A 72,089-nucleotide genomic window follows, 5' to 3' on the forward strand; every position below is an offset into this window, starting at 1 on the left:
TCCGGCCGCCTCATGTCGGCAAACGACTGCTTAAGCGAGTTGACGCTATCCCGTAATTCCACAAATAAAGGCATCCATTCTGGTGTCGACCCCCTAGGAGGTGACATCCTCATATTTGGCAATTGCTCCGCCTCCACACCAATAACGTCCTCATACATGTCGACACACACGTACCGACACACAGCAGACACACAGGGAATGCTCTATACGAAGACAGGACCCACTAGCCCTTTGGGGAGACAGAGGGAGAGTCTGCCAGCACACACCAAAAAGCGCTATATATGACAGGGATAGCCTTATGATTAAGTGCTCCCTTATAGCTGCTTTTATATTAATATATTGCCATTTATTCTGCCCCCCCTCTCTGTTATACCCTGTTTCTGTAGTGCAGTGCAGGGGAGAGACCTGGGAGCCTTCCTGACCAGCGGAGCTGTGACAGAAAATGGCGCCGTGTGCTGAGGAGATAGGCCCCGCCCCTTTTTCGGCGGGCTCGTCTCCCGCTATTTAGTACATTTAGGCAGGGGTAAATATCTCCATATAGCCTCTGGGGCTATATGTGAGGTATTTTTAGCCTTTTTAAAGGTTTTCATTTGCCTCCCAGGGCGCCCCCCCCCAGCGCCCTGCACCCTCAGTGACTGCCGTGTGAAGTGTGCTGAGAGGAAAATGGCGCACAGCTGCAGTGCTGTGCGCTACCTTAAGAAGACTGCAGGAGTCTTCAGCCGCCGATTCTGGACCTCTTCTTGCTTCAGCATCTGTGAGGGGGCCGGCGGCGTGGCTCCGGTGACCATCCAGGCTGTACCTGTGATCGTCCCTCTGGAGCTTCATGTCCAGTAGCCAAGAAGCCAATCCATCCTGCACGCAGGTGAGTTCACTTCTTCTCCCCTCTGTCCCTCGTTGCAGTGATCCTGTTGCCAGCAGGAATCACTGTAAAATAAAAAACCTAAGCTAAACTCTCTAAGCAGCTCTTTATGAGAGCCACCTAGAATTGCACCCTTCTCGGCCGGGCACAAAAATCTAACTGGAGTCTGGAGGAGGGTCATAGGGGGAGGAGCCAGTACACACCACCTGACCTGTAAAAGCTTTACTTTTGTGCCCTGTCTCCTGCGGAGCCGCTATTCCCCATGGTCCTTTCAGGAACCCCAGCATCCACTTAGGACGATAGAGAAAAGGGCTTATGGCTCCTGATATATAAGATACACCAGAGAGTGTGGGGAGGAGACTGGTCAGATCTCTGGGCTGGTAACACACAGTGACATGATGTGAGGGGGAGAGCAGGAGTATAATAGGGGCTGATGGGTCCTGATGTATGAGATACACCAGAGAGTGTGGGGAGGAGACTGGTCAGATCTCAGGGCTGGTAACACACAGTGACATGATGTGAGGGGGAGAGCAGGAGTATAATAGGGGCTGATGGCTCCTGATGTATGAGATACACCAGAGAGTGTGGGGAGGAGACTGGTCAGATCTCTGGACTGGTAACACATAGTGACATGATGTGAGGGGGAGAGCAAGAGTATAATAGGGGCTGCTGGCCCCTGATGTATGAGATACACCAGAGAGTGTGGGGAGGAGACTGGTCAGATCTCTGGGCTGGTAACACACAGTGACATGATGTGAGGGGGAGAGCAGGTGCATAATAAGGGCTTATGGCTCCTGATGTATGAGATACACCAGAGAGTGTGGGGAGGAGACTGGTCAGATCTCTGGGCTGGAAACACACAGTGACATGATGTGAGGGGGAGAGCAGGAGTATAATAGGGGCTGATGGGTCCTGATGTATGAGATACACCAGAAAGTGTGGGGAGGAGACTGGTCAGATCTCTGGGCTGGTAACACACAGTGACATGATGTGAGGGGGAGAGCAGGAGTATAATAGGGGCTGATGGCTCCTGATGTATGCGATACACCAGAGAGTGTGGGGAGGAGACTGGTCAGATCTCTGGGCTGGTGACACACAGTGACATGATGTGAGGGGGAGAGCATGAGTATAACAGGGGCTGATGGCTCCTGATGTATGAGATACACCAGAGAGTATGGGGAGGAGACTGGTCAGAGCTCTGGGCTGGAAACACACAGTGACATGATGTGAGGGGGAGAGCAGGAGTATAATAGGGGCTGATGGCTCCTGATGTATGAGATACACCAGAGAGTGTGGGGAGGAGACTGGTCAGATCTCTAGGCTGAAAACACACAGTGACATGATGTGAGGGGGAGAGCAGGAGTATAATAGGGGCTGATGGCTCCTGATGTATGAGATACACCAGAGAGTGTGGGGAGGAGACTGGTCAGATCTCTAGGCTGGAAACACACAGTGACATGATGTGAGGGGGAGAGCAGGAGTATAATAGGGGCTGATGGCTCCTGATGTATGAGATACACCAGAGAGCGTGGGGAGGAGACTGGTCAGATCTCTGGGCTGGTAACATACAGTGATATGATGTGAGGGTGAGAGCATGAGTATAATAGGGGCTGATAGCTCCTGATGTATGAGATACACCAGAGAGTGTGGGAGGAGACTGGTCACATCTCTGGGCAGGTAACACACAGTGACATGATGTGAGGGGGAGAGCAGGAGTATAATAGGGGCTGATGGCTCCTGATGTATGAGATACACCAGAGAGTGTGGGGAGGAGACTGGTCAGATCTCAGGGCTGGTAACACACAGTGACATGATGTGAGGGGGAGAGCAGGAGTATAATAGGGGCTGATGGCTCCTGATGTATGAGATACACCAGAGAGTGTGGGGAGGAGACTGGTCAGATCTCTGGGCTCGTGACACACAGTGACATGATGTGAGGGGCAGAGCATGAGTATAACAGGGGCTGATGGCTCCTGATGTATGAGATACACCAGAGAGTGTGGGGAGGAGACTGGTCAGATCTCTGGACTGGTAACACATAGTGACATGATGTGAGGGGGAGAGCAGGTGCATAATAAGGGCTTATGGCTCCTGATGTATGAGATACACCAGAGAGTGTGGGGAGGAGACTGGTCAGATCTCTGTGCGGGTAACACACAGTGACATGATGTGAGGGGGACAGCAGGAGTATAATAGGGGCTGGTGGCTCCTGATGTATGAGATACACCAGAGAGTGTGGGGAGGAGACTGGTCACATCTCTGGGCTGGTAACACACAGTGACATGATGTGAGGGGGAGAGCAGGAGTATAATAGGGGCTGACGGGTCCTGATGTATGAGATACACAAGAAAGTGTGGGGAGGAGACTGGTCAGATCTCTGGGCTGGTAACACACAGTGACATGATGTGAGGGGGAGAGCAGGAGTATAATAGGAGCTGATGGCTCCTGATGTATGAGATACACCAGAGTGTGTGGGGAGGAGACTGGTCAGATCTCTGGGCTGGTAACACACAGTGACATGATGTGAGGGGAGAGCAGGAGTATAATAAGGGCTGATGGCTCCTGACTCCCTCACAGGGCAGATACAGTTCCCTCATTAGTTTGTACTGACAGAGGAGGGTGTAGGATAAGAGATTGTTGTAGTGACTGAGGAAGGAGAATATGTAACTCTGTTCTGTAATAAGTGTTTATTACTCACCTGTGCTGATATCTGTAGGGATCTCCTCCTCCTTACACTGTTGATCACCCCTAACATACGTCTCTTCTTCTCCCTCTATATCTTCTGCCTTTATATCAGTCACATACGTCTCTTCTTCTCCCTCTATATCTTCTGCCTTTATATCAGTCACATACGTCTCTTCTTCTCCCTCTATATCTTCTGTGTTTATATCAGTCACATACGTCTCTTTTTCTTCCTCTGTATCTTCTGCCTTTATATCAGTCACATATGTCTCTTCTTCTCCCTCCATATCTTCTGCCTTTATATCAGCCACATACGTCTCTTCTTCTCCCTCTATATCTTCTGTTTTAATATCAGACAGACGTTGTACCTAAAAAGAAAAAAAACCACTATAATGACATTTGCATACAGTCAGATTAAACTGAGGTGAAACATTATAATATCAGTGTATGAGACACACAGCTCCTCTACAGATCATATAGTGATAGTCACTTTGGTATATTGAGGAGACCCTAAATCCCACCTACCTGATCCTCCTGTGGGATACTGTACAATGCCCCTTTTCCAGCAGTCACCTCTCCAGTCATCTCCCAGACACGTCCTCTGGTGTTACTGTATAATGTACCATTCCCAGCAGTCACCTCTCCAGTCATCACCCATACACATCCCCTGGTGTTACTGTATAATGTCCCATACCCGGCAGTCACCTCTCCAGTCATCACCCAGACACGTCCCCCGGAGTTATTGTATAATGCCCCATTCCCAGCAGTCACCACTCCAGTCATCACCCGGACACATCCCCTGGTGTTACTGTATAATGCCACATTCCCAGCAGTCACCTCTCCAGTCATCACCCAGACACGTCCCCTGGTGTTATTGTATAATGTACCATTCCCAGCAGTCACCTCTCCAGTCATCACCCATACACATCCCCTGGTGTTACTGTATAATGTCCCATTCCCAGCAGTCACCTCTCCAGTCATCACCCGTACACATCCCCTTGTGTTACTGTATAATGCCCCATCAATATCATTGTAAATACTACCAGATCCCCTCACTTCCCCAGTCATGTCCCTATATTATTACTATAGATATAAGTGATGTTATTGTGACACTCCCAGACCCCCTCTTCTCCCCAGTCATGTCCCTGTATTATTACTATAGAGATATGTGATGTCACTGTGACACTACCAGACTCCCCCGCCTCCCCAGTCATGTCCTTGTATTATTACTATAAATATAAGTGACATCATTGTGACGCTCCCAGATCCCTTCACCTACTCAGTCATGTACCTGTATTATTACTACAGATATATAAGTGATGTCACTGTGGCACTCCCAGATCCCCTCACCACCCCAGTCATGTCCCTGTATTATTACTACAGTAGTAAGTGATGTCACTGCGACTCACCTCCCCAGTCAAGTCCCTGTAGTATTATTATTATTATTATAAAAATGTGATGTCACTATGATGCTCCCAGACCCACTCACCTCCCCAGTCATATCCTTGTATTATTACTAGAGATATAAGTGATGTCACTGTGACACTCACAGATCCCCTTACCTCCCCAGTCATGTCCCTGTATTATTACTATAGATATAAGTGGTCACTGTGATGCTCCCAGATCCCCTCACCTCCCCAGTCATGTCCCTGTATTATTACTATAGATATAAGTGCTGTCACTGTGACACGTCCAGATCCCCTCACCTCCCCAGTCATGTCCCCGAATTATTACTATAGATATAAGTGGTCACTGTGACACTCCCAGATCCCCTCACCTCCCCAATCATGTCCCTGAATTATTACTATAGATATAAGTGATGTCACTGTGACGTTCCCAGACCCTTTCACCAACCCAGTCACGTCCCAGTATTATTATTATTACATATATAAGTGATGTCACTGTGATGCTGCCAGATCCACTGACCACCCCAATCATGTCCCTGTATTATTATAGATATGAGTGATGTCACTGTGACGCTCCCAGACCCCCTCACCTCCCCAGTCATGTCCCTATATTATTATAGATATTAGTGATGTCACTGTGACACTCCCAGATCCCCTCACCTCTCCAGTCATGTCCCTATGTTATTACTATAGATATGAGTGATGTCACTGTGACACTCCTAGACCCCCTCACCTCCCCAGTCATGTCTCTGTATTATTATTATAGATATAAGTGATGTAACTGTGACACTACCAGACTCCCCCGCCTCTCTAGTCATGATCTTGTATTATTACTATAAATATAAGTGACATCATTGTGACGCTCTCAGATCCCTTCACCTCCCCAGTCATGACCCTGTATTACTATAGATATAAGTGATGTCACTGTGGCACTCCCAGATCCCCTCACCTACCCAGTCATGTCCTTGTATTATTATTATAAATATAAGTGACATCACTGTGATGGTCCCAAATCCCCTCACCTCCCCAGTCATGTGTCAGGGCCGGGTGTTTTAGTGAATCCGTTAACCCTGGACAACCACAGGTGTAGGTGCTGGGGTATAATGGAAGCAAGGAGGACGAAGAAAGTTCCGTTTCATATATTTATTGAAAGCAACAATTTCAGTAAGAAGTTGAATGACAAATTATAAATCACCATATACAGGTTGAGTATCCCATATCCATATATTCCGAAATACGGAATATTCCGAAATACGGACTTTTTTGAGTTAGAGTGAGATAGTGAAACCTTTGTTTTTTGATGTCTCAATGTACACAAACTTTGTTTAATACACAAAGTTATTAAAAATATTGTATTAAATGTCCTTCAGGCTGTGTGAATAGGGTGTATATGAAACATAAATTAGTTGTGTGAATGTAGGCACACTTTGTTTAATGCACAAAGTTCTAAGAAATATTGGCTAAAATGACCTTCAGGCTGTGTGTATAAGGTGTATATGAAACATAAATGCATTCTGTGCTTAGATTTAGGTCCCATCACCATGATATCTCATTATGGTATGAAATTATTCCAAAATCCGGAAGAATCCGATATCCAAAATACCTCTGGTCCCAAGCATTTTGGATAAGGGAGACTCAACCTGTATAAACTGACGTAATGCATGAAGTGGTAAAATGATAAACAGGAACAGTCTTAAAGATACATTGAGGAAATGTTCATAGAACTGAGTTTAAAACAGGCTTGTGAATGAATGATGAATTGTCCAAAAGCAACAAGATTTGATGCAGAACTGTATATTGTGTTAACTGGATAATGCAGACATGAATAAGTAACTGTAGATATTTGTAATGAACTTTAAAGATTTAACTGAGAGGCTGTGAAGAATTGTCCTTGATTGTAGCACACAGAAAACAAAGTACTGAAATGGGTTACTTGCGAGTTCTGAAGATCACTGAGAAACTGCAGCAGACGACAAAGGTGATGAATGGGTTAAGTTTAGAGCAGAGCAAACGAACAGCTGATGTTAGTAGAATCCTCCAAAGTCTGTGTGGTTGAAACAGGCAGACAGGGTAACCTCGTACAAGACTCTGGGAATCCAATTGTTTGCCACTGGGTGAGTGATTGACTGACAGCACAGCAGGGAGCTGGAGGATCTTTAACAGTGATGGCTGCAGACAGACCTCTGGGAGCGGAGGCGATATCTGGATCACGGGAATCACACAGGAATGCACGGAGAGAGCACAGAGCTAAGGCATAGCGTAGATACAATGAAGCACTGGCTCAGAGTAGCATAATCCCAGCCTACTTAAAGGCAGCACAAGCACGGGATTGGCTTGCACTTACCCACAGGTGTTTTCACTAGTGCTCTGTATTGCTTATTTGGTCTCCAACATGGCCGCCTCCTATACTGCAGACACACAGCGGTGCCTTTGGCTATTCGGTCCCCGCACTCCCAGCTCCTGCATCACCTGTGCCACCGATCACGCCGCGTCCCCACACGGCCGCAGAGCACCGCGAGCAACCGCACCGGCAATGGATGAACCCCAGAACCCGCAGAGGTGAGAGATCGGTTCGTGACATCATGTCCCTTTATTATTACTGTAGATATAGGTGATGTCACTTTGACACTCCCAGATCCCTTGACCTCCCCAGTCATGTCCCTGTATTATTATATATATAAGCAACGTCACAGTGATACACCCAGATTCCCTCACCTCCCCAGTTATGTCACTTGGATACTAATGTTTCAACAACAAATGGATACAAAGTATTTAAAAGAAACAATAATGGCGAATTGTATCAGTTAAAGAAAACTATTTAGTATTAGCCTGTATTTATATGGTGCCATAAGGGATCCACAGCACCCCTTACACAGTACATAAACAAATGAGCAAAAATAAAATAAACTTACAGTTTGAGACAATATAGGAAAAATACAAGATATATACAGAAAATCGGGGGTTAGGTGCCATCAAAGGGAGTATGGAGTATAAGATAGTGTAAGAGAAGGCAAGGCACATGATGGAGAAGGCCCTGCTCTTGCGAGCTTACAATCTAAAAGGTGAAGGGCTAAGACACCAGGGTGACATAGTAGAAGTAGACTGTGAGCGTGGACAAGACGGTTAGGAGGATAGTTAGCTGGGGTTGGTGAAGAAGTGGGTCTTGAGAGCCCAATTGAAGTTTTGTAGGAATGTGGAGAGTCGGATGGGGAGAGGTAGAGAATTCCAGAGAAAGAGAGCAGCACGTGAGAAATCTTGTAGGTAGGAGTGGGAGGAGGTAATCAGTTGGCAGGAGAGGCGGCGTGCATTAGCAGAGCGAAGAGGACAGGTGGTGGTGTAAAGGGAGATAAGGGCAGAGATGTAAATGGGAGAGGAGTGGGTGAGGGCTTTGTAAGTGAGTGTGAGAAGTTTGAATTGGATTCTGAAGGGGAAGGGGAGCCAGTGAAGGGCTTGTAGGAGAGGGGAGGTGGATGTAGTACATTTGGTAAGGAAGATGAGTAGGTCAGCAGCACTGAGGGTAGATTGGAGTGGAGATAGGTATGTGTTAGGGGTGCCAGTCAGCAGGAGATTACAGTAGTCCAGTTTGGAGATGACCAGTGAGTGGATCAGGGTCTTGGTGGAATTCTGGGTGAGAAAGGGTCTAATCTTGGAAATATTTTTTAGATGAAAACGGCAGCACCGTGAGAGATGCTGAATGTGTGGTGTGAAGGAGAGGGAGGATGGAAGGATTACTCCAAGACAGCGCACTTGGGGGCTAGAGGAGATAGTAGTGCCATCAGTAGATAATGAGATTGTAGGAGGTGAGGTTATGCGGGAGGGAGGGAGGGAAGATGATCAGCTCGGTCTTAGACATGTTAGGTGTAATAAAGCGCTGGAACATCCAGAGACAGTTGGAGATACGAGTAAGAAGAGCAGGAGAGAGGTCCGGAGAGAGGAAAGATAGATTTGAGTGTCATCAGCATAGAGATGATATTGAAAATCAAAAGAACTAATGAGCTTACCTAGTGAGGATGTATAGAGAGAGAAAAGAAGAGGACCAAGGACAGAACCTTGGGGGACACCTACAGTTAGTGGAAGTGGGGGGAGGTGGAGTCATGAGAGGAGACAGAGAAGCAACGGCCAGAGAGGTAGGAAGACAGCCAGGAGAGGGCAGTATCACGCAGACCAATGGAGTGAAGGATTTGCAGTAGGAGAGTGTGGTCCACAGTGTCAAAAGCAGCAGAGAGGTCAAGAAGAACAAGTAGAGAGTAGAATTTAGCAGCATGGAGGTCATTGCAGACTTTTGTAAGGGCAGTTCACTGGAGTGGGGAGGACAGAAGCCAGACTGGAATGGGTCAAGCAGGGAGTGTGAGGAAAGAAAGGAAGTAAATATTATAACACAGGCCGCTCCCCCTGTAGAGTAGGATGCCACAGGCCGCTCCTCCTGTCTATTATGACAACACAGGCCTCTCCTCTTCTCTATTATGACAACACAGGATGCTACCCCTGTATATTATGACAACACAGGCCGCTCCCTCTGTATATTATGACAACACAGGCCACTCCCCCTGTATATTATGACAATAAAGGCTGCTCCCCCTGTATACTATGACAACACAGGATGCTACCCCTGTATACTATGACAGCACAGGATGCTACCCCTGTATATTATGACAACACAGGCCGCTCCCCATTTACTATGACAGCACAGGATGCTACTCCTGTATATTATGACAGTACAGGCCACTCCCCCTGTATATTATAACAACACAGGCCGCTCACTCTGTATACTATGACAACACTGGCCGCTCCCCCTGTATGCTATGACAGCACAGGATGCTACCCCTGTATATTATAACACAGGCCACTCCTCCTGTCTATTATGACAACACAGGTCACTCCTTCTGTATAGAAAGACAATACATGCCACTCACACTATATAATATTAGTAACAAGACACCACAGCCCCCTCCCCTGTATAGTAGGACGTCACAATCCACTACCCCTGCATAGGAGGATGCCACAGGCCACTCCCCCTGTAGAGTAGAAAAACACATGCTGCTCCCCTGTGTATTAAACAGCTCCTCTGTATATTAAAACAACACAGTCCACTCCCTCTGTATAGTAATAAAACACAGGCCCCTATCTCTGTATAGCAAGACAATACAGGTCGCTACCCCTGTATAGTACAATGCCACAGGACAGAACACATTAATGTCTCGTGTGTGCGGTAACGGCGCGCTCCGCGCCACCTGTATTGCGGTAATGGCAGGGTCTGCGCCACCTGTATTACGGTAACGGCTGGGTCTGCGCCACCTGTATTATGGTAACGGCGGGGTCTGCACCACCTGTATTACGGTAACGGCGGGATCTGCGCCACCTGTATTACGGTAACGGCGGGATCTGCGCCACCTGTATTACGGTAACGGCGGGGTCTGCGCCACCTGTATTATGGTAACAGTGGGGGGTCTGTGCCACCTGTATTATGGTAACGGCGGGGCCTGCGCCCACCTGTATTACAGTAACGGCGGGGTCTGCGCCACCTGTATTACGGTAACGGCGGGGTCTGCGCCACCTGTATTACAGTAATGGTGGGGTCTGCGCCACCTGTATTACGGTAACGGCGGGGTCTGCGCCACCTGTATTACGGTAACGGTGGGGTCTGCGCCACCTGTATTACGGTAACGGCGGGGTCTGCGCCACCTGTATTACGGTAATGGCGGGGTCTGCGACACCTGTATTATGGTAACGGCGGGATCTGCGCCACCTGTATTACGGTAACGGCGGGGTCTGCACCACCTGTATTACGGTAATAGGACACTAGAGTGTCAGCCACCTGTACAGGGATAATGCAGCACCAGAGGCTGCTCCAGCTGCACTATAACAAGGCACCAGAGGCTGCTCCCCCTGTAGTACAGAACCTGACACCAGAGTTGCTCAGCCTATAGAATAATAATAATAATATCATTACCTGCTGCCAGACACAGCAATGGCTGCTCTCTGCTCCTGCTGCCTTGTGGGAATGATAGAAGGAAGGCGGAGCTCAGACCAGGGGAAAATGGCCGCCGCTCCTGACGTCACTACACGGCCAGGGAACCTATCGACGCTGCAGCCGGACTGGTCTACAAGAAAATGGCCGCCGGCCTCCTGCACTGAGGACATATATCTTAATATTAATTAGCAGAGCTCTGAGCTGTGGGCGGGTCGAAGGAGGGGAGGGGCCAGTAACCAGTAAGCAGCCTGTGCCAATCATGCCCTACTTCCGGACTGTGCTTTCCAGCTTACTTCCGTATTGTGCGTTCCACATACAGGAAGTGAGTTTTCATCGACCGTTTCAGCCTCCCAGTGACCGTGGAGATCAGGTAATGGCGTCTTACTATACAGGGGGAGCAGCCTGTGGTGTCCTGTTATTATTATTATACAGGGGAGCAGCCTGTGGTGTCCTAATATTATTATTATACAGGGGAGCAGCCTGTGGTGTCCTGTTATTATTACTATACAGGGTGAGTAGCCTGTGGTGTCCTGTTATTATTACTATACAGGGGGAGCAGCCTGTGGTGTCCTGTTGTTATTACTATACAGGGGGAGCAGCCTGTGGTGTCCTGTTATTATTATTATTATACAGGGGGAGCGGCCTAAGGTGTCCTGTTGTTGTTGTTATTATTATACAGGGGGAGCAGCATGTGGTGCCCTGGTATTATTATACAGAGGGAGCGGCCTGTGGTGTCCTGTTATTATTATACAGAGGGAGCAGCCTGTTGTGTCCTGTTGTTATTATTATTATTATACAGGGGGAGCGGCCTAAGGTGTCCTGTTGTTGTAGTTGTTATTATTATTATTATACAGTGACATCACATATCTATAGTAATGTAACTCCTCTTTTACATGGGGGTACAGTGTATGCGTGCAATGTGCCTCCACCCAAGCTATTTAGAGCCCAATACTCTAATTGCTTAAGAAATACCCTACCCCTGTAGTGGTCGCCTATAACATTAGTATGTGATGTAACCAGATAGGACTATGCACATTTACCTATCGTACCTTTCCTTTGTGATTTCAGGCTCTTCCACAGATACGAAGACAGTTCCACCGGTAAGTATACTAGTTTTAATATGTAAGAAGTTATAGGCCACTTTATACAGTTATATCATATAATACTCAAACCATGAACCGTTCTAATAATATACCCCACCTATACATAATAATATACCCCACCTATACATAATAATATACCCCACCTATACATAATAATATACCCCACCTATACATAATAATATACCCCACCTATACATAATAATATACTCCACCTATACATAATAATATACCCCACCTATACACAATAATATACCCCACCTATACACAATAATATACCCCACCTATACACAATAATATACCCCACCTATACATAATAATATACCCCACCTATACATAATAATATACCCCACCTATACATAATAATATACCCCACCTATACATAATAATATACCCCACCTATACATAATAATATACCCCACCTATACATAATAATATACTCCACCTATACATAATAATATACCCCACCAATACATAATAATATACCCCACCTATACATAATAATATACCCCACCTATACATAATAATATACCCCACCTATACATAATAATATACCCCACCTATACATAATAATATACCCCTCCTATACATAATAATATACCCCACCTATACATAATAATATACCCCACCTATACATAATAATATATCCCACCTATACATAATAATATACCCCACCTATACATAATAATATACCCCTCCTATACATAATATACCCCACCTATACATAATAATATACCCCACCTATACGTAATAATATACCCCACCTATACGTAATAATATACCCCACCTATACATAATAATATACCCCACCTATACATAATAATATATCCCACCTATACATAATATACCCCACCTATACATAATAATATACCCCACCTATACATAATAATATACCCCACCTATACATAATAATATACCCCACCTATACATAATAATATATCCCACCTATACATAATAATATACCCCACCTATACATAATAATAATATACCCCACCTATACATAATAATATACCCCACCTATACATAATAATATATCCCACCTATACATAATAATATACCCCACCTATACATAATAATATACTCCACCTATACATAAGGTAATGCATGCAATACAGAGCATACGATTCCACAAGAAAGTTGTGGGGCTGCGTTTGAAAAACCACCCGGGTTCTCTTACTATAATCGTGCACGGTTGGGGCCCTTTCGTGTCTGTGTATAAGAAGTACTCCGGGTTATATGGGTATCCACGTGGAGCAATTGTCCTCACGATTGTTGAGCAATCCCTACTTCACGGCAATGAATAGCATGGTTTCCATGGAAGATCTAATTGTAGCGCTCCTAGACAACCTGAAACAGGAAGGTAGTACGTGGAGCTCTCCACCCCGGAATCCATGACACCCGTGGTCTACTCATTACATATAGTGGGGTGATGATCTGTGTTACCTGTCCCAGTATAAGCATAGCCCCACTGTAGATCCGTGGGTGTGGCTCCAGAACGTACAGAAGTCCCGGTTATTGGCACCTGTCTCTGATAGGCGAGGGGTGCTTAGTCTCCCTAGTGTATCATTTCCAAGTTTAGGTGACCCTGCGCCCTCTCTGAGCTGCTTTCATCATTATACACCACCGCACTCTTAATGACTGCTACCCTGCTGGTCATTATCTAATGGATATGAAGTCTCTAGAGGTGCTATTTGTACTTCTCAGATCCACCGATGCTGCTGGTCCCTGTGTTACTGTGCTGGGGGCTGGTACTTTAATATTTAAAGGATGATAGGGAAGTATGCAGATTAGCAGGATTTATATGGGGGCATCCTGCACTTACAATGATAGTGTGCCCGGTCTGGACCTCCCCCCGACTCAACATCCACCAACAACCGGGCTCTTTCTGTCTTCCTTCAGGTTGGATGGGATGAGGGGCACAGCTCTGCCTCGGGGGGAGGGGGGGGGACTGTCTGCTACTGCTGGACTCCTGGTAGCTGCTGCCCGAACTGCGATCTCCTTCCATGTACTAGCCTGCCCCGCCAGCGCTCCGCCTCCCAGCACTCTCCATGACAACCAGGCACCGGGACGTCCCTGCTCGGCGTCCACCAGGGGAAATTAACACAGCGCTTCTCACCCACAGCGGAAGACATCCAATTCCTTTCCCCCACAGTGGCTCTCTCACTGACAGGGAACCGCCTTTCTGTAAGCTCCCTCGTCTCAGCCGCCAGCCTTTTTCTCTCCCCTTAGTCAGCCCACCAACAAAACCGCCACTACACGCGCCCAGCCACCTCTCTCAGCACACGGGACCTCTGGAAGCTTCTCCGTGATCTCCCCCGCGCACTGCACGCTTACCAGAGTCCCCTCACCTTCAGCATGCACAGAATAATAGCATAAACACACTATACATTATTGGATCACTAGAAAGATCCAAGTTATTATCACATATACGGTATACATCAGTTGGCAGCATCTCTATTACTTTATAGATCTACACATTCATTATTGATTTTCCCCCTCATAGTGTCCCAAGGCCTTCAAATCACTACAGTACTACAGTAATAATACAGGGACATGACTGGGGAGGTGAGGGGATCTGGGAGCGTCACAATAACATCACTTATATCTATAGTAATAATACAGGGACATGACTGGGAAGGTGAGGGGATCTGGGAGCGTCACAATATCGTCACTTATATCTATAGTAATAATACAGGGACATGACTGGGGAGGTGAGGGGATCTGGGAGCGTCACAATATCGTCACCTATATCTATAGTAATAATACAGGGACATGACTGGGGAGGTGAGGGGATCTGGGAGCGTCACAGCGACATCACTTATATCTATAGTAATAATACAGGGACATGACTGGGAAGGTGAGGGGATCTGGGAGCGTCACAATATCGTCACTTATATCTATAGTAATAATACAGAGACATGACTGGGGTCTGAGGAGACTTGGGAGTACAGTAACACCAGGGGATGTGTCTGGGTGATGACTGGAGAGATGACTGCTGGGAATGGGGCATTATACAGTAACACCAGGGGGCATGTCTGGGTGATGACTGGAGAGGTGACTGCTGGGAATGGGACATAATACAGTAACACCAGGGGATGTGTCTGGGTGATGACTGTATCACTGTGTGTGTCAGGTTCCTATAAGACAGAGCTGGCCAAACTAGTCCTCGAGATCTACCAACAGTTCACATTTTCCAGACCACCTAGCTGGTGCACAGGTGTAGTCATTACTAATTAAGATGTGCTGAATTCATTCCTAACTGACAATTCTACAGATCTCCAGGAGGCCTGGAAAACATGAACTGTTGGTAGATCTCGAAGACCGGTTTGGCCAGCCCTGCTATAAGGTGTCAGGATGTCACTGTCTATGTCTCCATGCAGGAGGAGGAGTATATAGAGGAACAAAGAGGTCTGTATGAGGACGTGATGATGGAGAATCACCTGCCCCTCACATCACTGGGTAAGAGGAGACTGTCCTGTATTGTACAGGGAAGAGCAGGTATGGGGGCCCCTATATACACACATCATCTGATAATCACATATATACATTGTACTCAGTCACTGTTTGTCTCCTACAGATGGGCCCAGTAACAGAGATACCCCAGAGAGATGTCCCCGTCCTCTGTATTCCCAGGATTGTACAGAGGAGAATCACAGGATCCCACAGGAGGATCAGGTAGGTGGGCTATGGGTTCTCCCCAATAAACCTAAGTGACTGTCACTATATGATCTGTAGAGTAGCTGTGTGTCTTATACACTGATATTATACTGTTTCAGCTCAGTTTAATCAAACAGTATCCAAATGTCATTGTATTTTTTGGGTTATTTAGGTAGAACGTCTTTCTCGTATAAAGGCAGAAGATATAGAGGAAGAAGAAGAAACGTATGTGACTGATATTAAGGTAGAAGATATAGAGGGAGAAGAAGAGACGTATGTGACTGATATAAAGGCAGAAGATATAGAGGGAGAAAAAGAGACGTATGTGACTGATATAAAGGCAGAAGATATAGAGGGAGAAGAAGAGACGTATGTGACTGATATAAAGGCAGAAGATATAGAGGGAGAAGAAGAGACGTATGTGACTGATATAAAGGCAGAAAGTATAGAGGGAGAAGAAGAGACGTATGTGAGGGGTGATCAGCAGTGTAAGGAAGAGGAGATCCCTACGGATATCAGCACAGGTGAGTAATAAACACTTATTACAGAAAAGAGTCACATATTCTCCTTGCTCAGTCACTACAGCAATCTCTTATACTACACCCTCCTCTGTCAGTACAAACTAATGAGGAATATGTATTTTCCCAGTGGGGGAGTCAGGAGCCATCAGCCCCTAGTATACTCCTGCTCGCCCCCTCACATCATGTCACTGTGTGTTACCAGCCCAGAGATCTGACCAGTCTCCTCCCCACACTCTCTGGTGGATCTCAGACATCAGGAGCCATCAGCACCTATTATACTTCTGCTCTCCTCCTCACATCATGTCACTGTGTGTTACCAGCCCAGAGATCTGACCAGTCTCCTCCCCACACTCTCTGGTGTATCTCATACATCAGGAGCCATCAGCTCCTATTATACTCCTCTCCCCCTCACATCATGTCACTGTGTGTTACCAGCCCAGAGATCTGACCAGTCTCCTCCCCACACTCTCTGGTGTATCTCATACATCAGGAGCCATCAGCCCCTATTATACTCCTGCTCTCCCCCTCACATCATGTCACTGTGTGTTACCAGCCCAGAGATCTGACCAGTCTTCTCCACACTCTCTCTGGTGTATCTCATACATCAGGACCCATCAGCTCCTATTATACTCCTGCTCTCCCCCTCACATCATGTCACTGTGTGTTACCAGCCCATAGATCTGACCAGTCTCCTCCCCACACTCTCTGGTGTATCTCATACATCAGGAGCCATCAGCCCCTATTATACTCCTCTCCCCCTCACATCATGTCACTGTGTGTTACCAGCCCAGAGATCTAACCAGTCTCCTCCCCACACTGTCTCGTGTGTCTTATACATCAGGAGCCATCATCTCCTATTATACTCCTGCTCCCCCTCACATCATGTCACTGTGTGTTACCAGCCCAGAGATCTGACCAGTCTCCTCCCCACACTCTCTGGTGTATCTCATACATCAGGAGCCATCAGCCCCTATTATACTCCTCTCCCCCTCACATCATGTCACTGTGTGTTACCAGCCCAGAGATCTGACCAGTCTCCTCCCCACACTCTCTGGTGTATCTTATACATCAGGAGACATCAGCCCCTATTATACTCCTGCTCTCCCCCTCACATCATGTCACTGTGTTACCAGCCCAGAGATCTGACCAGTCTCCTGCCCACACTCTCTGGTGTATCTCATACATCAGGAGCCATCAGCCTCTATTATTCTCCTTCTCTCCCCCTCACATCATGTCACTGTGTGGTACCTATGTTTTCACCTGCAGGGTTCACAGTAGTATCCACAGGATATACATTGGGATATGAGGTATCGTCAGCGGATTGGCAGTAATGATCAAAAGGTTTCGGCCTCCCAGAATGCAACAGGCCAGTCTCCTATATCCCGCCTCCTGGCTCAGGGAATTCAGTTTTTTTGTTGGTGCGGCAGGAGCTGGAACACGATCTTTGGACTGCTGATTTTGGAATCCCTAAGCTCGTTATTAAATTTATTTTTGTTGTCTTAACTTTTTTGAGCGAGTTTTCTAAAAAGCGTCTTACACGCCACCTTAGAATGAGTCGCTCCAACAACTTCCCGCCCGGTCACGACAACGCTTACGCACGTGTTCAGTGCTGTTTCAGCGGGCACCTGTGTAGGATGTACTAGCAAGTCCAGCTGACGTTACCAGGCTGCGGCCGGAGAATGGGAAGAAGGTCAGGCATCAGTTCTGCTTAGTGGGGGAGATGCGAGACACAGCCGCACTGTTCTCAGGGTGGGGACTACTGAACAGTCGCTGATGCGGCTGCCACCTCGGGTGCACCAGCACTAGGCCCCAGGGATCATAGGCTCCAGGGATTAGTGTGAGGCCGGGTTCCCTGGGGTTTCCGTCTGAGACGCTGTGTATCTAAAAGGACCCGGTCGCAGTATAGGCGGCTGTGTGACTGGTGCATGTGTGTTCAGTGTTGTGTTCACTGGGCATTGGTGTACACTATTTGCGTATGGATCCCCTCAGCGTTCACTAAAGTACTGATCCATCCTGGAAGCGGGGGTGAAATCTCCCTGTATCCCACTCTCCTGAGACAGGTGATACAGCACTAAGTCTCTACCTACCATTGGGTACGAGGAGTTAGATAAATGCCTGATGCATATGAGTCTGTAAACTATTACTGCTGTTTCTTTCGCTGTGCGACTGAATACGTTAAATATCCTATACAAGGTAATGCAGTAATATGTTTCTCCTACATACTTGAAATGTATCTGTAGTTGATTATGTGATCATATTGCTTATAATACTAATTAATAACCTGTGACTGATTGCTAGTGTGATTGCTGACTTTACTATTTCTGTCAGTTTTTGGGTATATTTCAATCCTCAATGCTGGTGCAAAGCAGGGAAGTATCAGATTGTATGTTACTTTATAGCTTGTTAAAGTGATTTCAGTCACAAATTGTGTAGTTAACACAGTACAGGTGTGTGATTTGTTTACCATTGTGATCGGACGGTGCTTACGAAAGCCCTCACCGCCTTGCGTCCCGGCCGGGTGTGGTATTGAAAGTCGATAGTAACTAGGTCAACAATGTCTAGGTCGACCACTATTGGTCGACAGTAACTAGGTCGACAGGGTCAAAAGGTCGACAGGGTCAAAAGGTCGACATGTTCTAGGTCGACAGGTCAAAAGGTCGACATGAATTTTTAATGTTATTTTGGTGTCATTTTCTTCGTAGAGTGACCGGGAACCCCAATTAGTGCACCGCGTCCCCTCGCATGGTGCCTTCGCTCCGCTACCACTTCGCGCGGCACAGATTACCGTTCCAATCGTAGTCCAAGTGGATCGTTAAGTATGAAAAGGTTCAAAAAAAGAAAAAAATTGTGAAAAACTCATGTCGACCTTTTGACATGTCGACCTAGAACATGTCGACCTTTTGACCCTGTCGACCTTTTGACCCTGTCGACCTAGTTACTGTCGACCAATAGTTATCGACCTAGACATTGTCGACCTAGTTACTGTCGACTTTCAGTCCGGATCCCGTCCCGGCCCCAGTCACAGAATGGAGTTTAGGTCACACGGGACCTGGCCAAATAGGGGATTCCCGCTTACCATCAGTAACCGCCTGTTACTGATTCCACCCACTACGCAGTGGGCGGATTCTATGCAGCCACCACCAGACTCCTATTTAGTGGGGTCTGGAACCACTGCTCTGCTCTGTATGCGTCAACACGCTGTCTTACCACCCCTGTGTGGTATTGACGAATCTCCAATAGTTGCTTGACCAAGCACAGCACGGTAGCAGGTGGAAGGCGGAGCTTGGAGATGCTGGGTGTACCCTGGACAGCCGAAAAACGGACCTAAGTTTCGCTTAGCCCTGCAAGTCACAAGATGAAGCAGTCGTCTTGAGGCAGAAGATGTTTTATTTACCCAGTCTTAAAAAAGACTGTTCCCTATTTGCTACCGGCAACTGCAATACAGCAAGTTGTTTACAGCAGAGTGAAAATGGTCTAATCCACCTCTGAAGCTCATAGGCCTCATCTTTTTATCTCAAACCAACATACAGTTCAACAGGGGGTAGTCCCACCCTGAGTCTTTTTAACCAATTGTTTTAGCTTTCACCAAAGCCTCCTGAATAATCCAAGGCAGGCACAGGCTCAAGTTGAACCCCTGTGGGCTTCTTTTGCACAGACATTATACAATATAGCTGAGTGGATAATGCCAGCTCCTATACTAGGGATAGGTTACCCTGTTAACCCTTACAAGAAAAACAGGCTGAAAGGCCTGTGGAAAATAAATCACACAGACATGAAACAACATCCTCACAGTCTACACGTTTCAGAAGGAGACACTTGGGAGGATGAGGATTCCTCACATTCTGGGTCTGCATACAGAGACGAGGATGAAGGTCCCATCTCAGTGGTTATACCTGAGCTAATTAGTTCTATGAAAGCCATTCTATCCTTATAGGAGGCAGCAGAGCCTTTGTTAAAATCCAATGCTCCTGTGTTTAAACATCCCAAAACAGTCAGAACTGAATTTCTGGGGTCAGAACAGCTGACGGAGATTATGCAAGAGGCTTGGGTAACACCCAGTAAGAAGTTTAGAATTCCAAAGAAATGGAATTCCCATTATCCTCTTCCAGCTGGGAACTGTTTAAAAAGGGAGGTGGCTCCCAAAATAGATACGCACGTCATTCGATTAGTGTGAAAATATACATTACTTCTGCCTTCAACATCATTATATGATGTTACGGATAGAAAAATAGATGTTTTTTTAAAAACCATTTTCTCCTTGTCTGGGGCAATTGTGAGACCAGCCATGGCTTCAGCCTGGATGGCAAAAGCAACGGCCGCTGGGCTGATGCATTGGCATCTAGAGAGCAAAAATCCCATTTTGCACATATTAAACAGGCGGCTATGTTTATGGAAGAAGCAGCCTTGGACATGGGTACTATTGCCTCTCAAGCATCAGCCTCAGCTGTAGCAGCTCGCAGAGCGGTCTGGCTACGTACATGGGAAGCTGTCTCAGAGTCCAAGGAGGTTCTAGAGTCTTTGCCTTTTACTGGAGATATTCTTTTTGGTAAAGAATTAAACAGTATTTTGGAGTCAGAAGCAGACTCTAAGAAAGCGAAGTTTTCTTCTACTTACAAGTCTAAACCTAATTTTTCAGCTTTTCGGTTCTTTCGGACCCAAGGAAAAGCGAAAGGAAAAGTTTTTCGGCAAACAGTCCCAATCAGACAAGTCTGGAAAGACTAAAAAGCACTGGGCTTACCAGAAGGCCTGCTTCCAAACCAGAAGATAAGCCATCAGGCTGATGGTGCGGGCCTCCACCTGGAGGACCCCAGGGTGGGAGGCCGACTTCTTCATTTTGCACAGATCTGGCAGCAGTCCACCACAGATGCCTGGGTGCAAGAAGCGGTATCTCACGGTTATGCGTTTGCCTTCAAGAAGCACCCTCCACAAAGGTTTTTTTGTACCAGCCCGTCTTCAGTAGAAACAAAGGCCAGGGCCTTACAAGAGGCAGTTCAGAGGTTGCTTCAGTCAGGAGTGATAATTCCAGTTCCTCCTGTGCAACAAGGACAAGGTTTCTATTCCAACCTGTTTCTAGTCCAGAAGCCAAATGGGTTGTTCCGGCCCATACTCAATCTCAAGGTGCTGAACAAGTACATTTGGGTGCCTCCATTTCATATGGAGACTTTACCTTCCATTATTTTGGCCATGGAGCCGGAGGATTTTATGGTATCCCTTGATATCCAGGATGCTTACCTGCATGTTCCTATAGCACTGTCCCATCAGTGCTATCTCAGGTTTACCATCCTCCAGCAACACTTTCAGTTTCAGGCCCTACCATGTGGAATGGCCACAGCTCCAAAAGTGTTCACCAAAAATATGGTGGTAATGGTGGCTTATCTCTGTTGACAGGGGATAAGGATTTTTCCGTTCCCTAGATGATTTATTAATTCTTGCACAATCTCAGGAATTGCTTCAGTGTCATCTGCAACAGAAAATAGCTTGTTTCCAGAGACACGGTTGGCTCAAAAATTGGGAAAAGTCGTCCCTGGGTCCATCACAACGGATGATGCACTTAGGGGGCTGTATTGGATTCCAGTCTTCAGAGTGTTTTTACCTCTGAACAAAATATCCACAATACAGTTGAGGATTCAGGATTTGCTACAAATTCAAAGGGTATCAATTTATGCAGCTATGTATGTGATGGGATCAATGGTGTCGACATTCAACATGGTGGAGTATGCTCAATTCCATTCAAGTTCTCTTCAATGTCTGATCCTTTCCAAATGGAATGGGTTACATCAGACAATAAAAACTCAAACTATGGTCCTTCCTCTGGAAGTATGGAGGTCATTAGCCTGGTGTCCCATCTGACCAAAGGGAGACCCTATTGGATCTCAGATTGGGAGGTGCTGATTACGGATGCAAGTTTTCAGGGCTGGGGAGCAGTGTCAGAAAAAGGTAGCTTCCAGGGGCTGTGGATCAAGGAAGAAAGTTGCCTGCCGATAAATTTATTGGAACTTTGGGTCATATATATGGCACTCACTCAGGCAAAGGACTTTCTTCAGGGGAAACCGGTTCAAATTTGTTCTGACAATGCAACGGCAGTAGCGTGCCTCAATCATCAAGGAGGAACGCGCAGTCAAAAGGCAATGAAGGAGGTAAGACGCACATTAAGATGGGCAGAACTTCATCATCCAGCATTGTCCGCAGTATTTGTTCCGGGGCTCCTAAACTGGCCATTCATGCAAGCGGATGGGTTTTACACCCAGAGGTCTTCCAGAGTCTGGGAGACAAGTGGGGGCTGCCGGAGATAGACCTCAAGGCCTCTCAGCAGAATTTCGAAGTACCCGCATATGGGTCAAGAACAAAGGATACCAAAGCGATCTTCGTGGATGTTCGGTCAGTGAGATGGGACTTTCAGCTAGCCTATGTGTTTCCACCAATCGCCCTGTTACCCATGGTGATTCGGAAGGTCAAACAAGGAAAGGGCACTGGGATTCTAATAGCTCCAGCATGGCCCAGAAGGCGCTGGTACACAGATCTACAGAGACTATCAGTGGACACTCCGTGGCTACTGCATCAACGTCCAGATCTGCTGTTGCAGGGTCCTTGTTGTCACAGGCATTGGGATTGGCTGTCTTTGGTGGTATGGCTCTTAAGACGTCCATCCTTAAATCTAGAGGATTTTCTCAATAGCTATTTCAAACAATGCTTAGAACAAGGAAACTATCTTCTGCTTGTATTTATTACTGTGTGTGGCAAGAATATATCCAACTCTCTTTGTGCTCTATGGATTCCACAAGAGGGTATTGTCTGCGGACAAGCAAACGCTGGCGAGGTGGCTTCAAAATACTATCCCGGAAGGTTACTCTCGTGCTGAACTCCCTATTCCGGCTAATGTCTCATTCTACCTGTATAGTAGTGGTGCCTCAGCTGAACTGATATATAAGGCAGCCACATGGTCTTCCATCAACATATTCATTAGGCATTATGCCTTTGATACCTTTGCCTCTCAGGATGCTACATTTGGGGCGAAGGATTCTCCTGTCCAATCAGGAGCGTCCCCTCCACTAAATTTGCTTTGGGACATCCCAATGTATATCCTGTGGATACTACTGTGGACCCTGCAGGAGAAATATGTAACTATGGTAGACTTACCGTCGATAACTCTATTTCTCCTAAGTCCACATGGATTCCACCCTGACGCACCTGATTTGCTGATTCTTACACCTACTAACCTTTTCCTTCTTGTACGGAAGGGTGTGCATGTGTGTTCTTCTCGCCTCGTTAGGGCTGTCAATGATGCTCCTGCCTTGAGCTTTGGAAAAGAACTGAATTGCCTGAACCAGGAGGTGGGGATATAGAAGACTGGCCCATTGCATTCTCGGAGGTCGAAAGCTTTTGATCGTTGGTGCCAATCCTCTGATGCTACCTCATATCCCAATGTATATCCTGTGGATACTGTGGACTTAAGAGTAATAGAGTTATTGATGGTATGTCTACTATAACTACATATATTACATGCTATATTATGTACGCTATGAATGTGTATTATTTGTGGCATGGTGCGGCTGCTAGCTGGGGCGCAGGTTCGGGGCTCCTCATGCCTCGTAATGCTTAGGAAATATCTGGCGCAGCCCCTGTCATGTATCCACATGCTCCTGTATCAGCCGGCCTCAGGGAATTGGCTAATGAACGGCTCCTGTTACTGAGTTGGCAGCATCTGAGTCTTGCTACCGTCGCCTTAGGTATATAATACATTTATTGAGCTTGTGTATGGGAACCAGCATTGAGGATCCTGCACATTCCCTGCTGATTACCTGTCCCCTGGCACTAGAATGACGGCCTTCTCTGGCTTCTGATCCATGGCCTTAAGGGCACACCAGTGGTTCCTATTGGAAGTATCTTCAGGAGCGTTCACGTCTAAGTAGGAGGACAGTGTCTTTTGCAAAATTCTAGTGCCTTCCGCATCCATTACTATATAATCCTACAATCTCCAAGGTGCTAAAGGAGGAGTAGCGGGGAAAAGGCGACCAGGACCCTATCAGAGGGGTGTGATCAGACCATGAAATTACTGTCGGTAGAAAAATTCAAGTCACCAGGTTCTGGGATACAATGTGATAAATATGGAGACTGACACAGGACATATTATAAAGGATAAGCATTTATTTCTCTAAGTTACAACAATGAGAACCTGCAAATAACAAGTTATACTCAGTTACAGTAATAGGAAGAACAAATTAGAATACTCCGCTCTTATCTCAGATGTTTCATGATCTGTCCCAGATGATGGTCATCCATTATGTAGTTTAAACAGTATAGTTCAGTCGCCCTCAGGGTCCCTCTTGAATAACTCTGAATTTATTAAACTGAGGTGGGTTTATGAAGTCTATATCCGCTGCAGACAGAACTAGCTTCAATCAGAACTAACCTGTTATGTGTAAGTCTCTAGACTTTATACCCTGCAAGGATACACTAACATTGTCTTACCAGATATTACACTCAGGGTGTGTGATGCTGGGTGCAGTAGTCACTCAGTATAACATCATTTATCTTATCCTGGGCAACTGTCCCCTTTCACCTACTTATGTATACAATACCCCAAACATCTTACTAGACAGTTTCCATCTGAGATGCTGATAATAGGTATAGATATATCTATTATAATCAGCCAGCTTAAAAGCTGTGTATATTCTTCCCACTCACTATGTCCTTCACACTAGGTCAAAGGTTAGAGATCTATATTTCTAACTGGTGTCTAAAGCACTAATCCTAATAACATGTACATATATAGAGCAATGAGGTCATACATATACAAAATGGAGTTATACATGAACAAAATGGCATCTAAAAAGTAGTTACAAATATCACCCCATACAGAAATATATCAATGTGAGGAATCAATTGTAACGACCTAGAAGATGGTCTATTCTCTAATATGACCTGTGTACAGCAGAGTAATAACTATAATCACGCACACCTGGATGTCTAATTCTCCAAGTGTTATAGAGGTCAGATTCAGCTAATAAAGGGAGCATGAGGAAGCTAAGGAACGGGCGGCGTTACTGGTCTGTTCATCAGTAGTGGTGGATCTATCAAGATGAGGGTCTGGAGCAAGAGTAACATCTCCCATAAGGAGAAGTGCAATTAGTTGTAGCTTTTGAAAAAAAAAAAATTTAATAAATTGGGGCTGTCTGGCATGAGGGGCATAGAGAGAAGTGAGGGTGACATATTTATAATGAATTTTCCCAACTAGAATCCAAAATCTACCACTGCATTCCACCCACTTGCTTTCCAGGTGAAAGGGGCAGGATCTATGGGAAAGGATGGCTACACCACAGGAGATAGAGCATGCTGGGTAGTTATTGGTAAACTGAGGGGGAGAGTGCAATGGAACATGTGATTCCTGAATGGCTACCACCGCCGCCTTCTGGTCAGCGAAATATTTTAATGCAAGACATCTCTCACAGGGAGAATTAAGACCTTTTACATTAAGACTTAAAAACGTCACCGTGATACAGAGAGATCAGATCATGGTATGAAACATCTAGGATCATCTGTGCAAAGTCCAATAGAGTCTGTAGGGCGTGTGCATACTTCAAACTATCAAATCACAGAAAAAATAAAATAGGGAACAAAAATGGTAGACAAACAGAAATAGCGTCCATAAAGGAGCTAGAGATTCCGTCACTAGGGAACTGTGACAGAAAGGCAGAAAAAGGTGGCGGCCGGGCCTAAAAGGGAAACTCACCGACTACCCCAAGTAGCCATACGAGAGTGCAAAATCTAGTCATCATAGTAACAACTTGTGACCGGACGGTCTTGTACGAAAGTCCTCACCGCTTTCGCGTCCCGTCCCCAGTACACAGAATGGATGCTCAGTTCACACGGGACCTGGCCACATAGGGGATTCCCGCTTACCGTCAGTAACTGCCTGTTACTGACTCCACCCACAGCGCTGTGGGCGGGTTTATGCTGCCACCACCAAACTCCTAACCTGCCGTGGCGTTTGGAAGCACGGTTCTGCTCTGTATGTGTCGACACGCTGCCTTATCTGTGTGGTATGGACGAATCCCCACTAGGCCTCTACCAGTAGCTGGCGGAAGGCGGAACTTGGAGACGTTGGGGTACTCCCGGGACAGCCAGAGAACGGGGCTATGTTTTGCATAGGCCTGAGGCAGATGATGTTTTAATGCCAACAAATAGATCTAAAGAGAACTCTTCCCTGTTGCTAGGGGAAACAGCATACAGCAAGATGTTCATAGCAGAAAGTAGTTGGTATAATACACTCTGCATGCTCACATGCCTCCTTTTTATGTCAATTTTCCACACAGTACAACAGGGGATCATGTCCTCCCTGAGCCCTTTCTATCCAATCAGGATATCTTACAAAATACCAATAAGTAAATGACATTTCAAAAGGAGATAAGTGCAATAAAACAATATCCTCCTTCCTGTCACACAGACAACGTTTGGTATCAGTTTAACATTCACTATTGATAAATTTATCACGTAGCTTCAAAATACAAATGTTTCTGTCTCATTCACATCTCCAGGCAAACCCAGTGTTTGGGATTACAACAGGAAAGGCTACAACACAAACAAACAGTCTTTCTTCCTGCATCTGCCATTCAGGGTTCGTATATCAATTAAATCAGCTACAGGATGAAACAGGTTCCAAGCCTATAGACTTTATATATGGGATAAGGAGATCCCCGTGAGGAATATCTTTCTCTAAGGAACTTACACATCAAAAGGTATTGTCATTCACACCTCTCTGCTAGCAGAGGCGATTAGCTTGTCACTTCTTATTTCCAGAGGATAGGAGATCCTTATTCAAAGCAGATATAGTAAGTGCATTTTCCCCTCTAAAATACAGGTGACCATATCTTGAATATAAATACAGTTAAACATGCAATCCTACAATTGTGCACAGAGCACTACATATGACATGTTAAAACACATCATTAAACAAACTTTTAAACAGTCCGCGCCCAGCGCCGTAAGTACGTTTAACAGCGACGCCAAGCGCCTATTGTCCAAATGGTGCCTGGCAGCTGAGGATTGACCCCTTCAGTGCCGCAGCCGCCATTACACGTGTGGCTGGTTAGTCTCTCCGGTCACACAACTGTACAAAGAAATATCAAATCTCAATGTAACCAATGTATCCAAAGGAGGTAAAGGCCAAGAACCTGGTCTGTTATCCAGTTTAGGTTCTACCAACACAGTTATAAGGGCAACAGGATGTTACATGGATCAGTCATGCTTTACCTGAACACCCAAACATTCTAGAAAGGTATTATGAAATGTAACAGTGGAAAGAATATCAGACCATATAGCAATTATATAGCACAGGAAATAAAGATAAAAATATACGTTTTATACCCATAACAAGAGCAAATAATTCTGGCCCAAAAATAGATCCATGCCCAGTAACTTAGTCCCAGTTGGCACATGTTACAGTAGGAAACAGACTCTGAGTGTCTGCAACAGTCTTACTCCTTTATCATATCACTCCGAGACGGAAGACAGCTCCTCCGGGATTGGTTTAGGTAAAGTGTCAACAAGAATATCCAACTTTCTCTTACGTTCTAGAGGATGCTGGGGTCCATATTAGTACTATGGGGTATAGACAGGTCCACCACGAACCATTGGCACTTTAAGAGTTTAATAGTGTGGGCTGGCTCCTCCCTCTATGCCCCTCCTACCAGACTCCGTTTAGAAAATGTGCCCGGAGGAGCTGGTCACAGCTAGGGGAGCTCTCCTGAGCTTTTCTAGTGAAGTTTAATTTAGAGTTTATTTTTTTACAGGGAGGCTGCTGGCAACAGCCTCCCTGCAGCGAGGGACTAAGGGGGGGAGTAGTGTCCACCCTGCGGGGTCTGAGCCACTGTCTCCGCTGACTGGACACTGAGCTCCGGGGGGGTCTGATTGTTCTCTGCCACAGGGGACCGCTCGCCCCAGCAGCATGCCGCCGACCCCTTACAGAGCTGAAGAAGTGGTGAGTGAGTCACTGACAAGCGGGGGGCCGGTGTGAAGACGGCGGCAGCGGGGAGGGAGCTCCTGGGAAGGCTCAGCAGCACATGGTGCGGCGCTGTGAGGGGCGCCCTGGGCCAGCGCCTACCCTTCCACTGGTCCAGCAGCCTGTCGGGGTTCACGGATCTCAGCCAGCACCTTTTCCTCAGGCCAGTATAATCCATGAAAAGCGGGAAGACAGCGCCATTACGGGGGTGGAGCTTCTCAGAACGGACCCAGCAGCGTTCCAGCGCCATTTTCCTGCCTGCACTGAACTAGAAGGAAGAACAGGTCCCTCCACAGCAACTCCAGTTATCTGTATACGGTACCAGGGGGTTGTAGAAGGGGGGGGCTGTAATAAGACTGTGTGTCCTATTATATAATAGGAGCACAGTCAGCGCTGTGTGTGGGTTGGCTCCAATCTCTGTGTCTCTCTGCCATTCTTGGGGGGGGGTGGGGGGGGGGACTCTGTCTGCCCTCCCCTGTGTGTGTGTGTGGGGTATAGCAGCAAACATGTCTAGAGTCTCTGTCTCATATGCTGCAGAGGATATCTCTTCACAGGAAGATCCCACCCCATGTAATCAGGATTGCCCTGTTGTAGCGCAGATCCCGGCTAGGTAACCGGAGTGGTTAGCCTCTCTTAGGGGGACTATTTCTCAGATTTCTGAAAGGGTTGCTAGGACTGAAACTGCCACTCAGGTATTACAGTCCTCTATGGCTGTATGTCCCGGTCCTGTTCCCTCGGGGTCCCCTGCGGTACATTCTCACAAACGTGATCTTGCCCACATTACGCAGGATGACACGGATACCGATTCTGACACTGCAGACGGTGACGGGGATGTGTTGAGGGGGACGGCATCACTTGCTAAGGGGGTGCAGTTGATAACTGAGGCCATGTGGGATGTGTTGAACAGGTTGAGGAGGCTTTTTTCACGGATAGTAAGAAAGCCCCGCTCACCTGCATCTAAGGAATTAAATGCTATATTTTAAAAATCCTGGGAAAACCCAGAGAAAAAAATCCAGATTCCTAAAAGGGTTCTGGTAGCTTTTCCCTTTCCTGTGGAAGATAGAAAAAAATGGGAGACCCCGCCTATAGTTGACGCGTCTGTCTCCAGACTGTTGAAGCAGGTGGTCTTACAGATCCCGGGATCCACCGCGTTGAAAGACCCGGCAGATCGCAGGGTTGATGCTACGCTCAATTATATTTACGCCTGTGCATGGCTTTCTAAAGCAAGAGCGAAGTGATCACTCTGCAGGAGGACTTGACTGTAATGGATAAAGGTGACGTTGATTTGTTTTTACGTAACATACAGGATTCTGCAGGGTTCCTGGTAGAATCTAATGTATGAAGGATCTGGGTTCCATGGCTGTGGGGATCTCCGCCATGTCTGTCTCGGCTCGCAGCGGTCTCTGGCTGCGCCAATGGTCTGCGGACGCGGAATCCAGGAAAAGTGTGGAGAACCTACCCTATACAGGTCAGGCTCTTTTTGGGGAGGCGTTGGATGTGTGAATTGCCACGGCTACTGAGGGTAAGTCTCCTTTTCTTCCCTCAGCTGCATCGGCTATGAAGAAACCTTTTACTCCCAACACGTCACAGGCCTTTCGGCCCGCTTGGACTAGAAAGAACAAACCCGCTCACACCTTCTTCAGAGGTGGTCGAGCCGAATCCAAGAAATCTGCACCCGCAGGTTCCCAGGACAGGAAGCCTGCTTCTGGTGCCTCAGAGTCTACAGCATGACGGTGGACTGCCCAGCCTGGAGGTCAGTCAGGTGGGAGCAAGACTCCGACATTTCAGCCACGTCTGGGTGTCGTCCAGCCTGGATCCCTGGGTGCAGGATATTGTGTCCCGGGGGTACAGGGTGGAGTTTCAAACTCTTCCACCTCACCGATTCTTCAAGCCAGGCTTGCTGGCTTTGCTGGCAGACAGGGAAATCCTTCTGCACACCATAAAAAAATTGGTGTGTCAGAAGTCATTGTTCGAGTTCCGCCTCATCAGCTGAGCAAGGGTTACTATTCGAACCTTTTTATGGTACCGAAGCCGGATGGTTCGGTCAGGCCAATCTTGAATTTGAAGTTGTTGAACCCTTATCTAAAGGAGTTCAAGTTCAAAATGGAGCCTCTGAGAGAAGTGATGTGCGGTCTGGTGGAGGGCGAGTTCCTGGTGTCCCTGGACATCAAGGATGCGTACCTCCACATTCCGAGTTGGTCGCTGCATCAGGCTTATATCAGGTTTGCACTGTTAGACGATCACTATCAGTTTCATGCACTACCATTCGGTCTCTCCTCAGCACCGAGGGTCTTCACCAAGGTGATGGCAGAGATGATGGTTCTCCTTCGCAAGCAGGGGTGAACAAAATTCCATATCTGGACGATCTGCTGATCAAGGCGTCATCCAGGGAGAAGTTGTTACGGTCCATTGCTCTCACGACGCATCTGCTCAGGGAGCACGGTTGGATCCTCAACCTTCCCAAGTCTCATCTGGAGCCGTCAAGTAGGCTGTCTTTCCTGGGGATGATCCTCGACACGGAGGTGCAGATGGTGTTTCTCCCGGCGGAGATAGCGTGGGTGATACAAACAGTGATCCGGGATGTCTTGAAGCCTACCCGGGTATCAGTTCATCAGTGCATCCGCCTTCTGGGGAAGATGGTTGCCTCATACGAGGCTTTGCAGTACAGAAGGTTTCATGCTCAGTCCTTTCAACTGGATCTTCTGGACCAGTGGTCGGGATCTCGCCTACACATGCACCAGAGGATACGTCTGTCACCAAAAGCAAGGAGTTTGCTCCTCTGGTGGCTGCAACTGCCTCACCTTCTGGGGGGCCGAAGGTACGGGGTTCAGGACTGGATCCTTCTGACCACGGATGCAAGTCTCAGAGGTTGGGGAGCAGTCACTCAAGGGATAACCTTCCAAGGAATGTGGTCAAGTCAGGAATCCCTTCTTCCAATAAATATTCTGGAGCTAAGAGCCGTGTACAACCGCCTTCTTCAAGCACACCTTCTACAGGATCGGGCTGTTCAGGTGCATTCGGACAACGTGACCACAGTGGCCTACATAAACCTACAAGGCGGAACGAAGAGCAGGGCTGCAATGTCAGAGGTGACAAGAATCCTGCTCTGGGCAGAAAGACACGCGGTGGCGATGTCAGCAATCTTAATTCCGGGAGTGGACACTGGGAAGCAGACTTCCTTAGCAGACACAATCTCCATCCAGGAGCGTGGGGCCTCGACTCGGAGGTGTTTGACGAGGTAATCGGTTGGTGGGGGGTTCCTCACATAGACATGGTGGCCTCCCACCTCAACAAGAAGCTGCAGAGGTACTATTCCAGGTCGAGAGACCCACAAGCAGTGGCGGTGGACGCACTGGTGACACCGTGGGTGTTTCCGTCAGTGTATGTGTTCCCACCACTTCCTCTCATTTCAAGAGTTCTACAGCTCGTAAAAAGAACAAAGGTTCTGGCAATCCTCATTGCTCCGGATTGGCCAAGGAGGGCTTGGTACGCGGACCTGCTGGTTCTACTACTGGAAGATCGAAGGCCTCTGCCTCTTCGGGAGGATCTTCTAATACAGGGGCCGTTCACTTATCAGGACTTACCACAGCTACGTTTGACGGCATAGCGGTTGAACGCCAGATCTTAGCTCGGAAGGGTATTCCTAGCACTGTTATTCCTACTCTAATACAGGCTAGGAAGGGGGTAATGTCTAAACATTACCATCGCATTTGGAACAAATGTGTCTTGGTGTGAATCCAAGAAGCTTCCTGTGGTGGAGTTTCAACTGGAACGTTTTCTCCTATTCCTGCAAGCAGGTGTGTATATGGGCCTGAGATTGGGATCCCTCAAGGTTCAGATTTTGGCTTTATCCATTTTTTTCCAGAAACAACTGGCTGCCCTCCCTGAGGTTCAGACATTTTTGAAAGGGGTTCTGCATATCCAGCCTCCCTTTGTGGCACCGACGGCACCCTGGGATTTGGATGTGGTGTTGCATTTCCTGCAATCAGATTGGTTTGAGCCTCTACAGGAAGTTGAGGTCAAGTTTCTCACATGGAAGGCTGTCACTTTGTTGGCCTTAGCTTCCGCGCGACGTGTGTCAGAATTGGGAGCCTTGTACTGTTAAAGTCCCTATTTGGTCTTACATGAGGATAGGGTGGAACTCGGGACACATCAACAGTTCCTTCCTAAGGTTGTGTCAGCTTTTCATATCAACCAACCTATAGTGGTGCCAATGGCTACTGTCTCCTCAATTGCTTCAAAGGCTTTGGATGTTGTGAGTGCTTTGAAGATCAATGTGAAGAAGACTGCTCATCACAGAAAGTCGGACTCTCTGTTTGTCCTGTATGATCCCAAGAAAATTGGATGTCCTGCTTCTAAGCAGACGATTTCTCGCTGGATCATGTTCACCATCCAGCATGCATATTCTACGGCAGTATTGCCGTGTCCAAAATCTGTTAAGGCCCACTCTACTCGTAAAGTGGGTTCTTCCTGGGCGGTTGCCCAGGGTGTCTCAGCTTTGCAACTTTGCCGAGAGGCTACTTGGTCTGGATTGAAAACGTTTGCTAAGTTTTGCAAGTTCGATACCTTGGCCTCTGATGACCTCAAATTTGGTCAAGCAGTTCTGCAGAAGCCTGCATGCTCTCCTGCACGTTCTGGGTTCTTTGGTACCATAATGTGGACACCAGCATCCTCTAGGACGTATGAGAAAATAGGATTTTATATACCTACCGGTAAATCCTTTTCACGTAGCCCAGCGCGTCTTTATCCTGCAGTGGTTTAGTTCAGTACTGCCTGGTTCCTAGGTAAGTTCTGCATTCTTTACTGTTTCAGTATTGTTTCAGCTGTTGCTGAGTTTTCCGGCCTGTTGCCGGATTTGCATTGTTGTGTGTTGTGTATGAATTTTGCAACTATCTGTGTATTTCCTTCTCTCGAAGATGTCCGTCTCCTCGGGCACAGTTTCTAGACTGAATCTGGTAGGAGGGGCATAGAGGGAGCCCACACTCTCAAACTCTTAAAGTGCCAATGGCTCCTGGTGAACTCGTCTTTACCCTATGGTACTATTATGGACCCCAGCATCCTCTGCGGACTACAAGAAAAGGATTTACCGGTAGGTATGTAAAATCCTATTTTCTCTAACATCCTAGGAGATACTGGTATTGTCTTAGTACTATGGGGTATAGATGGGGTCCATTGGAGCCTGGCACTTTAAAACTTCTTCAGAGTGTGCTGGCTCCTCCCCTCTATGCCCCTCCTACCAGACTCAGTTTACAAAAATGTGCCCAAGGAGCCGGGTGCATTCTCTGGAGCTCCAGAGAGTTTTCTTGTATTTTAATTCGTTACTTTCAGGCAGGACGGGTTGGCACCAGTCTGCCTGCGTCGGGAGCTCTTCCTCACAGCATGCCACCACCCCTAATTGAGTGGTGAGTACTAAACCGGGGTCCCCGGTACAGATGGCGGCATTAGGGCAGCGGGCACACGGCTTAAGTGCTGCTGTTGTCCCTCTATGCAAGCCCACACTGGCACTGATGCTGAAAAGGGGTTTTAATCCCATTTTCTTTGCAAACATTACCTTGCCAGTATAAACTATTGCGGGAACACTGCACGCCATTAAGGGGGCGGGGCTTCCTGAAGAGCGGGACCAGCGGATCAGTGCGCTATTTCCTACCCAAGGTACAAGGGGGTTTGTGGTAGGGTGGAGCGATATACTGTATGTGTATATAATAATCTAGGTCCTTTATCTAAGGTTCCTAGTTACTGGCCGGCAAAGCACTGCTTTGGCTGTAGAGGCAATGTGTGCTGGTTTCTCCCTCTCATTCTTAGCAGGGTCTCTGGGTTACTGTGTTATGTAACCTGTTCCTGTGTGTGTATTATGCTGTACAGTATGTCAGGTAAGAAGGTCATATGCCAGTCCTGCAGCACAAGGATTTCCCCTCCCCCGGGGGGATCTCTGTTGTGTGCACAGTGCAGCCCTCCTTCACAAGGAAGCAGCACTCAAGAGCCAGCGTGGCTGGACTCAATAAAAGGAATGATTACAGACATCTCATCTGTACTGGATACTGCCAAGCAGGAGAGGCAGGATTTTAAAAGAAGTCTATGGCTGATTTTTATGATCAAGAATTCAGAACACAGACCATCCTCTCAGCCCCCTATACTTATTTTCCAAAAAGGATCACTACCACAAGTTCTCCAGTCTGTCTGTCTGTGATGTCAAGATGCCAGATCTGGAAGAGGGGGAGGTAAATGTAAAAAGGGGCACGCTAATGTCTCAGGGAGTGGAAGCTCTTATCTACTCTATTTGAGATGTAATGAATATCCCTGATAAGGAGACAGACACAGTTCAAAAAAATATGTTTAATTGTAAATCAGAAGCTACTGCTACTTTCCTATCTCAAAGAAATGAAACACACTCTTTAGAGTAATGTGGGTTAATCCTGACAAGAAATTTCAGATCCCTATGAGGTTGCTGTCATCCTTTCCTTTTCCCCCTGAGGATGGGAAGGTGTGGGTAAATCCACCTGCAGTGGATACTTCAATGTCCTGGCTGTCACGTAAACTTCTTGCTGCCAGTGCCAGGAGCTATTTCCTTAAAGACTCTGCTGATTATAACATTGAGACTACTTTTAAATACATTTACACAGCAGTGGGAGTTGCTCAGAGACCCACAATTGCATATGGATGTATTACAAGGGCCATTAGTAAATGGACGAGTAATATACTGAAAGGTTTTGACACGACTCAGGTTGAGCTTCTCACACTCCTGTGACATGTACAGGATTCTGCAGTGGGTAGCAATCTAGGAAATAGCCCTGATCAATGCTCGCTCAATGGCTATGGCGGTGTCGGTGTGCAGAGCGTTATGGCTGTGGCAGTGGACAGCAAACACTGATTCCAAGAGAGGTGTAGAGAGCCTTCCCTTTACGGGTGAGGCTTTGTTTCGGTGATGAATTGAACAAGTGGATTTCACATGCCACGGCTGGAAAGTCCACATATCCCCCGTCTGCAGCTCCGCCGCCTGGACGTGCTTACCCAGGCACCATTCTGCAGTCCTTTCAGGTTGCCAGATTTAAGGGCAAGGCTAGAGGTACCTCCAACGCCGCTAGAGGACCCAGAGGTAAACCGCTCAGACCACCGGCCGCTGGTTCACAGGAGCAGTGCTCAGGCTCAGCCTCTTCCATGACCTCAGCATGAGGGTTGGCCCCAGATTCTGGGGGCCTTACATGTGGGAGCTCGCCTCAAATGTTTCAGTCACATTTGGGCAGGCTCCTGCCAGGACCCCTGAGTGACACACCTACTCTCCCAGAGGTACAGGTTAGAGTATCAAACGCTCCCACCTCAGATTCTTCAGCTTGGGCTTACCAGTTTCACACAAAACAGTAACCTTGCAGAAGACATACGAAGACTGTTACGGACGCAGGTCATTGTTCCAGTTCCGCCTCAACTCCAATACAGGGGTTATTTTTCCGGCCTGTTTGTGATGCCGAAACTGGGTGGTTCGGTAGGGACGATCTTAAATTCAAATCACTGATCCCGTTCTTCTGAGTTTTCCACTTCAAAATGGAGTCTCTGAGAGCGGTGGTCTCAGGTCTGGAATGTCAGCATCCGGAGTCTTGTCTCCGGTTCTGGTCCCTGCGGCCTTCCTGTTAGCTGGCTGGTGTCGCTGCGATGGATAGGAGCTACAGCAGCGAGGTCCTCTGGTGCGGCTGCCGGGTGTCTGGAGGCCAGGGTCCAGGTCCTGTGGAGTGGAGCATGTCAGTCGGAGGTGTCTGTTTTCAAGTGTCCTGTTGCTGGAGTGCTGCGCCTGGGAGGCTGAGGCCAGCGGTAGTGGCTGTGTGCTGGTTCCACATGTGTCCTCTGTGCAGGGAGCCACCATGTTGGAGACCAATCCAAGTCAATAGCTATCCCAGTTCATAACCAGCCAATCCGATACAGGCTTCCCTTATAAAAAGGGGTTGATGCTTAGCTATGTTGCCAGTACTTCAAGCTACTTGCTGCTGTAAGGTGCCCTGCAGAGCACTCTGCCAGGTTAACCCCTGGTATCCCAGGTCTGTTGTGTCCGCCTGGTGGTCAGTTCTGTTATTGCAGTCCTTTGCTCCCAGTTCACCTGCTCTTGTGATTTAACAACTGGGCCCTCTGTCTGGTAATGGGTCTCCGTTTACGGATGGTGCTCTCAGCGATCCTCTCTTCAGCATTGTTTAAAAATCACAAGTCATCTTTTCATTCAGTATTCTTCAGCATCGTTTACAAGTCACTAACCTTTCAGAATTCACTCAGGCTTCTCTCCTAGTCGTTGTGTATGATTGAGGTCTCATTAAAACTGAATTCCTCTTTATTCAGTGTATCATTCTCGGTCATTGTCCTCATTGCCTACTCCTCTACATCTTCAGGCCTAAGTCTTCAATCCATGTGTAAGAACTACATTCAGCCACCTTGTCTCCTTCCTGTGCCGATAGCTGCTCCCCCAGTCAATGATCAGTCATCAGATCCCCAACTCAAGCCAAGCGTGACATGGAAGAAGGGGAATTCCTGGTTCCTCTGGATATTAAGGATGCATATCTTCACATCCCAATATGGCTGCCTCTTCAGGCTTACCTCATGTTTGCACTGCAGGACAGTCACTACTAGATCCAGAAGGCAAAATATAAATGGAACAGAGAATAGCGCTTAATAAAAATGGAGGTGGTCCTGGGTGTATTCTGGTGACTCCCAATCACCCAAAAGACTAAGGCGGCACTGCATGATCCATCTACCTGCATCTAAAGTACCAGGAGAACCCTACCAGGTCCTGCGGCCGGTGTTTTGCATGAGGGGAGGAGGAAGGAATTCCGGAACCTTCCAATTTTTTGCTCTTCTCATCGCCCCATGCTGGGAGCATGACACGGTACGGTTCCAATTTTACTATACAATGAATCTGTCACTTTTATTGGATACGAGTATCTTATGAATTTTAACTAAATAAACCAACTTTTTTGAACTACTACACTATATGTGCTTTTCTCTTCTCTTTATGACAAATACCTCCATATAAGGAATAATTCTGAACTAGTTGTGGGAGAAGAATTGTCATCTAGAAAGAAGAAGAAAAAAAGAATTTTCCAAGTGAAACACAGAATTTATTTTTTGAACTATCCATTAAGACTTTCACGTAATTTTCTTAGAGTGGGAGCGCCAACGGTGCATTCAACAATTTACTGTTGACTACTAGATCCAGGCCTTGCCTTTCGGTCTCTCAATGACACTGAGGGTGTTATCAGGGGTGATGGCAGAGATGTTGCTACAACTCCGCAAGCAGGAAGTGAACATCGTTCCATACTTGGACGATCTCATAGTGGCTATATTCAGAGCACAGTTGATGGAAAAGATCAGCCTTCAAACACGACTACTCACGGATCACGGGTGGATTCTTAATCTGCAGAAATCCCACCTAGAACCTACGCAGAGGCTTCAGTTCCTGGTAATGATATTGGACACGGTGTCTCAGAAGGTGTTCCTTCCTATGGACAAGGCAAAGATAATTCAGACGATGGTATGTTCCATTTTGAAGCTGAACAAAAACTCGGTACATCTTTGCATATGCTTACTGGGAAAGATAATGGCCTCCTACGACGCAATTCGGTACGGTAGAGACCATGCATGACCATTCCAGCTGGATCTGCTGGACAAATGGTCTGGGTCACATCTGCACATACGCCAGATGATATGCCTTTCACCAAACGCCAGGATTTCCCTCTTATGGTGGTTGCTGATCTCCCTCCTGGAGGGTCGACACTTCCGAATTCAGGATTGGATTCTGTTGACAATGGATGCAAGCCTCCATGGTTGGGGTGCAGTGACCCTAGGGGCTTGGTTCCAATGAAGGTGGTCTGATCAAGAGGCTTCCCTTTCAATAAATGTTTTGGAACTCAAGGCAATTTATAATGCCCTTTTGCTGACCTCTTTATAGCCTTCATTATCAGGCCATACAGGTATGGTCGGAAAACGCACCAACTGTGGCTTACATAAACCAACAATGAGGTCCAAACAGCAGTGCTGCAATAAGGGAGGTGTCACATATACTCCTCCTGGGTGGAGCGTAATCCTAAGGCCATTTCCGCCATATTAATTCCGGGAGTAGACAATTGTGGAGCAGACTTCCTCGGTAGACACGATCTGCACCTGGGGGAATGGGGCCTCTACCCGCAAGTGTTTCAGAAGATATTTCATCAATGTGGGCTACCCGCAAATCGACTTGTTGGTTTCTCAGCTGACCAAGAAGCTTCTGCGTTACTGTTCTGGTACAAGGGATCCACAGGCCACAGCAGTGGACTCTCTGGCGACACCGTGGATTTACTGGTTGGTGTACTTGTTCCCTCCAGTTCCTCTAATTCCAAGAGTTCTCAAAGGACTTAAAGGGACAGGGTTCAGGCAATTTTGAGTGCCCCAGACTGGCCCTGCAGGGCTTGGTATGTAGACATTCTAGCCTTATTACTCGTAGGACCCTGGCCTCTGCCAATTCAGGATGATCGTCTTACACAGGGGCCGTTCGTCTATCCAGACTTACCACGGCTACGTTTGATGCAATGGAAGTATATTGGGAGTATTTTTGCCAGGAAAGAGATTCCGGGCTAGGTTATCTTGACTATACTCCAAGCCGGCCAGATGGTCGCATCAAAACATTACCATTGCATATGGAAGAAATGTGTCTCTTGGTTTGAGGGTCAACAGTATTCTACTGTGGATTTTCATCTGGGACATATCTTGCACTTCCTGCAGGCTGTTGTGGATGTGGGCCTACGTTTAGGCTCCATAAAATTTCAAATCTCAGCCTTGTCTTTTTTTCCATGGAACAATTGGCTGTTTTCCCAGTGGTCCAGATGTTCTTGACAGGTGTCCTTCATATTCGACCACCCTTTGTGCCTCCCACAGCGCCGTGAGTTCTCAAGTTGATACTGGCCTTTCTCCAATCGGTTTGATTGAACCTTTCCACAAGGTGGACATGGAGTATTTGACATGGCAGGCTGTCATGTTGTTGGCCTTGGCCTCAGTGAGGCGTGTTTTGGGATTAGGTGCCTTATTCTGTAAGAGTCCTTCTCTTGTGTTTCATGAGGATAGAGCGGTGCCTAAAATTCGCTAGAAGTTCTTGCGTAAGGTGGTATTAGCATTTCATATCAATTGGCCGATGATGGTTCTGGTTGTCACTGACACGTCTGTTACACCAATGTCCTTGGACGTGGTTCGGGCTTTGGAGATTTATGTCAAGAGGCCAGCTCGTCTCAGAAAATCAGACTGCTTTTTGTTCTCTATGATGCTTCAAAGATTGGTTGTCCTGTTTCGAAGCAGTCTATTGTGTGTAGGATCAGGCTTACGATCCAACAGGCTCACTCTTCGGCGGCTTTGCCGCTGCCTAGGTCTGTTCAAGCCCACTCACACGGTCAGTGGGTTCTTCCTAGGTGGCTGCCCGGGGTGTCTCGGCTTTGTAGTTATGCTGGGCAGCTACTTGGTTGGGTTCGAACACGCTGTAAAGTTTTAAAGGTTTAACACCTTGGCTACTGAGGATCTTCAGTTTGGTCAATCAGTTTTGATGGGGTCTCGGCACTCTCCCACCCAGTTTGGGATTTTGCAACTTCTCCATGGTACTAAGACCATCCCAGTATCCCCTTGAACATTAGGATTTGAATACCTACCGGTAAATCCTTTTCTCGTAGTCCATAGGGGATACTGGGTGCCCACCTCTGTGCTTTGATATTTTTCAGCAAGAGTTGTTCTTGTCTGTTGTAGTTTGGGTCTGCTTTTGCTGTCCCTATGTTCAAGTTGTGGTTAGTGTTGCTATCCTCTTGTTATGTAGTGTGCTGGTTCGTTCTCTCACCACTTTCTTGTCTCTTTTCCTCCTTTCAAAGTATGTCCGTCTCCTCGGGCACAGTTTTCCTAGACTATGTCTACAGGAGGGGCATAGAGGGGTGGAGCCATCACACTCTGAAGAAGTTTTAAAGTGCAGGCTCCAATGGACCCCATCTATACCCCATGGTACTAAAACCATCCCAGTATCCCCTACGCACTACAAGAAAAGGATTTTCCAGTAGGTATTAAAATCCTATTATTTCAGAATAGCAGGGCCATCCTCAGTTTAAGGTATCACTGCGAAGACGCCGTTTCGCATAACAATAACCTTAGTAGGAACTACCCATTTGTATTGTACATTTCCTTGGGTGGAATAGACGCCTTTTGGCCAGTGTCACAGGAGAAATATGTGAAAATATCTGCAGATTATCCAGGCACTCAGCTGTGGATGAGGAAGGCAAAGCAGCCTGTAGAATGCATTCTTTAATATGAAAAAAAGTAGACCCTGAGCAGAGTGTCCCTCTGTGCTTGGATAGGGGCCTGTTTGGAATTTGGGAGTCTATGGATCCTATCAATAAGAAGGTCCGCGGCAGAAGCCTTCAGTGGAAGTTTCTGAAAAGAGGACCGTGGCATAATCATAATGCTCAGCATTTGTAACAGAATCCAGAATGCCCATTATTGTGATATTATTTCTCCTAGACCTGTCTTCTAAATCAACGACTTTATCACGAATAGAGACCAGGTCTTCCTGAAGGGTGTCATGTGCTGAAATCAGATCTTTGTGAGATGCAGCAATCTCAATCATCTTATTCTGTACGATGTATAGAGCGTAGAGTAACAGGACCATCTAGAGTGTCTTAAGATGTCTTCAGCCATTACAGCTGGGCTGTGCGTCTGACAAGAAGAAGCAGATGATGTAGTGGTCTCAGAAGAACCACCTGAATTTAAGGTACCGAAGAGATGGACAGGTTGGGCCGATTTGGTACCTTTTAACCTTAGCCGGCTACAAAGAGACTGACCTCTCAGAGATAGGAAAATACAAACGATCTATAAATAAAAGGAGCAGTAGTAAGCTGTCAGGATGACTCCGTTCAAAATGACATTCTTAGTGTGACGGGGGCATCCGTGCCAAAATTTCAAGTAAACATGATGTATTGCAACTCAAATAACACAGTAATGACCGAGAAATTCCATTAGAGGTCAGCGTGATCACAGACGTGAAGTACTCAGTCCAGAGAGACACAAATGGCAAAATATATTCAGTGGATAAATCCACAAAATAATGGCACTCATTCCGAGTTGATCGCTCGCTAGCTGCTTTTAGCAGCAGTGCACATGCTAGGCTGCCGCCCTCTGGGAGTGTATCTTAGCTTAGCAGAAGTGCGAACGAAAGGTTAGCAGTTCTGCTACTAAATATTGTCCTGCAGTTTCAGAGTGGCTCGAGACTTACTCCTTCCTTGCGATCACTGCAGTCTGTTTAGTTCCTGGTTTGACGTCACAAACGCCCTGCGTTCGGCCAGCCACTCATGCGTTTTTACCTGGCACGCCTGCGTTTTTTAGCGCACTCCCGGAAAACGGTCAGTTTACGCCCAGAAACACCCTTTTCCTGTCAATCACACTACGATCACTCGATGCGATGAAAAAACGTCGGTCAGCCTTGTGTAAAACTGCATAGTTTTGTGTGAAAGTACTTAGTGCTGCGTACCATGCGCAGAATTGCTGATTTTTCACCTAATCGCAGCGCTGCGAAAAACGGCAATGAGCGATCAACTCGGAATGAGGGCCAATATACTGTGAGGTTGTAATCAGAGTGTAATGAGCTGTACTCAGATGATACTTGATATTGGGCTCTGCATATAGACTGAGAGGAAGTAGATGATAGTGGTACCATATAAATAGAAGGTAGTTTCACCTCCAAGCAAATGCTTCAATTTAATGTAGTGACCCCGGTCCAGCCGTCGGGACACTTATTTATATTAAGCCTTATTGAAGGCAGAAGGCAAAGCATGCGATGGCCGACACCAGGATATAAAATGGCAGCCACCTTACTTCCCAATATCACCGCCGGGCGCCAGTGACTGTGGGCAGACCGTTCTGTCCCCAGCAGTAGCGGGAGCTGAGCACCTGTGTTATATGGAGAGCAAGTGCTCCCTCCTGAGCCAAAAGCGCCTCCAAGTCAGGTGTCTGAAGCATGCAGGAAAGACCAGGCGTGCACAGCCCCAGAATACAGCCCATGGCTTCATAGGCGTCACTAGGCTGCAGCAGTGAACAGTGCCTGGAGTGAGCGGAGCGAGCGGCTTTAGGGCAGTAGGAGTGGTGGACTTAATAGATTGGGTCTTGGTCCCAGCAGCGACTGAGAGTTATCAGGTACGTTAGATAAGAAGCCACTTACTGAGGAGAGCTCCAGAAAGCACGTCTGGATGGACTCAGGCCATGCCCCTCTTATTTATTGTTTTATATACTAACATGGGTGACAGGTGTGGAATATCACTGCAAAGGCAGATCTAATCTCTCTCATCAGACTGCTGTGTTCCCTGCACTCTCACTCAGATGTTCACTGCTGCCAGTAGCACACGTATGAGAAGCAGAAGTATGGTGGCAGCTGTATAGATTCTGATATGTAATTCTCTATATCATACTTAACGTACACACATCATCCTTATTACTATTGAGGATTTAGAGGTAAGACACTGATGATGGGGGTGTAAAAATAGAATTTTAAGTACCTATCAGTAAATCCTTTTCTCTTAGTCTGTAGAGGATGCTGGGTTCCATTTAGTACCCTTGGGTATAGATGGGTCCTTTGGGAGCCACTGGCACTTTAAGAGTTTAATAGTGTAAGCTGACCATTCCCTCTAGAAACTGTGCCAGAGGAGACGTACATACTTCGAGAGAAGGAAATACACAGATGGTGAGATTCACACCAGCTCACGCATAACAAAAAGGAAAGCCAAGCTAACCAACTTGGAACAGTTCAGCAACAGCTGAACCAACAATACTGAACCAAATAACAATGCCGGAATACGAAGCACAGGGCGGCCGCCCAGCATCCTCTACGGACTACGAGAAAAGGATTTACTGGTAGGTAATTAAAATCCTATTTTTTCTTACGTCCTAGAGGATCCTGGGGTCCATTTAGTACCATGAGGATGTAGCAAAGCTCCCAGTACAGGCGGGAGAGTGCTAAGGTTCCTGCAGAAATGCTTGACCAAACATGAGGTACTTAGAAGCCAAAGTATAGAACTTATAAAACTTAGCAAACGTGTTCGACCCTGACGAAGTAGCTACTCGACAAAGCTGAATAGACCGAGACACTCCGGGCAGCTGCCCAGGAAGAACCCACTTTACGGGTAGAGTGGGCCTGAACAGATTTTGGAATTGGCAGTCATGCCGTGGAATAAGCATGCTGGATAGTGAGCCTGATCCAGCGTGAATTGTCTGCTTAGAATCAGGACACCCAATCTTGTTAGGATCATAAAATACAAATAGTGCATACGACTTCCTGTGACGAGTAGTTCTCTTCACATAGATTTTCAAAGCCTGCACGACATCCAAGGACTTTGAGGTAATTGAGGTGTCAGTAGCCACTGGCAGCGCAATAGGTTGGTTGAAAAGCAGACACAACCTTAGGGAGAAATTGCTGACGCGTTCTGAGCTCAGCTCTATCCTCATGGAAAATCAAGTAGGGGCTCTTGTGCGACAATGCGCCCAATTCTGACACACGTCTGGCAGAAGCCAAGGCCAACAACATGACCGTCTTCCAAGTAAGAAACTTTATGTCAACCTCCTGTAAAGGATCGAACCAATCCGATTGCAGGGACTGCAGCACCACATTAAGATACGAAGGTGCCATAGGAGGCACAAAGGGTGGTTGGATGTGCAGAACTCCTTTCAAGAAAGTCTGAACCTCAGGGATAGCAGCCAATTGTTTCTGGAAGAAAATAGACAATGCCGAAATCTGGACCTTGATGGAGCCCAAGCGTAGGCCAACATCCACACCCGACTTCAGAAAGAGGAGAAAATGTCCCTGTTGAAACTCCACCATAGGAAACTTCTTGGATTCACACCAAGACACATACTTTTTCCAAATCCGATGGTAATGCTTAGACGTTACCCCCTTCCTAGCTTGGATCAGAGTAGGAATAACCTTATTCGGAATGCCCTTTCGAGCTAAGATCTGGTGTTCAACTTCTATGCCGTCAAACGTAGCTGCTGTAAGTCTTGATAGGCAAACAGCCCCTGCAGTAGAAGGTCCTCTTGAAGAGGAAGAGGCCTCAGATCCTCCAGCAGTAATGCTAGAAGATCCGCGTACCAAGCACGCCTTGGCCAGTTCAGAGCAATGACGGTCGCTGGAACTCTTGATCTTTTTATTAGTTTGAGAATCCTTGGGATGAGTGGAAGTGGAGGGAACACATACACTGACTGACACCACTTTACTTTCTTCTGGCTTTGTTAGGGGGTGGTGGCCATGCTGCGGGAGTGAGCAGTTGCCTCGTGGTCTTGCGATCAGCACCCTCAGGAGCTCAGTGTCCTGTCAGCGGACTAGGGAACCATTAACTCTTCAGGAAGTTGGTTCCTATTCCCAACCCCCCCCCCCCTAAGTCCCACGAAGCAGGGAGGTTGTTGCCAGCAGCCTTCCTGAAACCTAACTAACTCTAGAAAATAAAAAACTAATAAAACTCCTAGGAGCTCCCCTAGCTATGACTGGCTCCCCCGGGCACATTTTCTAAACTGAGTCTGGCAGGAGTGTCATAGAGGGAGGGGCCAGTCCACACTATTAAACTCTTAAAGTGGCAGTGGCTCTCAAAGGACCCGTCTATACCCCATGGTACTAAATGGACCCCAGCATCCTCTAGGGCGTCAGAGAAAGTAGATTATAACCTAGCAGGTGATGATGATGATTACAGGGTATCATATGGTGTATTGCATGTAAAGTACCTTGTTCCACACCTACTCTGCTGTAGCAATATACGTTATATAAGGGTAACACATGTACAGGCTTACCAGCGTATGAGCACACACATAAAGGAATGCTACCTTACCAATGCTTCCAGGAGTAACGTTAGGAATCATTTCTCTGATCCATCAGCTCATATGACTGATGTTATTGTTCAGCTAGAATCTCCAATTCATACGATATGTTCCCCATCCATTGTTTTACATTGGTGCTGACATAGGACTTGGCGAGTGACTACATCTCCATTTATACTTCATGGTTAGTTACCAGTACAAGAGAGAGATATCTAAGTCTTATTATAATATTACATTTGTTATTGTGAGTGTTCTCAGGAGGGTGGACACAATGATAGTCTGAGACACAATATTATAAAGCCTTCATTAAAAGTTATGTTTTATTATACACACACATTTACAATTAAGTGTCCCAGAAAGTCGTCTTCTATTGTTTACAAGATTAATATTGTTACAGAAAATGTCACATTTCCATAATGTATTTTATTTCCAGCAGATGGACACACAAGCAGGAATATCTCAGAAGGACATCTAATGTTATCCCCGGATTGTGACATAAAAGATAATGACAGAAGACAGGATTCTCCAGGAGATAACCCCATTACCCCAATTATACATCCAGCTCTATCAGCTGATCCCTCTGATCCTGGGAAATGTTTTCCTGATCACCCTGATATTGGTGCATCTGTTACAGCTCTGACAGTAGATACAGAGTTTCCCTGTTCTATAGATGCCAAATGTTTTACACAGAACACAAAGCCTATTAACCCACACACAGGTAAGGCAGGTGAAAGGCCACTGATATGTTCAGAGTTTGGGAAATGTTTTGCACACAAATCAGATCTTATTAGACATAACATAAGTCACACAGGTGAGAAGCCATTTTCTTGCTCTGAGTGTGGGAAAAGTTTTACCTGGAAATCCCACCTTGTTATACATCAGAGAAGTCACACAGGTGAGAAGCCTTTTCCATGTTCTGAGTGTGGAAAATGTTTTGCACACAAATCAGGTCTTGTTATACATCACAGAAGTCACACAGGTGAGGAGCCATATCCATGTTCTGAGTGTGGGAAATGTTTTACCTGCAAATCACAACTTGTTACACATCAGCGAAGTCACACAGGTGAGAAGCCATTTTCTTGCTCTGAGTGTGGGAAATGTTGTGTAAGTAAATCACATCTTGTTATACATAACAGAAGTCACACAGGTGAGAAACCATTTTCTTGTTCTGAGTGTGGGAAATGTTTTACACGGAAATCACATCTTGTTACACATCAGCAAAGTCACGCAGGTGAGAAGGCATTTCCATGTTCTGAGTGTGGGACTTGTTTTGCAAACAAATCAGATCTTGTTAGACATAACAGAAGTCACACAGGTGAGAAGCTGTTTTCTTGCTCTGAGTGTGGGAAATGTTTTGTAAGTAAATCACATCTTGTTATACATCACAGAAGTCACACAGGTGAGAAGCCATTTTCTTGCTCTGAGTGTGGGAAATGTTTTACACAAAAATTAAATCTTGTTAGACATAACAAAAGTCACACAGGTGAGAAGCCATTTCCATGCTCTGAGTGTGGGAAATGTTTTGCTCACAAATTACATCTTGTTAGACATCAGAGAACTCACACAGGTGAGAAACCATTTTCTTGCTCTGAGTGTAGGAAATGTTTTACACGGAAATCACAACTTGTTACACATCAGCAAAGTCACACAGGTGAGAGTCCATTTCCAAACTCTGAGAAATAAATAAGCTCTTGTTGCACACAATAGACATCACTCAGGTGAGGAACCATTTTAATCTTCTGGAGTATACTCATTGCCATGCGTTGTTCTTCAAGGTTCTTAACCTATCTCCTATGCTTTTTGCAATATACATGTTACCACTGGGTGAAATAATCAGATGTCATGCCCTCATCTACCACTGCTCTGCAGATGACCTGTCTTTTGCTCCAGGTACTGAGAACCCAGTACCAATCCTAAATGGTTGTCTAGCTGAGCTCCAGGTGTGGGTGATGCCAGTTGGCTGTGACACAGTCCTGGTGAAACAGGTCCATATGGTAGAAGCTCACCAACAAAGGGCAGGGCTACAGCTCAGCTTTGCCTACCAACCAGACTTACGTTTGGGTGTTCAGAGTTACAAAATGCTGATCCTGTGCGTAATCTTGGTGTCCTGGATGGCGGAGTGACACTTAGACATCACGTATCAGCCACAATCAGATCCTCATCTGAGGAACATAGCCAGACTCCAGCACTTTATTCCCTCAGAAGATCTACCTACAGTCATACATCCACTTGTATCATCACACATAGACTACTGCAATGTCCTCTACCTGGGTCACCCAGCAAAATAATTGCACCGCTTGTAGCTTGTACAGAATGCAGCAACCAGGCTATTACCTAACCAGCCTGTTCTTGCCACATAACACCCATTCTCTGCTCCCTTCACCGGCTGCCTGTAAGATGGTGACTCTATTACATAATCTTACTGACTCTCCCAGCCCTACATGACCAGGGTCCATGGTAACAGAAGCAGCTTCTGCCTCCTTACTGCCCTGCTTGCTTACTTCCATCTGGAGACAAAGGACTGTTACCAGCAGTACCAAGAATCCCCAAGCAGTTCTGAGATGTCAGAGGGGCAGAGAGGGTGGTGGCAGTAGTGCTGTAGCGGGGGCTGCCGGAGGCACTGTCTGTGGGTAATATTGTCCCCAAGCAGCGCTAAGGTGTCAGAGGGGGAGACAGGGCAGTAGCAGTAGTGGGGGAGGATAAGGAGGGTGGCAGTAGTGACAGAGGACAAGGTGGGTGGCAGTAGTGGGGGGGGAGACAGGGTGGATGGCTGCAGTGCAGTACCAGGGGCTGCTGGAGACAGTAACGAGGTGTATGGGTCCCGCACAGAATCAGTTGATAATTAGACTTAGTGATGATTATGCTTCCTTATTTCTAATTAATCCCTTGTATGTGTTACTGTTATTTGCTGTGTCAGCCTTTATGTGTGTTCTGTGTAATAATCCTGAAAGTAGTGCTGCTACCGATCTCGTATCATTTGTAGTAACTTGGAAAAGATGAGATATGAGGTGCACTATGGAAGCTTACAGGGGGTTAATCAGAGATGATCGCAGATGTGACATCATGCAGCCCCTGGAAAATGGTCCTGGCCCGCCTGCGTTTACCCCTCAGGGATGCGACCGCAATGTGTGTGCACGGCCGCTGCGCATGTGTATTTTGCCACCACCAGCAAACTGCTGGGGGCCGCTATTGCGGCTGGGTCTGAATGACCCCCATAGGGTTTTAGCTCTTCTGATATGTATCTGTTTTACTTACCTGCAATACTATAATGTAACTTGAATTGTTTCTGTGCTTTAAGGATATTTTATCCATGTTGTGCAGAGTAAAGTATTTTTTAAGTTTAAAATATAGAGAAAAATCTGTGTATTAAAGATATGAAATGAAGTTAAAAACAAAAGATTTCCGTTGTCTTTTTATGTGTCTGTGTATTATCTTATATCCAGATAATTGTCGCTATGGTGACAGAAACAATTTCCTGTTAATGTGTCACTTGTATTGTTACTTTTGTGTCCAGCGGGTGGGCTCGGAAATGTTATCCTTTTCCTTGCAGCCCCAGTTGCAGGAGAAAATGAAGGAGGAGCTGGCGACGGGTCACGTTCCACTTGAGTTGACAATTTTCTCACCAGCAGGTCTTTCCCCCTCTGCAGACTTGTGTCCGGAAAGAGAGATACAACGTAGGCTTTAAACCTAGGATCGAGCACGGTGGCCAAAATGTAGTGTTCTGATTTCAACAGATTGTCAACCCTTGTTTCCCGGCAAAGCAAATGAAGGGCTCCAACCACAAGTATTTCCAGGGAAGACGTTAAATCCGAGGGACTATGCACAGGCCCAAATGATAATTGTTTTATGATCCTTCTATGTATGAACCAACCGATAGAGGGAATAATCCAAAAGTGTTAATACCAAAGATTAGCTAATCAGGTTGGAGGTGCGCCATTAAGCAAATTGCAATGACTGGTTAGGGGGTTTAGAAAAAACACTAGTGGGCTTATATCTAAAGAAGCCTTAATGTGTGGTGCACTCTTTTCTTTATGTTTCAGGGTAAAGATTTTTCAATAGGCAAGACATAAGGCAATTGACTGTCAGAATGGAAAGACAAATAATTGATAAAGCCTATTGTTTATCTTATAACATTCACTATATATTGGTAAGAGACTCAGTACGCAATTGGCGTACGGGGTACCGTAATGGTACGCACTTAGCGTAGCAGATGCTAGTCCGTGAGTGCGACGCACGAGCGACACATACGCTCGCGGGTTTACGCTTGGTATCGAGCACGCTATAGGCGGCCAACTACCGTAATGCTACGCTACTAGCGTAGCGGACGCTGTGCCCACGAGAGGAACACGAGCGGCGCAGACGCTCACGGGATGACACACAGTAAACCTTGTTAGCAATACACTGAAAGGATATACTTATACTGTAAACCTTAATACTGAAATTCTGTAATGATATAACGCTTCTTAACCTTGTTAATATAAAAGCTGCTTGAGCGATTGAGACGCTCAGAGTACCCTTAGCAATGTAATGATAAACACACAATACCTTGTAAGGTTCCAAAACCTTTATCTAGATGATTTTAGTATGTAAAAAGGGGAAAACAGTTACAGCTTATACACTACAAAACTAACATTAATACCTAAACAGAATAACTATACATAAATATACAATATCGACACAATAGCAAATAATAACAGAGAGAAAGAGTAAATGGCTAACACAGAAGGAGAACAAGATGGTCACAGAGAAACTTACACACGTGGGGATGAATCGCAAGCGCAGTCCTGGACCAGGGACCCAGCCTTCAGTGTGAAAACCTTGCAGAGTCTTGTGTGACCAAGCCTATTGCAAGCTATATTTATTTACTAACTCAAGACATACTACAATAGATACTGTGTGCTCTCTTTCCATTGGTTAGGGGGTGGGACATGTACTGCACCTGGGATCATTGGTTAGTTCAAGAAGTTGGCGATGGCTAGGACTTGTTAGTATTATAAATTCCTCTTTGTCTGGTTATATTGAGGAAAGCTATTGTTTTGGATCTTCCAAACAAACTCTGTCCCTGGGCTTTGTTCACCCCACTGTCCCCTCCTTCAGTTGAGAGTCTCAGCACTCATTCTTCTGGAGAGAAACCTGGTCCTATTCATAGCATCTCAAAGCTTAGTGTAAATAAGGCCATTGTGTCTAAAGGTGCATACACACGGAGCGATATAACTGAGCGATTTTGACTATATAGTCAAAATCGCTCAGAAAGTTAGTGCAGATCGCTCCGTGTGTATACAGGCAGCGATAGCGATGCGCGTCCCCGCTAGGTCGCTATCGCTGGGAAAAATAGTCAGTGCAGGCAAGTCAATTTTGGCTATGTCGCTGCTAAAGTTAGTCAAAATCGCTATACTTTAAGAGGCCAGCGATTTTTCCCAGCGATAGCGATGTTGCAGGCGGTGGTGGTGCGGGCGGCGGCGGGTTGTGGCGGCGGTGCGGGCGGCGGCGGGTTGTGGCGGCGGTGCGGGCGGCGGCGGGTGGCGGTGTGGGCGACGGCGGGTTGCGGCGGCGGTGCGGGCGGCGTCGGGTTGCGGTGTGGGGCGGTGGTGGGTTGCGGTGGTGGTGTGGGCGGCGGCGGTGCGGGCGGCGGCGGGTTGCGGCAGCGGTGCGGCGGGGGAAATTTACCTTTATCTTTATCTTGCAGAGTTTGGCAGCGGAGCGGTACCAGTTTCAAAAATGGCGCCTCAGCGTCATTTTTGAAATTCAAGATGGCCGGCGCGAGCCAATCACGGCTCGCTGCGTCATCGCCCCGCCCCCTCCCGCTGACTTATATAAGTCAGCGCGAGACAGCGGCTTTCAGTCCGACGGCGGAGGAGGAGCGGAGAAGAGCTCCTGAAGACGCCGTGGAAGTCCTGGATGGGCGGCGGCTATGCAAAAGAGCTTAGCAGCCGCCGCCCACCAGGTGAAGATGCTGGAAGTCCTGGGAAGGCGGCGGCCATGCAAAAGAGCTTAAAGGCCGCCGCCTCGCAGGTGAAGACGTCGTGGAAGTCCTGGATGGGCAGCGGCTATGCAAAAGAGCTTAGCAGCCGCCGCCCACCAGGTGAAGACGCCGGTACAAGACCTCAGAAGCCCTGGGGAGGTGGCGCCCCCCCAGGTGAAGACGCCGGAAGCCCTGGGAAGGCGGCGGCCATGCAAAAGAGCTTAAAGGCCGCCGCCCCCAGGTGAAGACCCAGTTTAATAAAGGATTTTTTAAAGAATGTGTTGTGTTTTTTTTTCAATATTTTCTTTACAGGTGGACTACAGGTGCCAGCGGGCCCTTTATGTCCGGGCATGCTGGCACTTGTGATTCTCCAAGTGCCAGCATGCTGGGGCAGGCTTGCTGGGACCTGTAGGCCACCTGTAAAGAACAATATTACTATTGAAAGGCTATCAGCCCCCCCATCCGCAGCCCATTGGATGGGGGGGGGACAGCCTCGGGCTTCACCCCTGGCCCTTGGGTGGCTGGGGGGGGGACCCCTTGATTTAAGGGGTCCTCACTCCTCCAGTGTACCCCGGCCAGGGGTGACTAGTTGGGGGGGGGGTAATGGCACGGCCGCAGGGACCAATATAAAAGTGTCCCCCGGCTGTGGCATTATCTCCCTGGCTAGTGGAGCCCGGTGCTGGTTTGAAAAATACGGGGGACCCCTATGTCTTTTGTCCCCCGTATTTTTTAAACCAGGACCGGACGCAGAGCCCGGTGCTGGTTGTCTAAATATGGGGGAACCCTACTCATTTTTTCCTCTGTATTTTAACAACCAGGACTGGCTCAAAGAGCCCGAGGCTGGTTTTACATAGGAGGGGGGACCCCACGCAAATTTTTTTTTTACTTTTAGCTATTTAAATACCAGCCACCCTGTAAAATCGTCCTATATATGACACTCATCCCCTTATTTAAATGAGATAGTCAAAATCTCCCATAGCCAAAATCTCCCATAGCCAAAATCTCTTGCATAGTTAGGACAAAATCTCTGGTAAAGTTAGTCAAAATCTCCTACTGCCAGTTCAAGGGAAAAGTTAGTCAAAATCTCTCATAGTCAAAATCTCTCCGTGTGTATGCACCTTTAGTCTGCGGGAAATTCATGTCTGCATTCCATTCACTTACCCTCCACTTATGTGTAATTTATAGATAAAATACAATTTATCTATTTTCTACTTCTGGCAATAACTATGCGAAGGAATATGCGAATCTTTCCTAACTATCATAGCAATATTACCCTTAAAATACTCTACAGCTGGATACTAAACACAACTGTTCAACCCCTATCTGACCCTTCGTATCATGCGAATCCCTCTGTCCAAAAACCGTTTATACTAAACAAACTTACTGACATTGTTAAGGGGAATATTATCTACAAAACGCCCTATAAAGGTTAAATATGTTGCGATCGAGTCGCTCGCTAGTCGCACACAAACACCGCCGTAAATACACATCTCCGTGCGCAGGCGACGTCGGTGCGTCCCTTACGCAACCTGAGGGGATGCGTACGCACGGGGGAGTCGGTGCACGAGCAGCGGGCATGTGCATTGGGGTTAGTACAAGGCAATAGTGAATCATGATATTTTTCGACTTTGACATAAGAATGAAAGATATAAAATAATTTATATACCAGCACTACCTATGTATGGGTATATGGGTAGAGCAATAATTGATATAAGCAAGTGAAATATAAAAGGGATTTAAACACAGGTTTTATTTATCACATTTATTAGATCCTTTCACAACAGAATTGTGATCTCAGAAAAAAAACATTTTACAGCTGCTCCCTGCAGAGCGTTACTACTGCATACAACCTAAGTGCTCCCTGCAGAGCATTACTACTGCATACAACCTAAGTGCTCCCTGCAGAGCGTTACTACTGCATACAACCTAAGTGCTCCCAGCAGAGCGTTACTACTGCATACAACCTAAGTGCTCCCTGCAGAGCGTTACTACTGCATACAACCTAAGTGCTCCCTGCAGAGCGTTACTACTGCATACAACCTTAGTGCACCCTGCAGAGCGTTACTACTGCATACAACCTAAGTGCACCCTGCAGAGCGTTACTACTGCATACAACCTAAGTGCTCCCTGCAGAGCGTTACTACTGCATACAACCTAAGTGCTCCCTGCAGAGCGTTACTACTGCATACAACCTAAGTGCTCCCTGCAGAGCGTTACCACTGCATACAACCTAAGTGCTCCCTGCAGAGCGTTACTACTGCATACAACCTAAGTGCTCCCTGCAGAGCGTTACCACTGCATACAACCTAAGTGCTCCCTGCAGAGCGTTACCACTGCATACAACCTAAGTGGCCTTTTCTGGTAACCACAATGTTTTACAATGACCACTTTGTAACTACCTGTAGCGTATCACACGTTACTACCTATAATGTATAACAGTGGGATCCTTCTCAAAGGCACAAAGAAACATATATGTACAATTCATGGCACTAATATGGACCCCAGCATCCTCTAGGACATAAGAGAACACACAATACAGTGAAATAACACAGCAACTCCAGACAGCTGGACTGGAGTGACACAGAGAGGAATGAGACCAGAACACAAACCCTCAAGTCATAGCAGCGCTCTGCTGGACATAAGCCAGTGCCTGAGATAAAGGAGCTGGTGTATTTACTATTTATATGCTCCCCCCTGGTACCAGTACAAGGCTGTGTAGCAGGGTCTGTGGAGGAGCAGTGCTCTGCTGGGCATAAGCCAGTGCCTGAGATAAAGGAGCTGGTGTATTTACTATTTATATGCTCCCCCTGGTACCAGTACAAGGCTGTGTAGCAGGGTCTGTGGAGGAGCAGCGCTCTGCTGGACATAAGCCAGTGCCTGAGATAAAGGAGCTGGTGTATTTACTATTTATATGCTCCCCCCTGGTACCAGTACAGGCTGTGTAGCAGGGTCTGTGGAGGAGCAGTGCTCTGCTGGGCATAAGCCAGTGCCTGAGATAAAGGAGCTGGTGTATTTACTATTTATATGCTCCCCCCTGGTACCAGTACAAGGCTGTGTAGCAGGGTCTGTGGAGGAGCAGTGCTCTGCTGGGCATAAGCCAGTGCCTGAGATAAAGGAGCTGGTGTATTTACTATTTATATGCTCCCCCTGGTACCAGTACAAGGCTGTGTAGCAGGGTCTGTGGAGGAGCAGTGCTCTGCTGGGCATAAGCCAGTGCCTGAGATAAAGGAGCTGGTGTATTTACTATTTATATGCTCCCCCTGGTACCAGTACAAGGCTGTGTAGCAGGGTCTGTGGAGGAGCAGTGCTCTGCTGGGCATAAGCCAGTGCCTGAGATAAAGGAGCTGGTGTATTTACTATTTATATGCTCCCCCTGGTACCAGTACAAGGCTGTGTAGCAGGGTCTGTGGAGGAGCAGCACTCTGCTGGACATAAGCCAGTGCCTGAGATAAAGGAGCTGGTGTATTTACTATTTATATGCTCCCCCCTGGTACCAGTACAAGGCTGTGTAGCAGGGTCTGTGGAGGAGCAGTGCTCTGCTGGGCATAAGCCAGTGCCTGAGATAAAGGAGCTGGTGTATTTACTATTTATATGCTCCCCCTGGTACCAGTACAAGGCTGTGTAGCAGGGTCTGTGGAGGAGCAGCGCTCTGCTGGACATAAGCCAGTGCCTGAGATAAAGGAGCTGGTGTATTTACTATTTATATGCTCCCCCCTGGTACCAGTACAGGCTGTGTAGCAGGGTCTGTGGAGGAGCAGTGCTCTGCTGGGCATAAGCCAGTGCCTGAGATAAAGGAGCTGGTGTATTTACTATTTATATGCTCCCCCCTGGTACCAGTACAAGGCTGTGTAGCAGGGTCTGTGGAGGAGCAGTGCTCTGCTGGGCATAAGCCAGTGCCTGAGATAAAGGAGCTGGTGTATTTACTATTTATATGCTCCCCCTGGTACCAGTACAAGGCTGTGTAGCAGGGTCTGTGGAGGAGCAGTGCTCTGCTGGGCATAAGCCAGTGCCTGAGATAAAGGAGCTGGTGTATTTACTATTTATATGCTCCCCCTGGTACCAGTACAAGGCTGTGTAGCAGGGTCTGTGGAGGAGCAGCGCTCTGCTGGACATAAGCCAGTGCCTGAGATAAAGGAGCTGGTGTATTTACTATTTATATGCTCCCCCCTGGTACCAGTACAGGCTGTGTAGCAGGGTCTGTGGAGGAGCAGTGCTCTGCTGGGCATAAGCCAGTGCCTGAGATAAAGGAGCTGGTGTATTTACTATTTATATGCTCCCCCCTGGTACCAGTACAAGGCTGTGTAGCAGGGTCTGTGGAGGAGCAGTGCTCTGCTGGGCATAAGCCAGTGCCTGAGATAAAGGAGCTGGTGTATTTACTATTTATATGCTCCCCCTGGTACCAGTACAAGGCTGTGTAGCAGGGTCTGTGGAGGAGCAGTGCTCTGCTGGGCATAAGCCAGTGCCTGAGATAAAGGAGCTGGTGTATTTACTATTTATATGCTCCCCCTGGTACCAGTACAAGGCTGTGTAGCAGGGTCTGTGGAGGAGCAGTGCTCTGCTGGGCATAAGCCAGTGCCTGAGATAAAGGAGCTGGTGTATTTACTATTTATATGCTCCCCCTGGTACCAGTACAAGGCTGTGTAGCAGGGTCTGTGGAGGAGCAGCGCTCTGCTGGACATAAGCCAGTGCCTGAGATAAAGGAGCTGGTGTATTTACTATTTATATGCTCCCCCCTGGTACCAGTACAAGGCTGTGTAGCAGGGTCTGTGGAGGAGCAGTGCTCTGCTGGGCATAAGCCAGTGCCTGAGATAAAGGAGCTGGTGTATTTACTATTTATATGCTCCCCCTGGTACCAGTACAAGGCTGTGTAGCAGGGTCTGTGGAGGAGCAGCGCTCTGCTGGACATAAGCCAGTGCCTGAGATAAAGGAGCTGGTGTATTTACTATTTATATGCTCCCCCCTGGTACCAGTACAGGCTGTGTAGCAGGGTCTGTGGAGGAGCAGTGCTCTGCTGGGCATAAGCCAGTGCCTGAGATAAAGGAGCTGGTGTATTTACTATTTATATGCTCCCCCCTGGTACCAGTACAAGGCTGTGTAGCAGGGTCTGTGGAGGAGCAGTGCTCTGCTGGGCATAAGCCAGTGCCTGAGATAAAGGAGCTGGTGTATTTACTATTTATATGCTCCCCCTGGTACCAGTACAAGGCTGTGTAGCAGGGTCTGTGGAGGAGCAGTGCTCTGCTGGGCATGTCAAAGTCAGAAAAATGTCTTAGTGCACACTGCCATATTTGCACCGCACACTGGTCCGTGCTGCGCATGCGTACGCTCTCCCGTGGAAGCGCATACCCGCAATAGAGTGCACTCGCACGCGCAGTATGCGCATTTACGGTAGAGTTTATGTGATCGTAGCGTGCGACTCATTCGTTACAAAAGTTCACAATTAATGTAGTTTATAGATCATGTTCCCCTCAATAGTTTCTGTAAGTTTGGTTTAGATAGAATGTCCCTGAGCGGAGGAATCCCTCTTTGTATTGCACGAAGGGTCTAACAGGAGTCATACAGCAGTGTTTGATACCCATCGGAAGAGTATTTAATTAGCAATATTCCGGTGTTGGTTTGGAGCGTATTAATCGCTCGTGCGAATAGTTATGGACATAAGAAGTTTATGTCCATTTCTATGATTTGCACATACTCAGGTATGCGGCGGGAAACCCAGTTCCCCACCCACCTGAGCTGTTGGAAATCAGCACAGCCCACCTGTATGAATCACCCTATGACCTTTGGTTACAGTACAGGGCCGAATTCCTGTGTCCAATAAACTGTAGGATTGTAGGGACTAGGAGATTGCATTGTGTGTGGGGCATAAATAGGCAGACCGACCACATCCAGCTCTCACTCTCTCATCAACGGTTATCTGCTGATAATCGGGAGCTGGATATCGAGGCGCAGGCGATCATACCCTTTGTGCGTAAGTTCTCTCCGTAATCATTGTCTTTCTGTGAGCCAATATCTCTCTTTCTCTCTCTATCTCTCCTCTCCTCTTTTTCTCTTAAATACTTCGTAGTATTATTGTATTGTATTGTGTTAGACCAGGATAGCATTGTAGTTTATCCCTTAGTTAGGTGTTTGGTTAGGAAGTCTTTGTTATATTGTAGTGTATCATTTGTACTGTGTTACTCTTTTACAAGTATACTAGATATATATACAGATTATAGGCTTTGGAACCCTAAACCAGTATCAGTGTATTTACTATAGTGTTAAGTGTTCACTTGAGCGTCGGTGACGCTCAAACAGCTTTGTAGATAGTCAGGTTACACAAGGTTGCATTTACACCCTGTACTCACATTAAGGTATTCTGTGTGTTTCATCGGTATAAGGTTTAATATCAAGGTATAGTGTTGTGAGCGTCTGCATCGCTGGTGACCTCCTCGTGGTCTCTAGCGTACGCTACGTTACAGCGAATCTTTCCCCTAGACATAACCAATAACGTGTCCTGTGATCACTGGGCCGTGAGCGAACGTGACGCTTGAGCGTCTCGCCTACGGCTGAGCGATCGTTACGCAAATAGCGTATCATTACGGTATTTCTTAAGTAAGCAGCGTACAGTGTTCTTAGCTTCATAAGGGTTATTTATACGACAAAGGAATTTAGCATTGTCAATTGCGGGCTCGTCCTATACTTCTCATATCTGCACTAGGTAGATCAGCAGACATTATCCCTCCAGCAAAGGGTGGGAGGTTGTCTCACAGTGCTGACGGGATAAGCGTCTGCTTCGCTTGGGTAAAGAGTGCTGAAGGAATCCGGTAACCGGAAGTAAGAACAAAACGCTTGTGTCTTTTAAAACTGTTTATTTTTCTTTTGTCTTGCGTACGCACGCATATATCTGCATTTCTATTTCATTTTTTCGTATATCACTATTCCTGTTTGCCAAATTTTATAGTTGATAGAAAGGGCTAAAAGGAGATTTGCTGTTATTTAATAGTAGAGGTAATAGTTAAAGTATAGAACAAACACACGGTTTGTCTGAGATACAAGGCAGTCAGTGTGGATTGCGGTAGATGATCAGGGATCATTTACATTGATAAAAGTATATATATTGTGTTACGGTGGATCCTTTGCATTGCGTACACGTGTCGCTAACAAAGACTAGCGTACGCAATCCAAAAGGCAGACGCACGCAGCGTACACTACGCAACGTAGCGTCTGGTTACGCCCACGTAGCTCAAGTTGTGATAAAGTGGATTTTAGCGCAAAGCGATAATTAGCGCAAAGGCGATAAGTAACGCACAGCGGTAGATAACGCGACGCGGTAAATAACGCAAATCTATTTTTGGGAAAACTGAAATTTAGTTTAACAGATCCTGCTCCTAATTGGTAACACTCTTGGCCTGAAGACAATTTCTGCGCAGAAATAGATATAGAAACAAAAGTGTACATGTGTTGAGTGAGTGTGTTTTGTATACAAAAGTTTATATAACTTTAAGGTGGAACCAAAAGGAAAGTCGGGTACTCGTTAAGGAACATACGTGTAAGTGACATATACGGTGGCCAGGGAGGCATCCCTGGTTAAAATAATATTTGAGCATTAGAGTATAGCGGACCATAAGGTATCAAGACCAGGAGGTCATAAGGTAACAGGTAAATAGACAAAAAGGTCCGCTATAAAAGTCCAGTGGCACAACGCCTGGGGTGTTGGTGCAGAACCCATATAGGCCATACAAGCTCTGGTTGAAGGAATCGCAGCCGAAAACATCGATTCCATTGATCTTTCAGTACATGACAAGTAGTGCTCGTATACTGAACGATTGGACCGCACGTTATTGTGTGCAGTAGTTAGTAATCTGACCTAATACCATTAGAGTAAACTGGTCACAAACGCTATTTGTACATTCTGACGTGATTTGTGTAATTTTTTTATTTTTGGAAGGGAAGTTCGCTGGTCACTCAGGAACTATCTAACAACCCCAACTTTACTGGAAAGAGTAAGTGTCCTGCGGGTAACCCTCATATGTTCCAGTAAACTAAAGGTTTACAGGGGCCCTGGGTTGGGTACCACAGCTCTGGTTTACAGTGATTGCGGCACAGGCCAACGTGGGCGAGAAGTAAGTGGGGTACTTGATAAACCACCACCGCCGGCCTGCCCAAGGACATCTTGGTTTGTTTGTAAGGGTTCGCTGAAAACCTTGAGATAAAAGATCCAAGGAGGAATAAGCAACGCCTACAGATTATGGGGGCCATTTGTTCCGGTAGGGGGCGATCAACCCAGGTTCAGGTTGATTCGGAGGACCGACCAGTTGGGTCGGCAAGATACATTATGTGTGAAAAATACGGTAGTCACACAGAGGTTTTATGTGATGAATGGCAAAGAATGACTGTACAAGACAGGGACAAGTTCCCAAGAATAGGTAGCTTCAGTCCAGAGGTGTTACAAAATTTAAGGAGGAGGATAAGTCTCGTTGAACTAACGAAGAGACAAAATAAACATTATGAATATTTACAGTTATGGCAACAGGAAAGTGAATTACAAAGAGAGTCTATTGACTTTTCTGACTCTTATCTTGAGAGGAGAGACATGGCATCGGGAGAGGAGTTGATTGCGGAGAGAAAAGCACAAGGGTGGAACAATAAAAATGCACTTAGTAACTGTATTAAGAATGAAAGTGTTAAATGTAATAATGTTTATGAAAATGAAAGTGTAAAAATTACAAATGTTAACCTGTGCAAGTCGCACCCCATGTTAAACTTCCCTCAGGATTACCAACAAGAAAGTGAGCCCAGAACGATGTCGGCACCTCTTCCAGAAGCCATCCTACAAGACATCCAGGTGGACACGACCAAATTGGTAAAGGCAATAATCAAACCCCCTAACGGAGGGTCAGGTGAGGTCGTGTCCACAGGTACGTACAATGTTTTATATCACGCACAAACAAATGTACCCCATATTGTAAGACCAAAACAAGGTGATGTAATTGAGTTTAGTCCTGTCAGGGTGATCACAGTCCCCAATGGAAAGACTGATGATCAGGGAACCATTCCCGTCAAGGACAGTGCAATGCGCTGTCTCTTGTCCCGGACCGAATTGAGATCAATTGTGTCTGAATTTCCTGATCCTAGGAAAAATCTAGCCAAATGTCAAAGGTTTATAAAAGAACTAGGAAACGCCACAGAACCCACCAACAAAGAGTGGCGGACAGTGCTGAGGGCATGTTTGCCCTCCAGGGTTGACCCTGAAAAGTTCATTGCTGATTGTAAATTAAACACAGAGGTACCTAGTACGGAGGAACACAATCAGGAATGTATTAGGCAGATTAACCGACAGTTAGGAATATATTTCCCAGCTGCTGTCAAGTGGAATGAAATTTTCTCCATAAGACAAAACGAAAGGGAAAATGTTTCTAATTATTTCAATCGAGCACTGCAAATAATGGCTGGAAACACTGGGATCACGGACATCAAGACAAATGCACAACATAGAAGAATAGCGGTTAAGGTATTAATGAATGGTTTAAAAGATGAATTAAAAACAAGGGTACAGACCACCAACCCAAACTGGAGAGATATCTCGGTGACTGCACTAAGAGAGGCCGTCATCAATCAGGATCAGAATATCACCAGATACAGAGGGTCACAAAGAGATAAGTTAATGGCAGCAAAAATACAGGCCCAAACCACAAGACCACCCCAACAAAAGCCCCACACCCCTGCGAGAAATCCAGATATGGTAGTCTGTTACCATTGTCATAGAAAGGGACACATTGCAAGAGATTGTAGATCACGAGAAAGACAACACCATAATCATAAAAACCAAGGAACCAGGGAAGCACAGGGGAAACGATTAATGATGATGAGCATCCGAGCGTTTGAGGAGGCATCAAATCAGCCAAGACCCCATTTCACTGACACTTGGAGGAAGCCCAGGGTTTGTTATCATTGTAGAAGAGAAGGGCATTATGCCAGTAACTGTAATAACCCACATAAAGTTAGACCCCCTAGACATGAAAATGAGCATGAATATGACACACCAAATTATAATCAAGAATCACATAGGCAGGAAAGGTGATTGTTAGGAATGGAGGCAAGCCTGAGGTAACGGTTAATAAAGTGGGAGGTCATTCACTAAAGACACAGGGATGACCAGGTGAAACGTTGTAAATGTATTTGTGAAAAATGTTTTTTTCTCTCTCTCTCTCTCTATCCCCATCTATGACGATTATTGGTAAGAATTCAAACATTGCATATTCGCTTGGTCCTTGCAGAAGTCTACCAAACCCCAGCATGACCTCCGCCACAATGTATTTCTGGCCAGATACAGACAGTGGAGTAATGCAGGTGCTGGTGGGGAGGGACTGCTCAAGGAGACCAGTAGACACATAGATATGACAGCCTAATAAGTCTGACAATGTTTTTCTAATGCTAACAATGTTTTCTTAATGTTGACAATGTTTAAAAATGTTTTGTTTCTCTTTTCTCATTGGTGGTTATTGTCGAGTTATGTAATGTATATATGCACATGAATTGTTCTCTATCTCTTTTGTTTTTTTTGTTTTCTCTCTCTTCTCACTCATGTTTCCATGGTTTAAAGATGTTATGTCACCCCTCAGTTGGACCAATGGTAATGCCAGATTTTTGCTCCTTACAGAAAGATCGTCGGTTAGGAAGGAATATTGCATCACCAGAATGTTCGTTTGGAAGACTGAGAGACAACACTTTTGAGAGGACAGCAGAACAAAAAGAACAACAAAACGAGAGAACTTATTATCGTAACAAGTTCTCTCCCCCTCAAACTGATTTTCTTATACCCCCTTTACAAATTTCTTCTTTTCTCCTCCTGTAAGATGGACTTGCCCCAAGAGACTGTGATATGGATTTTTCCCGTTAACCATGATGTTGACCAGAGCAGTCTGTTTCGGTGAGAGTACCAGTGAGGTCGAGAAAGGATCCAGAAAGGTCCTGATGACTGAGACGGAGGTGTAAATTTCCAATAGCAACCCAATCACCAAGCAAAGGCGAGTACCGGGCACGATCTAACAACCATGTTATTTGTAAACAACTGTGAAGGAATGTTAGTTCAAAAAGAAAGTTGTATCTGTAGGCTCTGTAACAAAGTAATGCCAATCCAGTTTTAATATCCATATGGACCGGCATCCATTGAGTGACTATCACTCTATAGTGGGTAACGTGTTGAACCAAACAGATTGTTGGGTATGCTCTCAAGTACCTCAGGGTCACAGTAAATCAGGGCTAGTACCATTTCCTTTAACGTTAGGGGAGGTACTTGAGCTAAGTGGTGGGAGACCGGTGGACCGGAGGTTTAACATCTCCAGCCCTCCTAGTTTGAAGCTCCACCAATACCATGTGGATAGGTCCCTCATATGTTTTAACATCTCCAATCCTAGAAAACCGGGAAATTGGGAAGTGTCATGGAGCAACCAAACCATGACCTTTTCACACAGAGCAGATAGAATGCCTACAGATACAGAGCTCGTACGCCACATAGCCAGTAGAGGAAAATCATTCCGGTATCGATATACCTTAGGAAATAGGATTACTAAAGTTGGAGAGGTATCACCAGGATACTGTGCACATATCGTACAAACTGATACGTGCATTAGACAGATGGAAGAATTAGGGTCAGGAGATTTCACCTGGAAGGTTTGTAACATGGTCATGTCCTTCTCCGTCCCTTATGTTCTCCCCGATGATGCATATTTCATATGCGGGAGAAAGGCGTACAAGTGGCTTGCCCCAAACTCTGAAGGATTGTGTTATATTGGAAAAGTATTGCCTGAAGTAATGACTGTTACACATGACAAAATGAAGGACATACACCGTGGTGCCCAAACTCCTTATACTCACACTCACTACGAGCACCTTGTTAAAAGACAACTGTCAGAAAGGTTAGAGCATCCGGCCTCTGATCTTATCCATGAATCCACCGGGATTCAGGTTCTGGTAGCGTTAGATTTCACTCGCACCGCTCGAGGTGTGATGAATTATAGATACATTTCCGCACTCGCCAATTTGTTAGATAATATCACTGAAATGTATGATGACACGTTTAGATACACTGGAAGAGAACTTCAAGCTTACAAAACAGAACTAGTTCAGCATAGAATGGTTCTTAATTATCTTACAGCAGTAACAGGCGGATATTGTGTTACATTGGCAACACAGTACGGCATAAAGTGTTGCACGTATATCACAAATAGCACCGAGGATCCGGTAGAGGTCATAGACCAAAAGATGGACGATATTCTGCAATTAAAGTGGGAATTTCGTCGAAAACACAATCTCACCCTTGCTGCTGTAGGTAATGAGCTGACTGGTTGGGTGTCATGGTTGAACCCGCGAAATTGGTTCTCCGGTTTAGGAGACTGGGCTCAAGGAGTCATAATGGATGTTGGAAAGTTTCTCCTATGTATTTTGGGTGTCGTTATATCTATTGGATTGATATTTAGATGCGGGCAGGCTTTGATGAGGTGCAAGCAAAGTACGAAAGTGATGAGCTTAAGGAGTGAGGAAACTGTAATTAACCTGGATTTGATTTATGACCCAATGCTAGAAACCATGACGTAATGATGTAATGAGTATACGGTCCGTCTTTCACCCATTTCTATGTTTTCCTCCGAGGTACAAAGACCCACGTAGACGAAGGATTTGATGAGCCAAGGGGCCGACAACGGAAAGATGGAAAGAAGAAGAGCAGACGACCTGATAAACAAGATTTTGATGGACAATGCCATGGGTACCCCAGTTTCCCTAGGAACTTTAAAACCACGCTAGCCCAACATTTTTTTGTAAATCCATGGACGTTGTATGCTTTACTCACGATTTATGAGCAAAAGCACAAAGAAGAAGACTCCAATCAACCGACACCAATCAAGACCTCAATCGACGAACGTACATTACCCTGACATAGAATATCATTGCATTTTTCGTAAGTGTTCTTTATCTTCATCTCTGCAACCCTCAGGCAATAACACACATAGTCGATAGGGAATACAGGCACAGATAGCAGCAACCACATACCCCCCCCCCCCAATTCATGTATCATCAACTAAAATGTGCATCCCCATTTTGTTACAACTACAGCCGAAATGAGCTCGGTAAAGTTTGACAGCCCATCCACAGACCTGTACCACAGGATAAGAAGGAATTCAAATGTATACTTCGCAATACCTCGAAGCTTGATCTACCACACGTACGGCACGATGATACATGACCCTCCAAACATGGACTCATACACACATGCTCCTGCTTTCTCACTAGGTCATACCCTCTTCACACCTTCTCCTCTCTCCTCCCCTACCCAACCATGGAAATCAATTAACCCCTGACTTACATTTTTCTCCTTAAATGTTTTGTGGCAGTTATTATTGACTGCCAAAGGGTGGACTGTCAAAGTCAGAAAAATGTCTTAGTGCACACTGCCATATTTGCACCGCACACTGGTCCGTGCTGCGCATGCGTACGCTCTCCCGTGGAAGCGCATACCCGCAATAGAGTGCACTCGCACGCGCAGTATGCGCATTTACGGTAGAGTTTATGTGATCGTAGCGTGCGACTCATTCGTTACAAAAGTTCACAATTAATGTAGTTTATAGATCATGTTCCCCTCAATAGTTTCTGTAAGTTTGGTTTAGATAGAATGTCCCTGAGCGGAGGAATCCCTCTTTGTATTGCACGAAGGGTCTAACAGGAGTCATACAGCAGTGTTTGATACCCATCGGAAGAGTATTTAATTAGCAATATTCCGGTGTTGGTTTGGAGCGTATTAATCGCTCGTGCGAATAGTTATGGACATAAGAAGTTTATGTCCATTTCTATGATTTGCACATACTCAGGTATGCGGCGGGAAACCCAGTTCCCCACCCACCTGAGCTGTTGGAAATCAGCACAGCCCACCTGTATGAATCAACCTATGACCTTTGGTTACAGTACAGGGCCGAATTCCTGTGTCCAATAAACTGTAGGATTGTAGGGACTAGGAGATTGCATTGTGTGTGGGGCATAAATAGGCAGACCGACCACATCCAGCTCTCACTCTCTCATCAACGGTTATCTGCTGATAATCGGGAGCTGGATATCGAGGCGCAGGCGATCATACCCTTTGTGCGTAAGTTCTCTCCGTAATCATTGTCTTTCTGTGAGCCAATATCTCTCTTTCTCTCTCTATCTCTCCTCTCCTCTTTTTCTCTTAAATACTTCGTAGTATTATTGTATTGTATTGTGTTAGACCAGGATAGCATTGTAGTTTATCCCTTAGTTAGGTGTTTGGTTAGGAAGTCTTTGTTATATTGTAGTGTATCATTTGTACTGTGTTACTCTTTTACAAGTATACTAGATATATATACAGATTATAGGCTTTGGAACCCTAAACCAGTATCAGTGTATTTACTATAGTGTTAAGTGTTCACTTGAGCGTCGGTGACGCTCAAACAGCTTTGTAGATAGTCAGGTTACACAAGGTTGCATTTACACCCTGTACTCACATTAAGGTATTCTGTGTGTTTCATCGGTATAAGGTTTAATATCAAGGTATAGTGTTGTGAGCGTCTGCATCGCTGGTGACCTCCTCGTGGTCTCTAGCGTACGCTACGTTACAGCGAATCTTTCCCCTAGACATAACCAATAACGTGTCCTGTGATCACTGGGCCGTGAGCGAACGTGACGCTTGAGCGTCTCGCCTACGGCTGAGCGATCGTTACGCAAATAGCGTATCATTACGGTATTTCTTAAGTAAGCAGCGTACAGTGTTCTTAGCTTCATAAGGGTTATTTATACGACAAAGGAATTTAGCATTGTCAGGCATAAGCCAGTGCCTGAGATAAAGGAGCTGGTGTATTTACTATTTATATGCTCCCCCTGGTACCAGTACAAGGCTGTGTAGCAGGGTCTGTGGAGGAGCAGTGCTCTGCTGGGCATAAGCCAGTGCCTGAGATAAAGGAGCTGGTGTATTTACTATTTATATGCTCCCCCTGGTACCAGTACAAGGCTGTGTAGCAGGGTCTGTGGAGGAGCAGCACTCTGCTGGACATAAGCCAGTGCCTGAGATAAAGGAGCTGGTGTATTTACTATTTATATGCTCCCCCCTGGTACCAGTACAAGGCTGTGTAGCAGGGTCTGTGGAGGAGCAGTGCTCTGCTGGGCATAAGCCAGTGCCTGAGATAAAGGAGCTGGTGTATTTACTATTTATATGCTCCCCCTGGTACCAGTACAAGGCTGTGTAGCAGGGTCTGTGGAGGAGCAGCGCTCTGCTGGACATAAGCCAGTGCCTGAGATAAAGGAGCTGGTGTATTTACTATTTATATGCTCCCCCCTGGTACCAGTACAGGCTGTGTAGCAGGGTCTGTGGAGGAGCAGTGCTCTGCTGGGCATAAGCCAGTGCCTGAGATAAAGGAGCTGGTGTATTTACTATTTATATGCTCCCCCCTGGTACCAGTACAAGGCTGTGTAGCAGGGTCTGTGGAGGAGCAGTGCTCTGCTGGGCATAAGCCAGTGCCTGAGATAAAGGAGCTGGTGTATTTACTATTTATATGCTCCCCCTGGTACCAGTACAAGGCTGTGTAGCAGGGTCTGTGGAGGAGCAGTGCTCTGCTGGGCATAAGCCAGTGCCTGAGATAAAGGAGCTGGTGTATTTACTATTTATATGCTCCCCCTGGTACCAGTACAAGGCTGTGTAGCAGGGTCTGTGGAGGAGCAGCGCTCTGCTGGACATAAGCCAGTGCCTGAGATAAAGGAGCTGGTGTATTTACTATTTATATGCTCCCCCCTGGTACCAGTACAGGCTGTGTAGCAGGGTCTGTGGAGGAGCAGTGCTCTGCTGGGCATAAGCCAGTGCCTGAGATAAAGGAGCTGGTGTATTTACTATTTATATGCTCCCCCCTGGTACCAGTACAAGGCTGTGTAGCAGGGTCTGTGGAGGAGCAGTGCTCTGCTGGGCATAAGCCAGTGCCTGAGATAAAGGAGCTGGTGTATTTACTATTTATATGCTCCCCCTGGTACCAGTACAAGGCTGTGTAGCAGGGTCTGTGGAGGAGCAGTGCTCTGCTGGGCATAAGCCAGTGCCTGAGATAAAGGAGCTGGTGTATTTACTATTTATATGCTCCCCCTGGTACCAGTACAAGGCTGTGTAGCAGGGTCTGTGGAGGAGCAGTGCTCTGCTGGGCATAAGCCAGTGCCTGAGATAAAGGAGCTGGTGTATTTACTATTTATATGCTCCCCCTGGTACCAGTACAAGGCTGTGTAGCAGGGTCTGTGGAGGAGCAGCGCTCTGCTGGACATAAGCCAGTGCCTGAGATAAAGGAGCTGGTGTATTTACTATTTATATGCTCCCCCCTGGTACCAGTACAAGGCTGTGTAGCAGGGTCTGTGGAGGAGCAGTGCTCTGCTGGGCATAAGCCAGTGCCTGAGATAAAGGAGCTGGTGTATTTACTATTTATATGCTCCCCCTGGTACCAGTACAAGGCTGTGTAGCAGGGTCTGTGGAGGAGCAGCGCTCTGCTGGACATAAGCCAGTGCCTGAGATAAAGGAGCTGGTGTATTTACTATTTATATGCTCCCCCCTGGTACCAGTACAGGCTGTGTAGCAGGGTCTGTGGAGGAGCAGTGCTCTGCTGGGCATAAGCCAGTGCCTGAGATAAAGGAGCTGGTGTATTTACTATTTATATGCTCCCCCCTGGTACCAGTACAAGGCTGTGTAGCAGGGTCTGTGGAGGAGCAGTGCTCTGCTGGGCATAAGCCAGTGCCTGAGATAAAGGAGCTGGTGTATTTACTATTTATATGCTCCCCCTGGTACCAGTACAAGGCTGTGTAGCAGGGTCTGTGGAGGAGCAGTGCTCTGCTGGGCATAAGCCAGTGCCTGAGATAAAGGAGCTGGTGTATTTACTATTTATATGCTCCCCCTGGTACCAGTACAAGGCTGTGTAGCAGGGTCTGTGGAGGAGCAGTGCTCTGCTGGGCATAAGCCAGTGCCTGAGATAAAGGAGCTGGTGTATTTACTATTTATATGCTCCCCCTTGGTACCAGTACAAGGCTGTGTAGCAGGGTCTGTGGAGGAGCAGTGCTCTGCTGGGCATAAGCCAGTGCCTGAGATAAAGGAGCTGGTGTATTTACTATTTATATGCTCCCCCTGGTACCAGTACAGGCTGTGTAGCAGGGTCTGTGGAGGAGCAGTGCTCTGCTGGGCATAAGCCAGTGCCTGAGATAAAGGAGCTGGTGTATTTACTATTTATATGCTCCCCCCTGGTACCAGTACAAGGCTGTGTAGCAGGGTCTGTGGAGGAGCAGTGCTCTGCTGGGCATAAGCCAGTGCCTGAGATAAAGGAGCTGGTGTATTTACTATTTATATGCTCCCCCTGGTACCAGTACAAGGCTGTGTAGCAGGGTCTGTGGAGGAGCAGTGCTCTGCTGGGTATAAGCCAGTGCCTGAGATAAAGGAGCTGGTGTATTTACTATTTATATGCTCCCCCTGGTACCAGTACAAGGCTGTGTAGCAGGGTCTGTGGAGGAGCAGTGCTCTGCTGGGCATAAGCCAGTGCCTGAGATAAAGGAGCTGGTGTATTTACTATTTATATGCTCCCCCTGGTACCAGTACAGGGCTGTGTAGCAGGGTCTGTGGAGGAGCAGTGCTCTGCTGGGGATAAGCCAGTGCCTGAGATAAAGGAGCTGGTGTATTTACTATTTATATGCTCCCCCCTGGTACCAGTACAGGCTGTGTAGCAGGGTCTGTGGAGGAGCAGTGCTCTGCTGGGCATAAGCCAGTGCCTGAGATAAAGGAGCTGGTGTATTTACTATTTATATGCTCCCCCCTGGTACCAGTACAGGCTGTGTAGCAGGGTCTGTGGAGGAGCAGTGCTCTGCTGGACATAAGCCAGTGCCTGAGATAAAGGAGCTGGTGTATTTACTATTTATATGCTCCCCCCTGGTACCAGTACAAGGCTGTGTAGCAGGGTCTGTGGAGGAGCAGTGCTCTGCTGGACATAAGCCAGTGCCTGAGATAAAGGAGCTGGTGTATTACTATTTATATGCTCCCCCTGGTACCAGTACAAGGCTGTGTAGCAGGGTCTGTGGAGGAGCAGTGCTCTGCTGGGCATAAGCCAGTGCCTGAGATAAAGGAGCTGGTGTATTTACTATTTATATGCTCCCCCTGGTACCAGTACAAGCTGTGTAGCAGGGTCTGGGAGGAGCAGTGCTCTGCTGGGCATAAGCCAGTGCCTGAGATAAAGGAGCTGGTGTATTTACTATTTATATGCTCCCCCTGGTACCAGTACAAGGCTGTGTAGCAGGGTCTGTGGAGGAGCAGTGCTCTGCTGGACATAAGCCAGTGCCTGAGATAAAGGAGCTGGTGTATTACTATTTATATGCTCCCCCTGGTACCAGTACAGGGCTGTGTAGCAGGGTCTGTGGAGGAGCAGTGCTCTGCTGGGCATAAGCCAGTGCCTGAGATAAAGGAGCTGGTGTATTTACTATTTATATGCTCCCCCCTGGTACCAGTACAGGCTGTGTAGCAGGGTCTGTGGAGGAGCAGTGCTCTGCTGGGCATAAGCCAGTGCCTGAGATAAAGGAGCTGGTGTATTTATTATTTATATGCTCCCCCCTGGTACCAGTACAAGGCTGTGTAGCAGGGTCTGTGGAGGAGCAGTGCTCTGCTGGGCATAAGCCAGTGCCTGAGATAAAGGAGCTGGTGTATTTACTATTTATATGCTCCCCCCTGGTACCAGTACAAGGCTGTGTAGCAGGGTCTGTGGAGGAGCAGTGCTCTGCTGGACATAAGCCAGTGCCTGAGATAAAGGAGCTGGTGTATTTACTATTTATATGCTCCCCCTGGTACCAGTACAAGGCTGTGTAGCAGGGTCTGTGGAGGAGCAGCGCTCTGCTGGGCATAAGCCAGTGCCTGAGATAAAGGAGCTGGTGTATTTACTATTTATATGCTCCCCCCTGGTACCAGTACAGGCTGTGTAGCAGGGTCTGTGGAGGAGCAGTGCTCTGCTGGGCATAAGCCAGTGCCTGAGATAAAGGAGCTGGTGTATTTACTATTTATATGCTCCCCCTGGTATCAGTACAAGGCTGTGTAGCAGGGTCTGTGGAGGAGCAGTGCTCTGCTGGGCATAAGCCAGTGCCTGAGATAAAGGAGCTGGTGTATTTACTATTTATATGCTCCTTCTTGGTACCAGTACAAGGCTGTGTAGCAGGGTCTGTGGAGGAGCAGCGCTCTGCTGGGGATAAGCCAGTGCCTGAGATAAAGGAGCTGGTGTATTTACTATTTATATGCTCCCCCCTGGTACCAGTACAAGGCTGTGTAGCAGGGTCTGTGGAGGAGCAGCGCTCTGCTGGGCATAAGCCAGTGCCTGAGATAAAGGAGCTGGTGTATTTACTATTTATATGCTCCCCCCTGGTACCAGTACAAGGCTGTATAGCAGGGTCTGTGGAGGAGAAGCGCTCTGCTGGGCATAAGCCAGTGCCTGAGATAAAGGAGCTGGTGTATTTACTATTTATATGCTCCCCCCTGGTACCAGTACAGGCTGTGTAGCAGGGTCTGTGGAGGAGCAGCGCTCTGCTGGGCATAAGCCAGTGCCTGAGATAAAGGAGCTGGTGTATTTACTATTTATATGCTCCCCCTTGGTACCAGTACAAGGCTGTATAGCAGGGTCTGTGGAGGAGCAGCGCTCTGCTGGGCATAAGCCAGTGCCTGAGATAAAGGAGCTGGTGTATTTACTATTTATATGCTCCCCCCTGGTACCAGTACAAGGCTGTGTAGCAGGGTCTGTGGAGGAACAGTGCTCTGCTGGGCATAAGCCAGTGCCTGAGATAAAGGAGCTGGTGTATTTACTATTTATATGCTCCCCCCTGGTACCAGTACAAGGCTGTGTAGCAGGGTCTGTGGAGGAGCAGTGCTCTGCTGGGCATAAGCCAGTGCCTGAGATAAAGGAGCTGGTGTATTTACTATTTATATGCTCCCCCCTGGTACCAGTACAGGGCTGTGTAGCAGGGTCTGTGGAGGAGCAGTGCTCTGCTGGGCATAAGCCAGTGCCTGAGATAAAGGAGCTGGTGTATTTACTATTTATATGCTCCCCCCTGGTACCAGTACAGGCTGTGTAGCAGGGTCTGTGGAGGAGCAGTGCTCTGCTGGGCATAAGCCAGTGCCTGAGATAAAGGAGCTGGTGTATTTACTATTTATATGCTCCCCCCTGGTACCAGTACAGGGCTGTGTAGCAGGGTCTGTGGAGGAGCAGTGCTCTGCTGGGCATAAGCCAGTGCCTGAGATAAAGGAGCTGGTGTATTTACTATTTATATGCTCCCCCCTGGTACCAGTACAGGCTGTGTAGCAGGGTCTGGGGAGGAGCAGTGCTCTGCTGGGCATAAGCCAGTGCCTGAGATAAAGGAGCTGGTGTATTTACTATTTATATGCTCCCCCCTGGTACCAGTACAGGCTGTGTAGCAGGGTCTGTGGAGGAGCAGCGCTCTGCTGGACATAAGCCAGTGCCTGAGATAAAGGAGCTGGTGTATTTACTATTTATATGCTCCCCCCTGGTACCAGTACAGGCTGTGTAGCAGGGTCTGGGGAGGAGCAGTGCTCTGCTGGGCATAAGCCAGTGCCTGAGATAAAGGAGCTGGTGTATTTACTATTTATATGCTCCCCCCTGGTACCAGTACAAGGCTGTGTAGCAGGGTCTGTGGAGGAGCAGCGCTCTGCTGGGAATAAGCCAGTGCCTGAGATAAAGGAGCTGGTGTATTTACTATTTATATGCTCCCCCTTGGTACCAGTACAGGCTGTGTAGCAGGGTCTGTGGAGGAGCAGTGCTCTGCTGGGTATAAGCCAGTGCCTGAGATAAAGGAGCTGGTGTATTTACTATTTATATGCTCCCCCCTGGTACCAGTACAAGGCTGTGTAGCAGGGTCTGTGGAGGAGCAGTGCTCTGCTGGGCATAAGCCAGTGCCTGAGATAAAGGAGCTGGTGTATTTACTATTTATATGCTCCCCCTTGGTACCAGTACAAGGCTGTGTAGCAGGGTCTGTGGAGGAGCAGTGCTCTGCTGGGCATAAGCCAGTGCCTGAGATAAAGGAGCTGGTGTATTTACTATTTATATGCTCCCCCCTGGTACCAGTA

At 46.8% G+C, this 72,089-nt stretch overlaps 2 protein-coding genes across 2 annotated transcripts in view; one reads left to right on the forward strand and one right to left on the reverse strand.

Annotated features, from left to right (window-relative positions):
• The window catches only part of LOC134984688 (gastrula zinc finger protein XlCGF26.1-like), a 15,633-nt gene extending 11,734 nt beyond the window's left edge, over positions 1-3,899 (reverse strand). Inside the window, exon 1 of the mRNA XM_063950212.1 lies at positions 3,558-3,899. Coding sequence (XP_063806282.1) covers positions 3,558-3,828 — 271 coding nt within the window. The 5' untranslated portion in view covers positions 3,829-3,899. The remainder of the gene's footprint in view (positions 1-3,557) is intronic.
• A 7,398-nt stretch (positions 3,900-11,297) lies between these two features.
• LOC134984685 (oocyte zinc finger protein XlCOF22-like) lies at positions 11,298-48,387 on the forward strand. Its single transcript, XM_063950209.1, has 6 exons — positions 11,298-11,429; positions 11,987-12,018; positions 15,399-15,516; positions 15,596-15,693; positions 15,848-16,199; positions 45,455-48,387. Exons 3-6 carry the CDS (start codon positions 15,444-15,446, stop codon positions 46,702-46,704), a joined length of 1,773 nt encoding a protein of 590 aa, XP_063806279.1. The 5' UTR covers positions 11,298-11,429; positions 11,987-12,018; positions 15,399-15,443; the 3' UTR covers positions 46,705-48,387.
• Positions 48,388-72,089: the final 23,702 nt, after the last annotated feature.

This window comes from Pseudophryne corroboree (assembly GCF_028390025.1).
Source record: "Pseudophryne corroboree isolate aPseCor3 chromosome 3 unlocalized genomic scaffold, aPseCor3.hap2 SUPER_3_unloc_73, whole genome shotgun sequence".
In the NCBI taxonomy this organism is placed as follows: domain Eukaryota; kingdom Metazoa; phylum Chordata; class Amphibia; order Anura; family Myobatrachidae; genus Pseudophryne; species Pseudophryne corroboree.

Bases quoted from the DNA above. Each gene is read 5' to 3' on its own strand.
- LOC134984685 (XM_063950209.1), top strand. From the start codon at position 15,444: ATGATGGAGAATCACCTGCCCCTCACATCACTGGGTAAGAGGAGACTG. The intron at 15,517-15,595 runs GTATGGGGGCCC...TGTCTCCTACAG, and splicing joins TATTGTACAGGGAAGAGCAG to ATGGGCCCAGTAACAGAGAT. The intron at 16,200-45,454 runs GTGAGTAATAAA...TTTTATTTCCAG, and splicing joins CCCTACGGATATCAGCACAG to CAGATGGACACACAAGCAGG.